At 44.4% G+C, this 72,089-nt stretch overlaps 2 protein-coding genes across 3 annotated transcripts in view; one reads left to right on the forward strand and one right to left on the reverse strand.

Moving 5' to 3' along the window:
* The first annotated feature begins 9,958 nt into the window (after positions 1-9,958).
* RFFL (ring finger and FYVE like domain containing E3 ubiquitin protein ligase) lies at positions 9,959-39,807 on the forward strand. The gene is made up of 7 exons (XM_069971191.1): positions 9,959-10,111; positions 29,535-29,710; positions 32,997-33,332; positions 35,797-35,880; positions 36,020-36,230; positions 37,089-37,106; positions 38,049-39,807. Exons 2-7 carry the CDS (start codon positions 29,543-29,545, stop codon positions 38,225-38,227), a joined length of 996 nt encoding a protein of 331 aa, XP_069827292.1. The 5' UTR covers positions 9,959-10,111; positions 29,535-29,542; the 3' UTR covers positions 38,228-39,807.
* Positions 39,808-43,019: 3,212 nt separating this feature from the next.
* LIG3 (DNA ligase 3) overlaps positions 43,020-72,089 on the reverse strand; it is a 30,052-nt gene continuing 982 nt past the window's right edge. For both annotated transcript variants that reach the window (XM_069971193.1, XM_069971192.1), the window contains exons 2-21: positions 69,595-70,054; positions 68,779-68,922; positions 65,443-65,637; positions 62,846-62,997; positions 62,571-62,737; positions 61,721-61,798; positions 60,711-60,870; positions 58,671-58,826; positions 58,420-58,551; positions 58,092-58,171; positions 57,919-58,006; positions 57,729-57,806; positions 56,581-56,704; positions 55,956-56,098; positions 55,791-55,865; positions 48,688-48,834; positions 45,963-46,155; positions 44,771-44,862; positions 44,185-44,250; positions 43,020-43,922 (exon numbers count right to left, since the gene is read on the reverse strand). In XM_069971193.1, the coding sequence (XP_069827294.1) occupies positions 43,686-43,922; positions 44,185-44,250; positions 44,771-44,862; positions 45,963-46,155; positions 48,688-48,834; positions 55,791-55,865; positions 55,956-56,098; positions 56,581-56,704; positions 57,729-57,806; positions 57,919-58,006; positions 58,092-58,171; positions 58,420-58,551; positions 58,671-58,826; positions 60,711-60,870; positions 61,721-61,798; positions 62,571-62,737; positions 62,846-62,997; positions 65,443-65,637; positions 68,779-68,922; positions 69,595-70,048 (2,961 nt within the window). In that variant the 5' untranslated portion in view covers positions 70,049-70,054 and the 3' untranslated portion in view covers positions 43,020-43,685. The remainder of the gene's footprint in view (positions 43,923-44,184; positions 44,251-44,770; positions 44,863-45,962; positions 46,156-48,687; positions 48,835-55,790; positions 55,866-55,955; positions 56,099-56,580; positions 56,705-57,728; positions 57,807-57,918; positions 58,007-58,091; positions 58,172-58,419; positions 58,552-58,670; positions 58,827-60,710; positions 60,871-61,720; positions 61,799-62,570; positions 62,738-62,845; positions 62,998-65,442; positions 65,638-68,778; positions 68,923-69,594; positions 70,055-72,089) is intronic.

Genomic DNA, 72,089 nt, shown 5'->3' on the forward strand with positions numbered 1-72,089 from the left:
CCGCAGGGGGGGCGCTGAGGCCGCAGGGGGGGGGGCGCTGAGGCCGCAGGGGGGGGCGCTGAGGCCGCAGGGGGGGGGCGCTGAGGCCGCAGGGGGTGCGCTGAGGCCGCAGGGGGTGCGCTGAGACTGCAGGGGGTGCGCTGAGGCCGCAGGGGGTGCGCTGAGACTGCAGGGGGTGCGCTGAGGCTGCAGGGGGTGCGCTGAGACTACAGGGGGTGCGCTGAGGCTGCAGGGGGTGCGCTGAGGCTGCAGGGGGGGCGCTGAGACTGCAGGGGGTGCGCTGAGGCTGCAGGGGGTGCGCTGAGACTACAGGGTGGGTGCTGAGACTACAGGGTGGGTGCTGAGACTACAGGGGGTGCGCTGAGACTACAGGGGGTGCGCTGAGACTACAGGGGGTGCGCTGAGACTGCAGGGGGGGGGGTGCTGAGGCTGCAGAGGTTGTGCTGAGGCTGGGAGACACCCCAAGTACTCTCCACAGCAGCACTGCTGCCCTCCCAGCTACAGATCACTTATACAGGTCACACATGGTATAGCAGGCTGCTTAGTGTCTGTGCTCACTCATCCCACCTTACTACCTTCCATAAGAACAACTGGGGACATCACTTCTTATGACCGGATAATTTATTCTGCAGAAAGCTTCAGGGTGGTTGGGGGCAGAGGAATACACCGCACTCAGTGTAATGTGAAGGTAATGCCTCCGAGCAGAGCAAAAGGTGGCTGCAAAGTCAGATATGACTAGGGGTTTCCATAGCTTTCAGTGGTAGGGCTAGTCAGACCAGTCAGGAAGGGGCGTAACTGGAAATGAATGGGCCCCATAGCAAACTTTTAATTGCCCCCTTCCCCGGCCGACCTCTACACTATCAAGTATTGTCCTAAACTCATGTTACAAGGTTATGAATAACGTGTTTGTGTGTGTGTATGTGTATGTGTGTGTGTGTGTGTGTGTGTGTGTGTGTATGTGTGTGTGTGTAAATCCAGCATACAAAGATGAATAATACAAACACTAACAGTTTACAATAGACAGATATTGCCACCACATACTGACTAATACCACCAGTAGAGATGAGTGAATAGTGAAATATCCCATAATTTGTATATTCAAACGAATATCGAATCCCATTATAGTCTATGGGAGAAAAATCCTTGGGACATGGAAATCAAAATGCAACCACTAGGAGGTCACTAAGTGCCCAAGGAAACCTCAGGAAATGATGGCAACACCTCTGGATGCATATAGGACAGCAGGGGAAGTATGCCTGGCTCCATGAACATAAAGTTGAAGCATATGTTTCGGTCTAGCAGTGCGCACTTGCATACGTATTAGGTCAGGTGCAGTGTAAAATACGTAATAACGAAAAGAAACGATAACTACAAATCAGTAGTTTTATCCCGCAATACAGTATACTTGGGGGCCCCCACCAGCCTGAACCCGGAAGCAGGGTTCCGAGTTCAGGCTGGTGGATCTGTAGTGATCTACAGCAACCCCTGCCGAGCTTAACCGGTGGGGGTCGGGTGGGACGATTAGTGCCCTGCATCCATGTCCCTGGCGGAGCATGCAGATCTTCTCCTGCAGGCTGCGCACGATGAAATGACATCATTGCACAGCCTGCAGGAGAAGCTGTGCGCCGCTCTGCCACACAGGAGAGCCCCAAAGATCAGAGCTCCCTCATATGCCTCTACTGGATGTAGCTGATCCCGTCCCTCCAGAAGAAACCTGCTCTAATGATTCTGGAGGGGGACGGGTTCAGCCACATCCAGGAGAAGCAGGTGAGGGAGCTTTGATCTCTGGGGCTCTCCTGTGTGGCAGAGCGGCGCACAGCTTCTCCTGCAGGCTGCGCGATGATGTCATTTCATCGTGCGCAACCTGCAGGGCAGGAGAAGATCTGCATGCTCCGCCAGGGACTGCTAAAAGATGAAGAGATATTGCAGTGTTGGAACGGAGGACAGGTAAGAGGGACGCTTATTATTTTTTTTTTTTTACTTAGCACAGACCAGGGGCATTTATTTGGAGGTCCCCTTGTCGCATCCTTGGGGGGGGGGGGGGGGGGGGGAAACTACCATACTAGGGGCATCCTGGGAGGGGATAACTACCATACTAGGGGCATCCTGGGAGGGGATAACTACCATACTAGGGGCATCCTGGGGGGAGGATAACTACCATACTAGGGGCATCCTGGGGGGGGATACCTACCCTACTAGGGGCATTCCGGGGGGGGGATAACTACCATACTAGGGGCATCCTGGGGGGGATAACTACCATACTAGGGGCATCCTGGGGGGGATAACTACCATACTAGGGGCATTCTGGGGGGGATAACTACCATGCTAGGGGCATCCTGGGCGGGGGGGCTGGATAACTACAATACTAGGGGCATCCTAACAGTGGAGTGGGATATCTCCCCAGGATGCCCCTAGTATTGTAGTTGACATGTCTTCTGCCAGAGTTAACCCCTGCATGATTATCCTGGCAGTAGAGGGGTTAACTACAGAACTAGGGGCATCCTGGCAGTGGAGGGGTTAGCTACAATACTAGGTGCTTAACTACAACAGTTATTTTTACTATATCGGGGCATAGCAGGAGACATTATTACTATAATGGAGCACAGCAGGGACATTATTACAATATGGGGGGCAAAGCAGAAGGCATTATTACTATATGGGGCACAGCAAGGGACTTTATTACTATATGGGGGCACAGCAGAAGGCATTATTACTATATGGAGGGCACAGCAGGAGACATTATTACTATATGGAGGGCACAGCAGGGGACATTATTACTATATAGAGGAACAGCAGGGGATATTATTACTATATGGGGCACAGCAGGAGACATTATTACTATATGGGGGCACAGCAGGAGACATTATTACTATATGGAGGCACAGCAGGGGACATTATTACTATATGGAGGGCACAGCAGGGGGCATTACTACTATATGGAGAGCACAGCAGGGGGCTTTTTTACTATATGGAGTTACAGCAGTGGCTAATATTACTATATGGAGGGCACAGCAGGAGACATTATTACTATATGTAGGGCACAGCAGGGACATTATTACTATACGGGGCAAAGCACCGACATTATTATTATTATTTGGGGACACAGCAGGAGACTACATACAAGGGACAGCCCACATACCTACTGACTTTACTAGACATGACACCAAAAAGCAGAATTACTACTGTTTGGAACCTTATGGGTGGGGAAAAGGGGAAGGGAGTTGCTGGAAAATTGCGGAGCCTAAGATGTTTGTCTGGCAGGTTGTGAAGAGATGAATTGTAGCTGCAAGAAATCATCATGGTGATCCAGGACAGATGGAGAGGAAAAGGAAGACGAACACCTCTGATCTAATGTTGCGTTTACACGAAACGATAATTGGCCCGATCGTATGATTAACTATGTCGGAGTAACGATTTTTTTTCATAACGATCAGCGTTTAGACAGTACGATATATCATACGTAAAAATCGTTTTGCAATTGTTTTGCGCCCGCAGCCCGGCCCTCCGCTCGCAGCCCGATCCCCCGCTCATCTGCAGCCCGGCCCCACGGTCAACCGCAGCCCCCTCCGCCCCCCCGATCGCCACCCCCCGCCGCCGGCGCTCGGATCGCCACCCCCGCCACTCTGATCACCACCCCCCCGCCGCCGGCGCTCCGATCGCCCCCGCCACCCCGGCTGCAAGCATACGTTACCTGCTCCGCGTAGCAGGTCTTCGAAATCCCTGGCTCCCCTCTTCAGTGCATTGATTGGCTGAAGAGGTGAGTCGGGAATTTCAAACGGCTCCTCTTCAGCCAATCAGTGCTCCTCTTCAGCACTGATTGGCTGAAGAGGAGCCGTTTGAAATTCCCGGCTCCCTTCTTCAGCCAATCAATGCAAGGCAGCACTGATTGGCTGAAGAGGGGAGCCGGGAATTTCAAACGAGGAGCTTAAGAGGAGCACTGATTGGCTGAAGAGGAGCCGTTTGAAATTCCCGGCTCACCTCTTCAGCCAATCAGTGCTGCCTTGCATTGATTGGCTGAAGAGGGGAGCCGGGAATTTCAAACGGCTCCTCTTCAGCACTGATTGGCTGAAGAGGAGCCGTTTCAATTTCAAACGGCTCCTCTTCAGCCAATCAGTGCTGAAGAGGAGCACTGATTGGCTGAAGAGGAGCCGTTTGAAATTCCCGACTCACCTCTTCAGCCAATCAATGCACTGAAGAGGGGAGCCGGGGATTTCGAAGACCTGCTACGCCGAGCAGGTAACGTATGCTCACGGCGGGGGCGATCGGAGCGGCGGCGGGGGTGGCGATCAGAGAGGCGGTGGGGGTGGCGATCAGGGTGGCGGGGGTGGCGATCAGAGCGGCGGCGGGGGTGGCGATCGAGCCGGCGCAGGGGGCTGCGGGGGGCCAGGCTGCGAGCGGGGGGCTGGGCTGCCCCCCCCCCCCCCCCCCCGGATGCACAGGCTATTAGGGTCCTATTAGATGGGCCGATGATGGCCCAATAAATAATGTAAATGAGTGCTGATCTGTTAGATTGGCACTCGTTTACTTAGCCTTTTACACGACTCGATAATCATTAAGCAGGGGCTGCACGGATGGATTTTACACAGTCTTTACGTACTTTATGGGTGCTCTTTACTGCTTCAGCTAGTGTATGTGATTGGGAACTGCAGATGGGACCTAGACTTCCAAGTCCTGATTCTGCCCGTGATTCACAACTGCATATGCTAGCTGTAGTGGATAAGAGGAGATTCTCACATCGCGTTATTAACACAATAACAATGTGAGAATACGCCTTGACACTCACCCCTCCCCACTCCTGTCTCTAGGCCTGGCATCTTCAAGTGACCATCACATGCACAACAGAGGAGGATGCTGAGCCTTACAGCCAGGAGTGGTAGGGGTACATGCTAAGTCCCCAACAGTAAGCAGCCATCTGTATAGATCACTAGTTTTTTTTTGGGGGGGGGGGGCAGGATGAGGGGCCCCCAACAAAATTGTCGCCCAGGGCATCCACCAACCTTAATCCGGCCCTGCTAACCACCAGTGCTACTGAATGAAATTGACGGTAGAAAGACCAATATCACCTCATACAGTGACCATATCACAGTAGATATGAGCTCCACACAGGCTCTGCAGACCATAAGTTATTACAGTGCAGTTATAACCAATGACTCAGAGGGGACATCTTCTTCGAGTGAATCCGATTGGAGCTCTTTTTCTCCATCCGGCCTGGGCCACCATGAGGACTTCTCTCAGTCATGTGTCGTCGCCATAAAATCTGCCAGAAAAAACAGTTCAGGCTCCTCACTCATGCACCATCATCAACCTCCACAATACAGCCCCTTCTGTGCTCTCATATAGTCATTAGTCCCCTCTGTATCCATATAGTAGTTAGACCCTTCTGTGCCCCTGTATAGTAGTCAGGGCCCTCTCTTTTCATCTATATAGTAATTAGCTTTGCAGGTAGCCTACCCTCAGTAGGTAGTATACCCATTGTAGGCATCCCTGTGTAAGTAATCCCCCTTGGTAGTTAGAACTCCCCCCCCCCCACCCTTAGACATCCACCCTGTAGATAATCTACCCTGGTAGCCCCTTCCTCTTATGTAGTCATCTCCTATGGTAGTTAGCTCCACAAGTAAGCATCTACCTTGTAGTTTCCCCCTCCCCCTATATAGGCATCTCCCCTGGTAATTACATCTTCCCCCCTCCTATGTAGTCATCCCGTTTGGTAATTAGCCAACTGCTCTTTACCCTGTCATTCAGAGCCCCGCATTAACTCTGGGGGGTCATCTGGAGCGCTCCAAGTTAAAGAACCAGGTCCTGAACAATTTACTCTTTAGGGGTGCCTTCACACCTAGCGACTCGCAGGTCCTGGCAGATCACTTTCACTACATACACGCAGCGGTCCGGCTCCCACTGCACTCCCGGTCTGTATTTATTACCTCTCCTCGCTGCACGGGTCCCGGCGTACTGCTCTCCCGCCCGGCCAATCAGTGTGTTGCCCTGCCGCAGCCACTGATTGGCCGGGCGGGAGAGCAGTACACCGAGACCGGTGCAGAGAGGAGAGGTAATGTATACAGCGGAGTGGAAGCGGGAGTCGGGCAGGAGCTGAAGGGGTTAAGGGGCCGGCAGAATTACATACACGCAGCGGTCGTTCAGACCGCTGCGTGTATGTAGTGAAAGTGATCTGCAAGGACCTGACAGACTCGCAGCGTAATTTACGCTGTGAGTCGCTAGGTGTGAAGGCACCCTAGAGGTGAATTGTCACCAGGAAAATGAGGTGGTTACCAGTGACAGGTCAGTGCTGCGGGGCTGGCTACATATACAGCTCATGCCGGGCTGTATAACTATATAGTAACGGCCGGAGAAGACACAACCTGACCTTATCATAGTATGCACAGGGACCGGGGACCGATGCTGGCAGGTGCAGCTTTTCATGAGTGATTGGCAGGGTTAGGAGCCAATGGCTCTTCACCCTTTCAATCAAAGCCCCGCAAGGATCGGATCCCGAACAGCATAGAGGCCATTTGCTCCTGCCGGGTGCTGCAAGCCATGTCAGCTCAGCCCGGGCCCCCTGATGTGGCGGGGCCTGTAGCAGCCGCTACGGCTGCAATGGTGGTAGTTCCGCCCCTGCGGTCAGGTATAATAATATGGTAATATCTAAATTAAAAATTATAAAGTTTCAATAGGGTGAATATATTAAGCAAGTATGTTTTTTCAATCTGCACAGTCATTTTAATAAATAATTCCAAATATCAATGCTTTTAGCTCCAGCACCCAGTATGCCAATGAGGCCTAGACTGTCAAATGGGTATTCACACTATTCACTTCTCAACAGGGAGAGCGTTCAGGTACATGGATAACATTACAGTCATCCAGGGGCAGACACAGACTGCAGAGGGCACCAAAGAATTTGCCTGACCCCCCTCCCCCACGTCCTTGCATGGTAATTGTACCCCCACTCTCGGGATTACAGTGCAGTTACATCCATTGAGTCACAGGTGACATTTGACAGATGACATTTTTAAAGAGCCAGCGCCCAGCACACTTTTAGCTCAGTGTGCCAGGCTCTGGTGAAGAATGAAGACATCTGTGGTGACTGTGACTGCTTGAGAAAGGCTGCATTTTAGCCAAAACGTTGCACTGGTGTGTATACTTTTTTCAGAGGTGCTGTCTCCATATATTTTTGTTCTGAGTATAAATACTACCCCCCCCCCCCCCCAGCACTGCACCCATCCTAGCAAGGAAGGGGGGACTTGTGCAATCAATTTGGTCCCCAGGTGGTTAAGTGTGGATGCCCTGGGGACCACATTGTTTGGTCTGGCACCCAAAGGGTTAAGTGTGGATGCAAGACATCCTCACTTGTGTGCCAGACTGTAAGCAGCATTTTGCAAGGTTCAGAATACGCACGCCTCCACTTCCTTCGGTCTCCTATCAAAGAATTGATATTTTAATTCTTTGCACGGAGAGCAGCTGGAGCAGAGGCGCTCAAGACCTCCCATAGAGAGACTGTGGAACACTGAGGCAAGTGGGATTTTGCGGCTTTTACTTTTAACTCCGCCAGTTTTACTCAGTGTGAACATACTCTTAAGCAGTAAAGTCCATGTTCAGGTAAAAGTGCCGACCCGGAAAAATACAAAAAGTTTACACAAAGTCAAAAACAGAAACGCATATGAAAACGCCATGCACGGCATTGGTGTCTTTTTTTGTGGCGGTTTTGAATGAAAAAGGCCAAATAAAAAGGATGTGTGGGGCACCCTTAAGATGTTTATGTTTTATAATAGGACAGCAACATATAAAAATTTGAGAAAGGCTAATATAGCTGAAACGTTGCACTCTGATGTGTTAATAAACTTAGGATTCTTTTTGGACATGTCATCTTCTGCTCTCTTTTAAAACATTTTAAAATGCAAGCTTAAAGGAAGCCTGTGACCCCAGCTGCCGGGGTGAAGCCCGCCCGACCCCTCGGTGGAGCCTCTTATACTTATCCCCGTCTCGAAGTCCCCGTCCCGGACTCCGTCCCACCGCAGAGCAATCATTCTCTATGGCAGTGATTTTCAACCTTTTTTGAGCCGCGGCACACTTTTTATACCTAAAAAATCCCGGGGCACACCACCAACCAAAATGGCACAAAATGACACTAAAACAGTACATATTATACATATAGTTAATAATATAGATTCTAAATGTATTTATACTTATACCTGTGCTTCTCTCCCCCATGCTTCTCTCCACCAAACTTCTCTCCCCCCTGCTTCTCTCTGCTGTTTCTCTCCCCCATCCCCATGTTTCTCTCCCGTTTCTCCCCCATCCCCAGGTTTCTCTCCCCCATCCCCATGTTTCTCTTCCCCATCCCCAGGTTTCTCTCCCCCATTGTTTTCTCCTGTTTCTCTCCCCCATCCCCATGTTTCTCTTCCCCATCCCCATGTTTCCCTCCCCCATTGTTTTCTCCTGTTTCTCTCCCCCATCCCCAGGTTTCTCTCCCCCATCCCCATGTTTCTCTCCCCCATCCCCATGTTTCTCTTCCCCATCCCCAGGTTTCTCTCCCCCATTGTTTTCTCCTGTTTCTCTCCCCCATCCCCATGTTTCTCTTCCCCATCCCCAGGTTTCTCTCCCCCATTGTTTTCTCCTGTTTCTCTCCCCCATCCCCATGTTTCTCTTCCCCATCCCCATGTTTCCCTCCCCCATTGTTTTCTCCTGTTTCTCTCCCCCATCCCCAGGTTTCTCTCCCCCATCCCCATGTTTCTCTCCCCCATCCCCATGTTTCTCTTCCCCATCCCCAGGTTTCTCTCCCCCATTGTTTTCTCCTGTTTCTCTCCCCCATCCCCATGTTTCTCTCCCCCATCCCCAGGTTTCTCTCCCCCATCCCCAGGTTTCTCTCCCCCATCCCCATGTTTCTCTTCCCCATCCCCAGGTTTCTCTCCCCCATTGTTTTCTCCTGTTTCTCTCCCCCATCCCCAGGTTTCTCTCCCTCACCTCCTCCGAGATGGTTGCCACTGTTGTCCGCCTCACCTACTGGCCGCCCATAGGGCCCGGACGTGCTTCTCCAATCAGCGGAGACCGGGAGCGTGGTGCATCACCGCCCGCCGCAGCGCACCACGCTCCCGGTCTCCGCTGATTGGATAGGAGGAGCACGTCCGGGCGCTACAGGCGGCCAGTAGGTGAGGTGGATAGCAGCAGTGGGGCGATCTGCAGGGGCACCATAGTTTGGGGAACTTTCCCCGCGACACACCCGACCATGTGTCGCAGCACAATAGAGTGCCGTGGCACACTGGTTGAAAATCACTGCTCGGACTCATCTCTGGTGAGCGTGCGCACGGCTTCCGACGTGGATTTTTCGGCAGCGGGACGGAGTCCGGGACTGGGACTTCGAGAAGGGGGATAAGTATAAGGGGCTCCGCCAGGGGCCGGGCAGACTTAACCCCGGCAGCCGGTGTGACAGGTCCCCTTTAAAAAAAGTTTCAGAACCCCAAAATAGTCTTCTACTGTGGTGGTGCCTGGAGCTGTTGTTACTTGTACTGAAAAGGGGAATCCCCCTTTACTAGTCTTTGGAGGTGTCATAACTAGAGTGGCCAGTAGGTGGCAGCATCATTTGCCGCTGTCATCCGCACATTATAAAAAGTCTGCGGAAAGAACACTATCATTGGGAGTGGAGTTCCTCTTGGCTTTCTCTTTCATCATAGAAAAAAACAGAGCGTCTTCTTTCCATTCATATATATTTCAGCACATGTTAACCTAGTATTATAACGCGTAACAGTGACAGCGAGACATGTTTAAAAGTATGGAACTCCGCCCACCGTCTCCATCGTAACGCCCATAGACAAACCTGTGTGACGTCATGTGCCACAAGTCACGTGTCACTAGCTAGGCCGCACACTGATACTTAGAAGGAACGGGGCGTGATTACAAAATCTAGCCCCTCCCACTGAGGCGTGGTTATACGCGAGTTCTGTATGTTTGGCCATTCTGTCGGCAGGGGGCGTCGCCGTGTCCCGCCCACGTATCTCCGCTGTTGGGCTCTTCCTGCCGAGTTGTGGTCGGATCATGCCGCTGCTGGGGACCTGTTGGGATCTGTGAGAGGTGGGGGGCGTAAGGGGCGTAAGGGGCGCCGGTGCTCCTGACATCTACACAGGTACCGTACCCTGTTCTCCCCGCACTAGTGCTACAACCTTCCTGCCGCCCTGAGAAGGAGTGAGACCAGGAAGCGCCGTGTGTGTACTGTGCTCTAGGGGACAAAGTTGTGCTGGAGCTGTAGGTGTCACATAGTGATAGCAGAGAGGACTGTGACAGGTGGCAGCAGGGAGCACAGTCCTCTCCAAACTCAGCTGTCACAGGACTACAACTCCCAGCATTCCTGGTGAGGCTCGAGCATGCTGGGAGTTGTAGTTTTGCAACAACAGGTGACATGGTAGAACAGCTTGTCCCCTTGGTGCATACACTGGTCTCTGGGTGGTAGACCGCTGTAGAGGTGTGAGGCTGTATATGTTTATAGGTTTCTCTCACCTGTATGACTGCTATATAGCACAGGTGTGTATGTATGTCTGCTGTATGACCTGATGCACTCACAACCAACCCCTCTCTCTTTCTGGTCGGCTTTTTAAAGGGGCACTCCAGCAAAAATCTTTTTATTTCAAACCAACTGGTGTCAGAAAGTTATATAGATTTGTAATTTACTTCTATTTAAAAATCTAAAGTCTTCCCAGACTTATTAGCTGCTGTATGCCTGGCAGGAAGTCGTGTTTTCTTTTTTTAGTCTGACTCAGTGCTCTCTGTCTGAAACAGGAACTGCCCCAAAAAAACAAACAAAAAAAAACCTCTCCTGCTCTGCTCAGTTCCTAACATGGACAGGGGGTGGCAGCAGAGAGCACTGTGTCTGACTGGAAAGAAAACACAACTTCCTTCAGGACATACAGCAGCTGATAAGTACTGGAAGACTTAATATTTTTAAATAGAAGTAAATTACAAATCAAACCAATTGATTTGAAAGAAAGATTTTTTTTGCTGGACAACCCCTTTAAGATCCTTTTACTGTCAGTGAATTGGGTAAATGTTGTTTATATCCAGAGGCCCAATCACTCTGAGAGAGAGAGAGAGCTCTGATCTTCTGTGTCAGCAGGACAGAAGGTTTCTGTTCATTGACAGAATGTAGAGATCTTGTGAATTATATATATTGTGCTGTATACCTCTAGACCGCCACTTATCAGATCACTGGGAGGGAGCATTAGGTTATATATTAGGGGTAGAAAACCTTGGCTGTCCAGCTGTTGCAAAACTACAACTTTAGCTGTCCAGGCATGATGGGAGTTGTAGTTTTACGGCAGCTGGAGAGCCAAGGGTCCCTATCTGTGCTATATACTCTCTAGTGGAATATTGCATGCTGGCCATTTCATGTGAATGAGTGGGTCAGGTAGACTGCCAGGTATAGCTGAGTGCGAGTGCAGGCACATTATAGCAACAGTGTGGATAGCTGAGTGTGAGTGCAGGCACATAATAGCAGCAGCAGTGTGGATAGCTGAGTGTGAGTGCAGGAGTGTAAGATTATAGCAGGAATGGAGAGGATGGGAAACACAAGGGCTGACAGACTGCAGGGCGAGTATGAACGAATGAGCAGGGCACATAAATGCATTGCTCTCTGTCCAGAAGGAGAGGGATTAGGGTTCATGCACACTGAGCAAAAGACGAGGAATTTCTGCTTCAAGATTTCTGCTTGACATTCCTCTTCTATTTTGCTCCGAGCTGAATTTGAGCTGAATTCAAGCGGAATTCAAGCAGAATTTTAAGCAGAATACAAGCCCTATTGACTTCTATAGGATTCCTTTAGCAGATTCTGCCAATTACATGTTACTTCTTTGGGGTATGTGCACACTGAGGAAAAGGCGAGGAATTCAGCTTGAAATTCCTCCCGTAAAATATGTACAGAACAAAGTCCCAGTGTGTTCAATGGGTTTTCTGCTCTGTTGTTCACACTGCAGAATTTCCGAGCAGAATTTTCTGCTGTATATCTGCTAGAGGAATCCTATAGAAGTCAATGGGGGGCTTAAATTCTGCTTGAATTCTGCCTGAAAACTTTCAGCTACAATTCCTCGAGAATTGCTCAGTGTGCACATACCCTTGAACGGAAAGCAGTTTTGCGGCAGAAAATTCTGCTTGGAAATTCTGCAGTGTGAACAACTAAGCCGAAATCCCATGGAACACAATGAGACATTGCTCTCTTCATTCTTTTACGGGAGAAATTTCAAGCAGAATTTAAGAGCGGATTCCTCTTCAATTCCTGGTCTTTTTGCTCAGTGTGCATGAGCCCTTACAGCTATGAAGAGATTACCTCCACAGTCCTGTCCCCTGATGCAAGCCCCAGCCTGAAGTGTATCTGCTATGATTTGGAAGGTGAGGGAGACTTCCTGGGTCAGAGTACAGGGCTGTAGACCACACTATGCAGGCAATGCCCCTCCGCCCCCCTCCCCAGCACAGGGAACTCTGACACCAAAGCAAGGCTCTTAAACAAAGTTATAATTTAGAAAAACTGTGAGCTCTTCTTGCAAAACGCTCTTAATCCAAGTTACTCTTAAACCGAGGTAAAAGGGAACCTGTTATAACTTTCATGCTGCCTGAACCACAATCATTAGAGCGGGGCCTGGTGTCATCTGCCTTCCCCAGCAGCCTTGACTGAGTGATCTCTCCCTATACCCAAACAGAGGGAGAGGTCTAATAGTCAAGGCTGGTGGGGAGGGGAGAAGCCGCCAGGGATTGCCCCCATGATGCAATGGTTTAGACATCCTTGCAGTTTAGCCCCTTAGATGCTGTGGTCAAATTGTGATTGTGGCATTTAAGTGGTTTCTGGACTCTAGTTACCCCATCAGCACCAGGGTGATCGCTGGCATGCAAAGTAATTTCTATTGCAGCTGAGGGTCTGTAGAAGGCCTCCAGGTATGTCATGTATTTGTGCATACCCGATTTAGGCTAATTAGGTCACCTATCAATGTTATGGTGACAGGATAATACACCGCACTATGCTAGTAGTACAGTATACTATAGTGATTTGAAGATTGTATTTCAAAAACCCATTGGGACCTAATACAAATTAAAGTTTTGGCAAATATAATATTATATCAGACATATAAAAAATCTATTAAAATATTTTTAAATAAAACCTTAAAGATAGCAAATATGTGTATCACTACATCCGTAATAACATGAACTATAAATTTCTCTTATTAATTCCACATGGTGCTTTAAAAAAAAAAAAAAAAAAAAACTTCCATCAAACTTCATATATTTCGTTAATTTGCCTCTAAGGAAAAGAGAGCAAAGTCTATATGTACCTAAAAATGGTGCCAATAGAAAGTCTACTTTGTCCCGCAAAAAACAAGCCCTCATATAGTGATGTCAATTTAAAAAATTAAAAGGTTATAAAACAAAACAAAAAAATTGCTTAGTCATTGTGAGGGGAAATCCAGTATTGGTAAACACTTGAATGGTTGCGTGTAGTGACCAAATACTTGCTGTTATTTGCCGAGGGAAAATAGAGTGCGTCATCCATTTGTTGTCAGAGCTGCTTTTTTTTTTTTTGTACGTTTGTTTCACTTAGACAAAAAAGTTGAACAGTTGTCTGTACCATTTATATTCATAACATATTTCCCAGGCAGGTTACATACTATAGACAAGTGCTTCACTTTCCTTGTGGGGTCATTAGAGTGTCTAAGGGTGGGGCTTCTTTTTGGCACTTTAAAGGGGTTATCCAGCGCTACAAAAACATGGCCACTTTCCCCCTACTGTTGTCTCCAGTTCAGGTGTGGTTTGTAATTAACCCATAGCTGCACCAGGACGTTATTGAACGTCCTCGTGCCGCTATGGGAGTTCAGAGGGGGGTCGCGCGGCGACCCCCCCTCTGAACTGCCGCGATCCCGGGTGCCGCATGTAGCCCGGAATCGCGGCTATTAGCGGGCACGGTCTGATCGCCGTGCACGCTAATTAAGTACTTAGAAGCAGCTGTCAAAGTTGACAGCTGCTTCTAAATACTTGCTGATATGCATCCCTGGTGGTCTAGTGGGGGGATCGCCCCTCTGCGGCGCGATTGCGGGGGGGCGATCCCCGCATCCATCCCGGGCCGGGGTCTGCTCCGTAATGGCGCTGATCCCGGCTCGGCATTCTATTGCTTTTGGCTGCAGCAGCCAAAAGTAATAGAACACCGATCTCATGGATTCATGCAGTATAACTATACTGCATGGATCTCTATGAGAGATCAGAGTGCATATACTAGAAGTCCCCCAGGGGGAATAACCCCAACCCCAGGGGGGCTTCTAGTATATGTGTAAAGTAAAAGAACAATGTATTTTTAATAACACAAAATCCCCTCCCCTAATAAGTCTGAATCACCCCCCTTTCCCCATTTTATAAATAAAAATAAAAAAATAAATTAATAAACAAACATGTTTGCTATCGCCGCGTGCGTAATCGCCCGAACTATTAATTAATCACATTCCTGATCTCACACGGTAAACGGTGTCAGCACAAAAAAATCCCAAAGTGCAAGATTGCGCATTTTTGGTCGCATCAAATCCAGAATAATTGTAATAAAAAGCGATCAAAAAGTCATATATGCGCAATCAAGGTACCGATAGAAAGATCACATCATGGCGCAAAAAATGACTCCTCACACAGACCCATAGACCAAAGGATAAAAGCGCTATAAGCCTGGGAATGGAGCGATTTTAAGGAACATATATTTTCTTTAAAAGGTTTTAATTTTTTACAAGCCATCAAATCAAATAAAAGTTATACATGTTACATATCGTTGTAATCGTAACAACTTAAGGAACATATATAACGAGTCAGTTTTACCCCAGGGCGAACATAGTAAAAACAACCCCCCCCCCCAAATTAAAAAAAAACATTTTTTTTTTTCAATTTCACCACACATATAATTTTTTTTCTGGTTTCCCGGCACATTTTAGGCAAAAATTACATCTGCCATAGCAAAGTACAATTAGTTGCGCAAAAAATAAGGGCTCATTTGGGTCTCTAGGTGGAAAAATGCAGGCGCTATGGCCTTATATACACGAGGAGGGAAAAACGAAAACGCAAAAATGAAAACTGGCTGTGTCCCCTAAGGGTTAAAGGGGTTATCCAGCACTACAAAAACATGGCCACTTTCTTCCAGAGACAGCACTACTCATGTCTCCAGTTCAGGTGTGGTTTGTAATTAAAGGGGTTATCCAGCGCTACAAAAACATGGCCACTTTCCCCCTACTGTTGTCTCCAGATTGGGTGGGGTTTTGAAACTCGGTTCCATTGAAGTAAATGGAGTTTAATTGCAAACCGCACCTGAATTGGAGACAACAGTAGGGGGAAAAGTGGCCATGTTTTTGTAGCGCTGGATAACCCCTTTAATTACAAACCACACCTGAACTGGAGACATGAGTAGTGCTGTCTCTGGAAGAAAGTGGTCATGTTTTTGTAGCGCTGGATAACCCCTTTAAGCGTGCCCAGTGCTGCTTTATTTGGGGGGACTATTGACCTCCATTCTTATGATTGATAGTTTCTAGTAGTCTGATCCCCCACTACATACTGCTGCCTGCGTCATCCACAAGAGCCCTTGTAAAAGTACACATAGTAGCTGGACGGAGGCTGAAAGGAAGCAGTTTTGGCCGTCACTGGTGAGCAAAGGTCTATGTATACATATGACCAATGCATGGGGAGCGTTACACCAAATAGGCTCTGTGATGACAGTGTGAACTCTGCCTTACTGAGATAGTTTGAAGTCTTATCTGCTGAGTTATACATTTATATACTGTTTATTAGTCTACGTTATGGCTGACAAAGGTCTGACTGTTAGTTGTGGTGTTCAGTGTCCTTCTTTATGGCCGTGCTGCTAGATGACGGGTCTGTGTAATCCATATAATTACTATAATCTGTAGATATCTTGTACTCTGGACGCCGTCCTAGTTCCCCAGTAATGTATAGATGAACTCTCCAGCACACGTTTTAGTCAGCTTTCATTCATGCCACATGCAGCGGATTTGTACGCCCTATTAATATACTCTTTATACTGTAATCTTGTGTGGAATATGGACAAAAAATGAACATGGTCTTCCAGGTGTGAATGGTTTGATGACATGAAGAGGTCTGTCGCAGGTAGATCGGTGTCAGGTTCAGCTCCAATAGTGATCTCTCACCTTACCGTATTATAGGATTACTGCAGCTTACAGGAGGAGTAACACTTAGAAGTATATTATAGGGGGAAAAATTGTATTTGGCTAATGTGTTACAAAAATTGCCTATTTATTTCATAGGGCGCCATGTATTGTTTTACTACTGTAGTGGTTCTGCAGGGGATACAAGGTATCCAAGCAGCAAATTCCAGCAATATAAACATACTATATACAGAATAGGGGATCAGTGTCAGAGTGGGATACTACCTCTGGGGTCCCTGGTGGTCGGAAGATAGCATTTGGCTATGCTGACCCATTGCTCCACCCAGTAGACTGGTTTTCATTCTCGTGATTGCACAGACACTTATCTCCTGTCCTGTAGATAGGAGGTACATTTTCATCACTGGAATACCCCTTTAAGTCTGGGTTCACACTTAGTAGTTGATCAGTACTTTAGGCCAAAATGAGGAGTGGTAGTGACAGGGGGGGGGGAAATAATAATAGGAAAAAAATTAAAATGTTCTCTTTTTTTTGTGTCCTCAACTCACTCTTAGGCTACTATTACATGGAACGACAATTGGCCGAATCAGTCCTATCCGGCCGATTATCGTTCCGTGTAATAAACTTAATGATCAGCCGATGACAATGATCATCGGCTGATTGTTAATATAATGTAAATATAATTGTCAGGCACCGACCACGCATCGCTGCGTGTAATAGCGGTGTGCAGCTGGCGGCTGACTATATGCAAAGTGCATACATTACCTATCCATGGTCCGGGGCTCCTCCTGCACTCTGCTTCTTCCCGGGTCCTGCACGTTGCAGCTTCAGAGCGACCTTGTCTTAGCTGACGGGCCGCTTAGCCAATCACTGGCCGATTGGCTGAGCGCGCAGGACCCGGGAGAAGCGGACCACAAGAGGAGCCCTGGACCATGGATAGCTAATGTATGCAGTTTAAGGAAGGGCTGCAAGGAGATCGGTAACAATGTCCTTGCAGCCCTTGTTAAACGTTTATCGGGCCGTGTAATAGGCCAAGTAAACGAACGCCAATCTAGCAGATCGGCGCTCGTTTACAGTTATTATTGGGCTCCCATCGTGCATGTAATAGTACCATTAGTTATGGATAAAAATATTGAGCAATATGCTGCCTTTAAACATTAGTATTTATGTCATCTTATTGCTGGGGTTCTCTTCATAGGAATCATGTGAAGTAGACAACATATTATATATCAGTTGCATTGTGATCTGTAAGGTCCCCTTCGCTTCTCATCTCTAAGGTCCACAATTACAGATAGTACTGTACCCATTGATTTCTATACACCTCAGTATTTGTTATTGCTCTGTGCTAGGGCCGGCATCTCCCCTGCAAAAAATACTGACCTACCATTGCACTGCCCGTATCTGCTGCACAGATTTGCCCATCGAAATCAATGGGCCCTTGCAAATTGCAGACAGCTTACTGACTGACAAAGCAGTAAGCTGTCAAAAGAATCCTCGGTTCACAGATCTTTGCAGATTGCTTGACTTGTTTTCAGATCCAAACGGCTTGCAGTTGAATGCCGAGTGTTTTCTGAAGTTCTCTCAACGCTGTGTATTCTTTTCAGTCTGACACAGTGCTCTCTGCTGCCACCTCTGTCCCTGACAGGAACTGTCCAGAGCAGGAGAGGTTTTCTGTGAGGATTTCTTACTACTCTGGACAGTTCCTGTCACAGACAGAAGTGGCAGCAGAGAGCACTATATCAGACTGGAAAGAATACACCACTTTCTGTAGGGCATACAGCAGCTGATGAGTGCTGCAAGACTTGAGATTTTTAAATAGAACTAATTTACAAATCTGTATAACTTTCTGATACCAGTTTGAAAACCTAATTTTTTATCTGGAGTACCCCTTTAATTGTAGTGTTTCTGCTACAACAAATCAGTTGAATTAACATAAATTTTCTATGAAAGATGTGTTAAATAGAAGCCTAAGAACAATCAAGGTATGCTTAAAATGTTTAAATGGTATAGATTTTTTTTTTTTTTTTATTTACACATCCAAAAATGTATAGAAGTATATAGCTAGACATGCTCGGCCTAACTTTGCCTGTGGTTGGAGTGTTGGCTTTGTATAAATTTTTAATACACCAAAAGTTTCTGGTTCATTCAGTGTCATGTTGGGAGCTATGTAAAACCCTTGTAATCCCACCTCTGGAGCTGGCAGAAAAATCCTCACAAACAAGTCTGACCAGTCTGTAAGCCATACTTAAGCTAGGCAAGATTTCTAAGTCGAATGGTGTAGAAACACATCACATGTGTGTTCTGCTTCTGGTAAAGCCTATTGCTGAGAATGAGCACACTAAAAAATTTTGGATCCCCATAATGTATATTTTATGAGAATGGAGATAATTGGTAGCGGGATTATAAGAAAGACTGAAGAAAAGTGGTAAGAACGAGGAACGATCAGATGCGCCATCTGTGCACTAATGAAATATTTAGCACAACTTTGTCTATGAAGAATATAGATTGTGCTAAAATGTACAGTGAAACAATGTAAACCTGGTGTGACAACAGCTTCTTGTACAATAGGGTGTTTACATGTAAGTCATGTAGTTTAAAGTGACACTGTCACCCCCTTTTTGCATCCTTTCTGCACAGGTGTAAAGGGTAATTTTGCAGTTTTCATACCTTATTTTATATCATACGCCATGGGGCTTGTTCCAGTAAAAAGTTCTTTTATCTGTGGATTGTGCTACTTGGGTGGGGCTCCACGCTTGCAGCACCACTAAGCCCTGCCCACATTGCCTCCGTCTAACCCCCCCCGTGATGTCATCGGCGCATAGCCCATTGGTGTGGGCCAACCTAGTGGGGGTGGGACCTAGACCTTAAGGCTGGTCCTTCTAATGGCCACTGAAAGACAGGACCTATGCGCCAGTGATGTCACAGAGAGGGCGAGGCTACGGTGGCGATGTGACCGCGAAGCTCTGCCCAGAGAGCACAATCCGCAGATTATAAAAGATCACTTTTTACTTAAACAAGCCCCATGACGTATGATATAAAATAAGGTATGAAAAGTGCTAAATTTACCCATTACATGTGTGTAGAGAAGTCATAATGCAAAAAGGGGGTGACAGTGTCACTTTAAGACTTTATTCACACTGCATTGGCTGTGAATGTTCCACATAGGCACCAGGAAAGCCTCAGTACATATGGAATCTCATTGCATTTAAAAAAAAAAAAAAAAAAAAAAAAAAAAAAAAAAATATATATATATATATATATATATATATATATATATATATATATATATATATATAATCTCACACTCTTGACATACATTGGAGCCATAGACGTTGATGGACACCTACACATAGACTCTATTTACACTGCACAGTGTACATTTTATGTAAGCCTAAAAAACCTCATAAAATGTATTAAAGGGGTACTCACTCCAGAGGCTAAAAACCTGTTGCTTTAGTAAAAGAAGGGACCGTAGACTTACTCATTGCACAGAACACAATGACTTTGGATGAGCTGCTCATTTGCTCAATAAGAGAAATGGGGGGAGATTTATCAAACTGGTGTAAAGTAGAATTGTCTTAGTCGCCCCTAGGAACCAATCAGATTCCACTTTTCTTTCCTCACAGATTCTTTGAAAAATGAAAGGTGGAATCTGATTGGTTGCTAGGGGCAACTAAGCCAATTCTACTTTACACCAGTTTGATACATCTCCCCCCTGGTCTCTCTGGCCCCCATATTCTAATCTCGTGGTTATTGACCTTACCTTTGAGGCTGGAGGCAGCCTCATCACTGAACACCAGCCTGTCAGCATTTGTCCTCTTCCAATCGTCCCGGCAAGTCGCAGCCTTCCAGTTTCTCATCTGCTTACATCTCCTGAATATGGTGTTATCTGTCTAGTCTACTATGTAAGATACACCTATACTAGTCAGGCTGCTTGACATTCTAGTACATGATGGCCCATATCCTGTTCACCTAGTGGTTTTGAAAGGCTTCACCCAACATGAACAGTTTACTGAGTGGCACCCCCTCCCCCATCTTGCAGTTTACTTATTGATTTACTTTTGCCCTGGTGACGCCATCTTATGTCACACTATGGAAGCAGACTTCAAATTTGGCAGAAAATATAAGCTGCGCTGTGATTGGTGGCTATGGGTTTGCTTCGATTTTTAATCACTTGCCTTTTACCACTAATATTACATTACCTGCAGGCGTTTACTTTTGCATCCTTCTTTTTATTAATTGTTCAGTACTAGATCAGCACTCATTGGGTAACGGGCCTCTCTGCCTGTCAATCATCCCCACCAAACGTGCTGAACGGCAGAGAGCAGTGACTACACACGAGCGGGGAGCTGCCCAGATGACTACTTGCCCGCCTCTGCCTGCAGCGTGCCTGGGGATTGAAGCTTAATTTTCTCCTGTATAAAGCTTCTGCTGCAGCCACGGCCGGTACGTGCCACTAGCTGCACAGGAGCTTTAAACTGTGCTCTAAGGAACCATATTGGGAATTGGGCTGATTGGTTCCCTTTAAGCCTGTAGACTTGCCCCCCCCCCCCCCCCCCAACACACACACGCACATCCTGTAGATTCTCCCCTGTCCTCCCCCCTCCTTGTCCATTCCAACATCTGAGCTGTTACAAAGTAGGGGCCTGTTCACACTGAGCTCTCTACCACGGAATCCCACCTGACTCAATTCTTTAAACAGAGGCCTGCAAGCCCTCCCATAGACACACTACTTGACACTGAGTCAGGCGGAATTCCGTGGCAGAGAGCTCCACCATGGAATTCCGCCGAATTTGCTCAGTGTGAACAGGCCCTAGCAGTAATGCTGCATCAACTTTGAGTCTGGTGACTGCTGGATCTTCCAGTGCACCGTCCTGTTTGCACTTAAAAGCCTTCTTCAGCCAGTGATTTTCTAGGCTGTGAATTGCAAGGAACATTGTTCAGAGAAAAATGACACCGACCCACCTAGCATTTTCCTGAATTGCCAGATGGGAAGTCCGGCCCTGGATGTTACTTTATATAAGAAAATCTAAAAATTCTGGTGTTAGAGGGAGAGGAACAGCTTATCACATTTGCCTTGGAAAGCAGCAGGAAGGAATAAAGTTAATATTACTGCACTTTTGTATTACTGCACTAAACTCTTGCAAGTCTTGAAGTGTACTTTAGTGCAGCTAGATAATGCTACTTACTTCAAGGGCTGACCGCAGGTCATGTACTGGGTACACTGGCCAGGTTACATGTACATTAGAGCATCATATGTTTAGAGGATGAGTTGACATTATATTTCAGTTACCAGGATTAGTGGGCGGAGTGTGTTATCGCTTTTCTTTCTGTGGCTTCACAGTTCTCATCTACAGCGAGACGTCTATAGCTCAGACAGCTATTCAATACCATAGAACAAGTCGCTGTTAAATTTAACCTTATGATTTGTTAGATGGAAGGCCAGAGAGGATGTTACAGGAGTCCAAGCGAGAGATAATGATGGTGTCCCAGCAGTTTTGTTGAGTTAGGGGTGAGAAAAGAGCGGATTTGGGAAATGTTTTTGAGGTAAAGGCAGAAGGAGGTGGTCAGGGTTTGAATGTGTGGTTTAAAAGACAGGGTAGAATCGGAGGTGCGCTTACAGAAAAAAAAAAAAAAAACCCGAACGCTCAGCCTGCTGAATTTTGTAAAAACTGCCACGGAGCCAAAAAAAAAGTGGAAAAAAACCCTGCAAATAAGTGAATTCCATTGACTTACTGCTAACATCTGACCATGGCGTTTTTGTAAAAATTTTAGCCAGTGTGAAAAGGAAGGAAGGAAGGACGGATTTCTTCCATATGTGACTACAGGGACTCACACAGCAGAAATGCTAGTTGCGTGTTGAGAACGGATAGATTTGTAGTAATCTGGATCCTTTAGGGATAAAAGGATTAGAGTGGATTGTGTAATTTAGAAATGTGTCAGCTTGAGCGACAGATCCAGGTGTATGTTTATTTCTTGCATGTATTATGAGACTTGGGGAGGACTTTGAGGTAACTATTGTACCTTTTTGAAATGGTGTTACTGAAAATATGCAACGCACATCAGCAAGAAGTCATAGATTTTTGTGCAAACCAGACAGTTTACTCGGATATCTTTTTGCCGATGTACGGTCTGCTCGCCTGATGGGTGCAAAGAATAGTAATTCATGGCAAAAAGCTATGCCAACTCAAAGTCAGTGAGACGCAGATCTCACAATCTGACCCCCCAAACCACTTGTACCTTTGGATAGCTGCTTTTAATCCAAGATCTGTCCTGGGGTCCGTTCAGCAGGTGATGCAGTTATTGTCCTAAAAAACAACTTTTAAACTTGCAGCCCCGTGCCCAAAGGAAGTCTCAATAAATCCGGTGTAGGACTTGAGGGCAGGGATTTAGGTAACACTGATGTACAGATACGCCTCCTTTGTTTTTATTGTTGTGGTGCGGCATTGTTTAAGCAGGTACTTTGAGGGATGTTTACTGATGGTGATTATTGCACTTCAGGTGCCCCTAATGTGCTTAGCATTCCTTTCTAAAGGTCTTACGCGGTCCTATCGGGGAGATCATCTCTCATTTGCAGATCCTTAGGAGGATGTGTAGCTGACTAACAATGCTGTAAATAGTGGCACAAAAGGTCAGCGATCAGCAGACGACCAATAATAATTCAGGGGGACAAAGTTCATCATGGGTCATGTGATCTCATTGGTGCTAGATTTCAGGACCTACAAATTGGCTGCTGGTTTTTAAAGACATGAGCCGATTTTTTTTATTTTTATTTTTTTATTTTTTTTTTATTAATGTGCGTTCCTAGAATTAATCTGAGAATTGTCCCGTGTAAAAGAGACGGGGTTTAGTCCTATGACAGTGGGGTTGCAGGGCCATTCTGTGGCCTCCCTTCCCTGCTTGCGCTGGCTTTTCAAGGTTGGCGTTCGCTGACCGGCACAGTGATCTTTTAGTGTTGGGACTCGTGTATCAGAGACCTGCACGTGGTACATGAGGCAATATGGTTTGATCAAATTATATACTAACTTCTGATGGTTTTTAATGTAGCTGAACAAGCTTTCGTATCAACCATGGGTGCGATGTGCAGCCATTTCTGTCCTCTAGGCTTGTGTGTGTGTGCGCGTGTATAAATAAATATATATATATAATATAATTATAGCTGTCCACTTGTAAGTGTATGGTCCTCTACCATTCAGTGAAGGTGATGGCACCTAAGGACAAACCTGAGATGTAAGAATGGCTTTTTGGGCAGTCCATTTATTTCTAGTATTCTCCTTGGCTAGTAATGACTCCAGTGCTCAGCATAGAGCAGGCACGTCCAAACTTTTTTCGAAGAGTGCCAAATTTGATGAAGTGAACATGTGCGAGGGCCGACCATTTTACATGCTACATGCTATATGCTTTATAACACAGGCAGATAATAGCAAGCTGGATACCTGGGGGGCCGTAAAAGTTCGGAACGCGGGCCGCAAATGGCCCTCCGGCCGGACTTTGGACATGCCTGGCATAGAGCATGTTATTTTCAGGTCTTGCTCTAAAGAATCTTACAAGATTACAATTGTCTTGTGGTATAAGTCACCTTGACTGATTAGGTGAGAAGATGACTTTCGGACGCCTCCTGCCCAGCAGGTGCACAACAATATATTCCCCCTGTCATTGTGGCCGGCATAAGATCTGTTGCAGTTCATGTGGTGATGTAAGGTACTGTACATTGTTCCTTCAGGGGTTCTTTTCTTCCCTGTTCAACTGGTTTAACCTGAATTCCCCTCCCAGCCGGGGATTTGTGGGACATGAGCTTATCATCTGACAGTGTGGCAGGCGTTCAGTGTAACCGGATCTGGCAGTACAGTTACAGTACATGGGAGGCGTAGCTTTCGGCTTTGCAGTGTTGACACAAGAAGCATTCTGTGTTTGCATAAATGTGTCTCTTTGTTTCAGAGATATCTGGTTGTTACACAGAAATGTATACAGTGTGAACTGTCTTTGTGTCGTTGCTCTGCATTGATTTGCTCAGGACTATCTTCATACATTTAGATTTTCTGTGACTTTGATTGTATCTTGGTGCCTTAGTAAAGGAATCATAGCAGTAGTGTGTGTGTGTGTGTGTGTGTGTGTGTGTGTTTAAAAAAAAAAAGAACATGATATATTTTCTTTTAGTGTCAGGGTGAAAAAAAGAATGTGGTTTTGTTACCCTGGTAGAAATGCTTGATTTTGTTTTTCTTTGCCTTATAGTGAAATAGTTCAGTGTCCAGTATTAGTAAGTGTACTCACTGTATATACTGACAGCAGCTCCCTGTGTATCTCATAGAGCTAAAATCAGACTCCACTCCTCCCTGCTCTGTGGCGAGTCTGTCCATAAGATAGCTGGCATGGAGGAGCATGTGACCGAGCCCTGTCCCCCAGTGTCCACCACTGAGCCTTTTATATGTCTATGGAGGACACTTGGGGTGGGGCATGGTCACATGCTCCTCCATGTCAGCCATCTTATGAACAGATTCACCACAGAGCCAGGCAGCACAGTCTGGAGGAGGGGAGTCTGATTTTACCTCAATGAGGTACACATGAAGCTGCTGTCAGTATATACAGTGAGTAAATTTACTAATACTGTATACTGAACTATTTTACTATAAAGTGGCCAGCCCCTTTAAAGCTACTCTGTACCCGCAATCTGACCCCCCCTCCAAACCACTTGTACCTTCGGATAGCTGCTTTTAATCCAAGATCTCTCCTGGGGTCCGTTCAGAAGGTGATGCAGTTATTGTCCTAAAAAACAACTTTTAAACTTGCAGCCCCGTGCCCAAAGGGAGTATGTGTGCCCTAACTTTGCACCACCCCTCCGTCCCTCCTCAGATCTTGGACAGTGTCACTTTAACCTTTTTGTTTTGGTCGTTTTATAGTTAGTGATTTTTGAACCATGTGTCAGTTCGGGATTACACCTGTGCCAGTGCACAACGTCTGTGGACAATGAGTGGGTGTTTGTGATAAGACTGTCATTACACATTATAATATTTACTTACCTCTGAGCAATAAAATTAGCTACATGCAGTTGCTATGGCTTGCTCTTCCCCTCCCATTTGTGTATATAATACAGTAATTACATTGATCGCTAGTTAATAGCCTAGTTGTATTCAATTAAATAACATTGATTCCTGAGCTTCAGTGGCCTGGGGGCATGCTCACTGCCTAGTGCCAGATGGTTATAGATGGCTTGTATTTATCCACTATTAGATGTGAAGCACGGTGACTAGTCTAGTTCACTAGGGGGCAATTTTACAGTTTTCGTTTCTGTACCCATATCCATGTTATATTTATGTTACTAAAAACTCTCAATGTTTATCACCTTATTCTGAAAAAGGTAAAAAATACGTAAATATTTAGAAGTCATATGACCAAAGTGACTTAGGAAGGAGATTTAGAAGAGCCAGGGGCCCTCTACATCTAGACATTTATTTCTGACCCAATTGCTGTCTGTGGAAGTTGTCCTTACCTGGCAGATTATTGTTCCGTGTTTTAAAGGGGTAGTGCGGCGGTAAACAATTATTCACAGAATAACACACATTACAAAGTTATACAACTTTGTAATGTATGTTATGTCTGTGAATGGCCCCCTTCCCCGTGTCCCCCCCCCCCCCACAACTGTGTACCCGGAAGTGTGGTGCGCTATACATACCTGTCACGTGCCGACTCGTCTGCGATGTCGTCTTCGGACAGCCCGGCCGAATCCCTCTGAGCGTCCTGAGTGCCGGCCGCCCTCTTCAGCGTCATCGGCTGCTCAGCCGCGATTGGCTGAGCACAGTTTTGCTCAGCCAATCGCGGCTGAGCAGCCGATGACTTCAAAATCGTTAATCGTACGATCGGGCCAATAATCGCCTCGTGTAAACTTAGCATTAGGGTGCGTTTACACAGAGAGATTTATCTGACAGATTTTGGAAGCCAGGAATGGATTTGAAAAAGAGTGTAGATCCCAGGCTTTCCTTTATGACCTGATCACTGTTTATAGTCTGTTCCAGGCTTTGGCTTCAAAGATCTGTCAGATAAATCGGTCTGTGTAAACGCACCATAATACGGCCCTTAAGGTCTATTTAAATATACAGTTAAATCCCTAATGTGAGTGGAAGATGAACAATGATTTGATATTTATATCAAAAGATAAATCACTACAAAACTTTGTAAATCTGATTGTAATTAACGACTGTCGTTCTGTGTAAAATGGGGGACGATTTCAGGTTAATAAGTGATCTTGTTTGTGATTATTTATCGTTAATGGTTAAAAATCACTTTATCTAGGAGGACCCTTAATATGGTTTTGTAAAATAGTAAGTGTACTCCTATTGATCTCTGCAAATGGCCTGAGTAATATTTGCTGTGTACCTCGTAGAGCTAAAATCCGACTCCCCTCCTCCAGACTGTGTTGCCTTGCTCTGTAGTGATTCTATCCATAAGATGGCCGACATGGAGGAGCATGTGACCATGCCCTGCCCTCCAGTGTCCACCACTGAGCCTGTATATGCCTATGAAGGACCCTGGGGGTGGGGCATGGTCACATGCTCCTCCATGTCAGCCATCTTATGGACAGCCTCACCACATAGCAGGACAGCACAACCTGGAGGAGGGGACCAATCAAAGTGACCAACCCCTTTAAACTCGAATGATATGATTTCGAGCCCAATAATTGTCCTGGGTAACAGGGCCTTTGGTCAAATGACTCAACATCTCAGTCTAAAACTAGGCAGACATCTACGGGATCTCCCTAGATTGTGTCATTGCGTATACAAACACAGCAGGGATCTTCCAGTGCTTGGCACTGCCTGTAACAACTGTGGCTCTGGTTAGTTGGTCATCACCCATAAAATACACTGTGATATATGATCATGAGGGGAAAAGTGAAAGTAGAAAAGAAGTCAGTGTTTGTACCCCGCCTTGTTGCCTCGCAGTATAAGGATGCTGAAGTCGTACGGTTCAGTCATTTGACAAGTGTAGATAAGACTAAGACCAGAAGGCCCTGAAGGAAGCCGCAGCTATTGGGTAAGTGAGGCTGCCCTTACGGACCTTTTATGATTCATGTCGTGTGCATGGAGCTGGTTTATTTCTTTTACTGCGACCGTTTCCTGCATTTACTTCTCTCGTCAGCTCAAGGTCTCTTCCTGTTTCTTAAGGCCCTATTCCACGGGCCGACTGACAGGAGCAAACGAGTGCTATTAGCGCTTGTTTGCTCCTTGTTCCCCGCTGGAATAGCGGCAGCAGCAAGCAGGTGAGTCTGGGGGGGGGGGGGGGGCGGGGAGGGTTGCCCAGGGCATTGCATCGCTGATCGTCCAGGCAGCCCATAGGATACAGCAGTGTCTGCTGCCGACGCTCCTATTCCACGGAGCGACGGCAGCAGATCGTTGCTGTATCAGTCGTTTGTCTTTCAACATGTTTGAAAGACAAACGACACAACAATCAGCCGACATGAATGATGTTGGCTGATCGTTGCTTTCACGTCCACGGGATGATTATCGGCCGAATACGGCCGATAATCGTTCCGTGGAATAGGGCCTTTAGATAGTTTATCATGATCTGGCAGTCTTGTAACACTGTAAACTTTGCATTGTCACCGTGACTGTTTGTTCTTCTTTGCGAATCAATAAAAAAGAGGTTTACCATGAATTTACCCTATGGTATCCTTGCACCCTCGGTAGCTGTTTGGCAAGTAATTATCGGTCCCATCCTCGCCATATACTTATACGCTCACTCTGGCCGAGCACATAGGTGTTCTCAACTGCAGCCTGATTCCTCTGGTGGTGGCTTATCTCCCCTGAGAACTAAAGAATTGGCTGTCAAATATTATCATGTCTGATCCTTATTTTCTTGAATATCAGGGAACATTTATTTAGCAGTTCTTTCAGGAATTTATAAATTTATAAATGACCAATTATCTCATTCAGCCCATAATCTGCCCCTGTAAAAGTGTTAGCGATCAGCTAAAAAACGAAAAAACTCCTGCTCGTTGGCTGGTAGAAATTTTTGAGCAGGCGTTAAAAACATTGTTTACCTGCTGCATATCTCTCTGTGTAAACAGGTGATGTGTGGTCGATAGCATTGTACTTAAAGCGACGCTGTACCGGCACCTTGCCGCCCCTGAATTGCCGGCACAGTGTTGTGAAGCTCCTCACGCCATCCCCGGATCGGCCTGTCTCCCGGCGCCAGCGGATCGGGGCCGGCAAGGTGCTGGCACGGAGTTGCTTTAAATGACTGCACAAACTATACAGAGATCATTAGTTGACCGAGCAGCTCAATTAGCTGTGCTGTGTAAAGGCAATGCAAGCGGGGGCGGATCATGCTGATTTGCGGCCTGGACAGCTAAAGATTGCGCTATCTAAAAAGGATCCTAAGTACATTGCAGCTCTAGGAAATGGTCAGTATGTTTGAGGTCAGACACTTGGGCAGACAATCGTTAAAGAAAAAACTCTCATGAACAAAAGAAAAACAGGGGGTGCGGGGAGATCGATCAAAACACAGCAGAGACACATCATGTGTTTCTCAACATCAGTAATCTAGGAATATTGCCCCCTGGGAAAACAAATATGCAAGAATACTGTGGAGAAACCATCATGTTTCAGTGAGCTAGAAGGAACTTTCAAGGAAAGAGGGGTCTCCAGTCAAGGGAACCACCTTCCAACAGTCCAGCATGACATAACCTAGGAGATACACAAGCAAGGTACACAGCTGTTTCTGGGTATTTGCCCCTCATCAGTGTAGTGGATCAGGGAAATTAACCAAAACACTGCGGAGACACTATCACTTGTTTCTCAACATCCGTCAATCCAGGAACATTGCCCCCTGGGAAGACAGATATGCAAGGATACTGTGGAGACACCACCACATATTTTTTAACATCAGTGAGCTAACTTAATCTACCGGGAAGGAACAACTAAGCCAAGGGGCCCCAAATAGCCTGAAACAGCCAACCAAGCCAATGCCCCAAAACAGCTGTTTGTGGATAGAGACCCTGTTTGGGTATTTCCAAGGTGATGTCATGCTTGGCTGTGACTTGTTGGAGGGTAGTTTCCTTAACTGGAGAACCAACCCCCCCGGTTGTTCCTTCCGGGTAGAAGGTCTGGATAGTTCACTTACATTGAGAAGCACGTGATGGTGTCTCCACAGTGTTTTTGCATGTTTGACTTACTGTATATACACAAGTATAGTTTTGTTTTTTTTTTGTTTTTTTTTTCCATGGTGGAAGTTTGGGAAATATCCGCTTGTTATAGAATTGCTTTTGTTGTTTCAATAATAAGTCATATTATATTATTTGGTTATTAGGTCACTTGTAATGTTCTGTGGCAAGTCACATATCTTTGTTGGTAATGTAACTTGTGTTATTAGGTTTCCTAATCCTTTTTTTTTTTTTTTTTTTTTTTTTTTTTGCAGGTGTGATTATGTGGGCTGCTTGCTGTAACTGGTTTTGTGTAGATACTGAGCCCGAAGAGATCCCTCCAAATGCAAGAACACATGATCGCCCCAATCAGAACGTCAGGACTTCTCCTCCAGTTATAGAAAGTACCTGTAAAGCTTGTGGTACCAGACTACAGAGCACCACTAGAAAAGTAAGTGCTTAAATCTTCTAATTTAAGCATTCATTGAAATAACAGTAACTTTTGTCACGTCTGTGGATCCCGTCTCCTATAATCAGCTGGGCTGAGTGGCTAGAATGAGACCCTGACCGATCTACTTTTGACATGTCACAAGGTAGTTGTAATGACTGGAATGCATTAAAGAGAAAAACATGACAGCTTTCTTCCAGAAACAGCACCATACTTGTCCTCAGTTTGGGTGTGGGTTTTGTTGCTCAGTTCCATTGAAGTGGAATACCACACACAACCTGCGGGTGTGTAGCTAGATAACCTCTTTAAATCTAATTATACCAACTGGAATAATGCAGGCCTATGATAACAGGTCATAATTATCCAGTTTAGACTAATTTCACTGTGGTTTAAGCCCTTTCATTCTTGATGTTGCATGCATTTAAAGTGACACTGTCACCCCCTTTGTGCATTCTGACTTCTCTACACGGGTGTAAAAGGTAAATTTAGCGGTTTTCACACCTTATTTTATATCATACGTCATGGTGCTTGTTCAAGTAAAAAGTCATCTTTTATCAACTGCAGATTGAGTTAAGTGGGCGGGCCCTTGCCGGCCATTGGAACAGGCTGGCTGAAAGGTCTAGACCCCACCCCCTTTACGTCTGCCAACCAATGGGCGTCAAGGGGGCGGGGTCAACTGTGCCGTTGTGGGCGGGGCTAGGTGACACTAATGTCACGAGGCCACGCCCACTTAACACAATCTGCAGTTGATAAAAGGACACTTTTTACTTGAACAAGCACCATGACGTATGATATGAAATAAGGTATGAAAAACACTAAATTTACCATTTACACCTGTGTAAGGATGTCAGAATGCACAAAGGGGGTGACAGTGTCACTTTAAAGGCAAGATGTACTACATCCATCCTTGTCAGTGGGGAAAAAAAAGTGTCATTATAAAAAAACTTTTGACTTGTCATAAGTTTTGATATGTCCGGGTCTAAGGGTTCAGACCCGTAGCGATCGGGAGAGAGAGCGGGGAGAGAACCGCAGCTGCAGCACATCCCATCTCCACTTTGAGTTAAAAAATTAAACAAAAAAGTTGGGGTCCTACAGGAGCCCATTATAAGTCTGACTTTTTTTTTTAATTCAAAGCGGAGAGTACATGTGTTGTAGCGCATCTTCTCCCTGCTCGATCTCCTGATCAGTACAGGTCAGAACACTCAGACCTGGACTGATCAAGACTTTTGAGATGTCTCTATGACAGTGTGCCTCCTGACCTAACAGCTATCTAACAGTGTCAGTAGTTTGGAATGTACAGCTGACAAGATTCCTATAAAAGCAACTCTGTACCCACAATCTTTCCCCCCAAAACCACTTGTACCTTCAGATAGTTGCTTTTAATCCAAGATCTGTCCTGGGTTCCGTTCGGCAGGGGATGCAGTTATTGTCCTAAAAACAACTTTTAATCCGGCAGCGCTGTGTCTAACGGCCGGGGCTTACATTTGTTTATGCATTAGGCTGGCACACCCTCTCCGTCCTTCCTCCCCACCCTCCTCATCATTAGGAATGATCCAGGAACATTTACTGCTGTTTGAGCTTTGCACAGGTGTATTAACGATCCAGCCCATGTTCATTATACACACAGGTGGGGAATAGGAAGCAATCTGCCTGGAGCATTCCTAATTATGAGGAGGGTGGGGAGGAAGGACAGAGAGGGTGTGCCAGCCTAATGCATATACAAATGTAAGCCCCGGCCGTTAGACACAGCGCTGCAGGATTAGAGATGAGCAAACCTCAAGCATGCTCGAGTCCATCTGAACCCGAACTTTCGGCATTTGATTAGCGGTGGCTGCTAAAGTTGGATAAAGCCCTAAGGCTATGTGGAAAACATGGATATAGTCATTGGCTGTATCCATGTTTTCCAGGCAACCTTAGAGCTTTATCCAAGTTCAGCAGCCGCCACTAATCAAATGGCGATCGTTCGGGTTCGGATGGACTCGAACCCGAACCCGGTTCGCTTATCTCTATGCAGGATTAAAAGTTGTTTTATGACCATAACTGCATCCCCCCCAACGAAAGGACCCCAGGACAGATCTTGGATTAAAAACAGCTATCCGAAGGTAAAAGTGGTTTGGGGGGGACAGATTGTGGGTACAGAGTCACTTTAAGGGTGGGTTCACAAAGGACGACTCGCAGCGGAAATCTCGCTGCGAGATCCGCTACGAAGTAAGGTCCTGGCAGGTCCCTGTGAATACATACTCGCAGTGGTCTTAAAAACCGATGCGAGTACGTAAATCACCCGCACCCTTAATCGGCTCCCGCTGTCTGTATACATTACCTGCCTCCTTGCTGCACGGGGTCCCCGCTTCCTGCTCTGCTCCCCAGCCAAATGGGGCTGGGCAACACACTGATTGGCTGGCTGGGGCCAATGCAGCAAGGAGACAGCAATGTATACCGACAGCGGGAGCCGATTAAGGGGGTGGCTGAATTACATACTCTCAGCGGTCTGAAAGACTGCTGCGAGTATGTATTCACAGGGACTACTCAGGGCCTTACCTCGTAGTGGATCTCGCTGCAAAACTTGCAGCGAGATTTCCGCTGCAAGCCGTCCTGTGTGAACCCACCCTAAGCCATAACCAGGCAGGTCTGGTGGTGGATGCTTATCTCCCCTAAGAACAAAAGGGTAATGTTAAAAGTCCAACAGCTGATGCTTTTCTCCCACCATCTGTCACTGGGGACGTTGTGACATACACTTTAGCTGGTCAGTTTGCCTGGCTGATATTACTCTTTTATGTGTATGGCAACTTGCACGTCCTCCCAACATATATTGTATTTATAATAGGAATTCAGCCCCCATGCGCTCAATTCGTTTGGCCTAGAAACTGAAAACCCCTTTGTTTATAGAAAGATTTAGCTTTCAGGAAACAATGATCTGTGCTGCATCCCAAAGTATACAGCATTCACAACAGAAATACGTCTTTGTTTGCTTTGTGATCTGCTGACCCAACTTGTCACATCAACCCTGTATTGTCTAACCGTCAGACAAAGTGGTATCACTTTAACAATCAGGTTACTGTGTGTGCGGCTCCATCCTTGTTAAACAGTGCTCGGCTTTGACCTGGAGCTTGTAATTTTGTGGAGTTTTATATGCTTTGTTGTAGATACACTAAATGTAATTCTGTGCTCGCACATGTCCAGCTACTGCTCTGACTGCTTTGTTTAAAAAAATAATATATATATATATATATATATATATATATATAATATATTTTATGTATAGCTTATTTTACCCTAATGTCTTCCTTAGAACCCTTGCATGGATTGTAGAAATGACTTCTGCACCACATGTTTAACGCGATTAAATGACGGCCTACCTCTTTGTCAACTGTGCCGGAGGATACGCTCCACTTCCTTCACCCGAGAAGAGTTACTCAAACTCAAAGTAAAAGATCTTCGGGACTATTTATCAATGAGAGATGTGCCCACAGACTTGTGCCGAGAGAAAGAAGACCTGGTACAGCTTGTGCTGACTCTAAGACCTGATTCCTATCCAGATGTGACTAATGTTCCATTATTTTCATCACATCAGAGCAGCCAAATGACAGGTTCAAGTCAAATACACCCTGAACAGAGCATTCCAACAGTAAGTGGTCAGAGTGCTCGATATGGAGCTTATATCACATTAAAGTTATTCCACTGAATAACTTTTATATATTTTGCTGCCCATGTTGAGACTAACAATTCATTCCATACTTGTTATTATCTATTCAGTCTCCTTCCCCCAGTTTTGAGCTGCTGCTTTCTGCTGAAGACAGAAAGAACTGTGTGCAAGCTTTTCTCTCCCCTTCCTTCTAAGATAGCTGACAAACAAGTCCCTGAATGGCTGTATCTGCAATTTTGTAGCTTCTTTGTAATGCTGGGAGGGTTATTCTGAGGTCAAGTTGTTGATAAACTCAATGTGATTAAGGGCCCTATTCCACCGGACGATTATCGTTCAGGTTATCGCTAAATCGTTCGAATCCAAACGATAATAGTTCGGTTGAAATGCAGTTAACGATTAACGACCAAACGAGAAATTGTTGATTGCTTTATAAGACCTGGACCTATTTTTATCGTTGCTCGTTCGCAAAACGTTCGCATTGAATAATTATTCGTAATTATTCGTAACGTTTATCGTTCCATGGAAATCAGTGAACGTTTTCAGGTCTTTTGCAATAGCGGTCGTTTGTTAATCGTTAATGATTATGCGAATGATAATTATCCGGTGGAATAGGGCCCTAACCCTCCCAGCATTACAAAGTTGCAGATGAGTTCTTGTTTACATCAGCCGTCTTGGAAGGGGGAGAAGAGGCAGAGAGAAAAGCTCACACATAGAGTTTTGTGCCTTCAGCAGAAAGCAGCGGCTCAAAACTGGGAGAAGGAAACTGAATGGATAATAAGTATAGAAGGAATTTAGTCTCACCATGGGTAGCAACATATGAAAAGTTATGTTTATGAGGAATACCCCTTTAAACATGATGTACTCAGAAGGCCTCTGGTTATGTTTTCAACTATTAGCTGTTTAGTTTTCTATTCAGTGATCACTTTCCCAGTTGAAATCAATACAATGCATGTTTTGAGACAGACATTCACTTTTCCAACTAGTTTATGAAGGTGACGGTCTGCTGAGTATTTAGGTATTTTTAATGCTCTGAAAGCCCCTTTAGTGTTATCTTAAAGGAATTTGTTGGGAAAAACGGACTGATCAGTGGCGTGTTGACAGCCAGTCAGCTATGTGGTGCCTGAACTCTACACACTGAACAAAGTTTGTCTCCGTTCACTGTGTAACTGCATCTCAGCAACCATTCCAGTGAATAGGAGCTGAGCTGCAGTCACAGCTCACCACCACTACACAGTTAACAAACAATTTCTGTTTACTTTTCTACAGCTGATTGGTGTTGGCACCCCGCAGATCAGTCCATTTTGCTTGGAAACCCCCTTTCAATTATTAAAAAGTAACTGTGACATAATTTCATCTAGCATGGACATTGTGCAAAACCTTCAACTAAAAAATTGTGCAAAACCTTCAACTAAAAAAACTATTTTGCGTTATAAGGTACAGAATGTCTTATTGAACCATCTGTTCCAACCCTTCTTAGCATGAATTATTATACATTGGGATTCCTGAAATGTAATGTGGAACTGAAAGGAATCAGTTCCCCTCTATAGAATCTGTTCCCATTGTGGGTTTTTCTTCATTATTTGGTATTTGGGTAATTAGAATGGAAATTCTTCATGTAGTAATGATGTGAGTGGATTGCTTCGAGAAACAGTCAAGTAAAATAGTTTCCAAAATGTGTCCATTTTACCTTTTTAGAGAATTACAGACTCCAATATATATGGATTTTTAAAAGTGGTTGCTTGCTCTTAGTGGAATAGGGATTTTTTTCCTCAGTCTATTGGCTGAGTATAATATGCTCAACTTAACATGACTCTGTACCCACAATCTGCCCCCTCAAACCGCTCATACTGTCACATAGCTGCTTTTAATCCAAGATCTGTCCTGGGGTCCAGCAGGTGATGCAGTTATTGTCCTAAAAATCAACTTTTATACTTGCAGCCCTGTGTCAGATTGGCAAGGCCTATAGTGTCTGCGCCCTAGGCTTGCACCGCTTCCCTGCCCTCTTCATCATTGCCCTCCCCTCGCCAGGATTTCTTCTAATCACCACTTGTCTAAGCGATGCACATGTGCTAGATAGTTAAGGCACATTTGCAGTGTTCAGACAAGTGATGAATAGGAGAAATCCTGCCTAAGGGCATTCCTAATGATGAAGAGGCGGGGAAGCGGTGAAAGCCTAGGGCACAGACACTCTAGGGCACGCCAATTTGACACAGGGCTGCAAGTTTAAAAGTTGTTTTTAGGACTATAACTGCATCACCTGCCGAACGGACCCCAGGACAGATCTTGGATTAAAATCAGGTGTCCAAAGGTACAAGAAGCTTGGGGGGGAAGATTATGGGTACAGAGTCGCTTAAAGTTTATACTCTATAACAGCCCTATCAGTCTGTAAGTGCGTAGTAGGACCATACATGTAGGTAATAATTTCCCCATTTGTTCCCTCATATAGACAAATCAAGACACCTCAACTCCAGAAGAAAGGCCACAAGTAGTGACAAATGACCAACCTGAAGAAGAAGAAGATGATGAGGAGGTAGTAGTGTGTTTCTAAGCGCAATCGTGTTACTGCATACATGTAATTGCATGCAGTACAAACGGATAAGTGGGTATTTAAGTGATAAAACCAATGGTGGATGACGCTACTTAGTGATTCTCTCTCTTATATCTCATAGTCTACAGACTCTGAGGAGATACTTGTGCCTGGAAGGAGAGCCTCGCTGTCAGACATCAGCAACTTGGATGACATTGAAACCTTGTCAGTGCGTCAGCTAAAAGAGATTTTAGCCAGAAACTTTGTAAACTATAAGGGTTGCTGTGAAAAGTGGGAACTGATGGAACGGGTAACTAGATTATACCAGGACCAAAAGGAACTTCAACAAAAAGGTACAACTCCTGTTAACTTCAATGAGAGTTAAAATTGCATATGAAAGCAGTCTGTTTTTGGCTTCCTGATTTTATCTTTTTTGTTGATGGGTAAACCCCCTTAAAATGAATGTATCTTTTAAGGGGTATTTCACTCAAATTAAAGTTGTAATATGTTGCTGTTCTTAGGAAGAATATAACTAACAGCCTATTCCCACCTTTCTGCGCTCCCCCCATTGTCATCTTCGGATCCCCGGCTGAATAATTCTGTCTCCACAGCCAGCTAAGCCAATCACTGTCCGTGACGCTGTCCATCTTGGTCAGAGATTGGCTGAGCAGGCCGTCACTGCCAAACAAATCCATTCAGCCGGCAGATTTTCTGATGACACATTCCCTTTGTTTGTTTGCAATTAGCTAAACGAGTACTTCTCAATTCCAGTCTAGGGTGGGGGACAGCTAATCTTGTACAACCTTTCAATAGCAGTTTAATAATCTCTGAGTAGTTACTCTGCATTCGTAGTCAGATAATGGCAATACATTTGCTGTGTAATTATCCATATATATATATATAATCTCATGGTGCTACTTTCTGTCTAATTTCAGCTTATTATCTACATCTGTTATTTCACTGATTGCATGACTCAATACAGTAATTTTCCCATTTATAATGGTATCATGACACATAATAGCATGCCATGAGCCTTAATGCTACTTACTCATCTTATCTGCCTTTCCGAACTGTATATTCTGCAGGGGATTTTTAAATTATAACTTGTCGTTTCCAAACTTCAAACAACAGCTTTACTTTGAAGTAAGAATCCTGCTAGTTGTGTAATATTTGTTTACTTTCTCTTTTTTTTTTTTTTTACATATATTTAGTTACCATGGGAGAAGAAGGTAAGAACCCAGCCATACCTATCCTGCATTGTCATTGTCACCTTTTGAACTAACTGCATGCCCTAGTGAAAAGGATTAGACAGGGCACTTGTGTGTCATGCCTAGCTGTATCATATGGCTGCCGAGGTGCTGAGCCGTCAGGACACTAAATTCAGGTCATGCACAGGCTTGTATTTAACTAAGATTAAAGGGACAGAGAGATTCACTTAAGCTGACATTGATTGTGCAAAGTTTTTATAACTATACCCTTCATCTACCGTTAAGCATTATTGACGCCCATGAATATAAGGTACACCATGTAAAATATCTTCTGAAATTAAGTTATGTGAAACTGCCTAGATATATATAAAAACTAGTTTTGATAAAGAAAAGCACACCTTTTAAAAAAAAATAAATAAATATATTTATTTATCAGGAAAAAAAGGGGCATAGCTAAAGAGGGTTGTCCGGGATAGACACACAATTGAGGATACTGAGGGGGACATGACGGTAATGTATACCTTACCTGTCCCACTCCGCTGCTTCCCAGACCGCCTGCTCTCGGCTGCTGTTGGCGTTTCCACTACATGGAATGGACCTGAAAAGAGAACTCCCCCTTTTCCTTTTAAATGCGTCCTTCATTTATAATTTTGTTCCTGGCTTCATATTCAGTAATTACAAGCAAAAGCCCGAATGTGTGAACACAGCCCTATGGTTGTGTTTAGACAGCCGTTTATGCCAAGACAAGCTGTTCTAAGGTTATCCAATCTAGTTTTAGTGCAGCTCAGTGCAATTTATTATCAGCTTATTGTGGCTGAGAAGAGGTGATAATTCTCATAATCACTAGCACAGTTTATCATTTGAAGGGTCATATTTTAGAATCTGTTCCTTTAGAGATCCTGCTGGTTCTTAATGTTCTTTCTTCTTTTGTGAAGTAATGTTGGCTGCTTGTTGTCTTTATAGGCAAGTTTGGCCCTGCCTGCGATGAAAACGTCTGCAGGGTCTGCATGGATTCCCCCATCGACTGTGTACTTCTGGAATGTGGTCACATGGTGACCTGCACAAAGTGCGGCAAGCGCATGAGCGAATGTCCTATCTGCCGACAGTATGTAGTGAGGGCTGTACATGTCTTCAGATCCTGACTCGGCAGCCGTGGTTGAATTAGAATGTAGCATATATCCTATCAATCATCAATACTGGATGAAAGAAACGTTCATGAAGTACCAACTTTTGGGATATTTTTCTTTTTAGAATGTTTTTCTTCCTGCATTTCATTGTTACCTGGAAGTTCTGTGTCCAGTTTATGGTACAAGCTATATGCAACTCCCGATTTTCGACAGAGTGCCTTGACACTATTGCCTTAGCCATTTTGCTATTGGCGGAGCTTTTTTTACAAAGATAGCGTAGGTTTTTATGGCTAAAGAATATTTTTAAAAGACCAAAGTTAAATATAAATGCTCTTAAATGAAGAATTGGCCCATTTGTGACGTTATGTTTTTGGATACAAAATGTTACCAGAGCTGCATTAAGCTTAGACTTTCCCTTTTAATAAGGAAGTACTTGCTGATAAGAGTCTAATCGTCTTTTGATGACTTTTACCTTCTCCATGAACTGCGTGATGCTGAAGTGTTTCTTTTTCGGAATTGTGAAGCCAAGCACACTTACCACTTGTGGTGCTTTATGATATCAGTTTTGGATATTTCCTTCAAGAACTGAATCAAAAACACTATTCAATGGTAAGACCTTCCATACAGTGGACCCAACAGCTGATGAATCCTTACCTTCCTGTCTTATGCTGCTTTATGTGAATTGTTAAGGATGTTTCTTTGCTAAGCACAAATATAGGAAGAAATAATTTTTAAACAGATGCAATTTTTTTTTTAATTGTTAAAACTGATGATATTGTGAATAGATCTTAAGAATGTACACTGATTTGCAGAAGCCGTAATGTGCCTTTGTACCCAGTATAATAATGCTCAGCCTTGTGATTGGTAACCAGTTGCCCTCTTAATGGCCTAAGTGAGGGGGAAACATTGGGAACTGTAAAATGAGAGGACTGCATTATAATACAAACATTTCCTAATCTCATACACCAAGCTAATGTCTTCTCTGAAAGCTCATATTGAGTGTAATGTTGAATAGGCATGCTTAGTGAATAGACACACACAGCTACAGTCCTGTCTCAATCACATTTACATATGAGTGGTAGAGATGTAGTGTATGTGACTTTTTTTTTAATGAATGGCCTATAAATATCAGAGTAGCAGGGGGTGCCAGAATTACCACAGACAGATATCATAGGACAGGCCATCAGTTAAATAACCCTTTTGATCCATTGTGCTGACTAGGGCTATACAGGTTGCAAACCCTGGTCAGTAACATTGAAGCGTGTTTGATCAGTATTAGGTTGGACAATGGGCCTCATCTTTAAATAGTCTTACATTGGCCTACCTGTATGGAGAAGCATAATGCAGGAAGCACAATTTTATTTTTAATACCGAGATGAGCCAATGACTTTGATGTTTTCAGCTGCTACCTGTCCTGTGAGCCCCATTAAATTGGCTTAACCATGTAACTGGACTAATAGGTGCTATGCCTGTTCTACAACAGCCCACTGTGCCTCTCACCACTTAAAAAGCTTTATCATGTTCAGAGTTTCTTAATTTTACTCCGGGCTGTGGGGTATTTTTGTACTGAGGAGTTCTGCTTTTTTTTCTTTTTTTCTTTTTTGAAAATAAAGTTATGTGATTTGTTAGTTTTGTATTTTTTTTTTTTTAAGGAACATGAATTTTCTGTTATCTCTCACGTATGAGCACAGCTTCACCCTTGCACTGCATTACCCCTGTAATACAGCATTAGAGGGTCTTGGAAAATAAGTAGGTGGTGGTCCCAACACTCCAGAATTAAAATTTCAAAAACTTATTGCATGAGACATGTGTTGGTTTTTTGTCAGCCTCTACATGAGCTCTCTTTTTATCCATTTTGATATGTAATAGAAAGTGTTCGAAATTTTTATTCTGAAAAGCTGAGACTACCACCTACCTCTTTTCCATTGCTGAATGGGCATGAGACCAACACCGGACCCGTGCACTTTGGTTTTTGGCTTTAGTTTCAAATCTTTGGCAGATAATCTGTGTAAATGGACCCTTACTTATTAATGAATATCAAATCTATATCTTTTAAGGGCAGCAAATAATTATGACAAGGTTTTCCTGGCCTAGCTTCTCAGGAGTATCTACTGGGACGATACTGATTGATTGCCGATAGAGCGATACAGCAATGCCATTTATCTGGTTGCTGATCTCTCCACACTGATCCACTTACTCTGTGAATGAGGAAGAACATGACGAAAACGTTTTTCTAGGAGTGTGCTTCAGCCGCTAGCCCCGCTACAACTAGCTTTCAGCATTCTACACAAGTTTCAAGTGACGTCAGTTCTTAGTAGGAACAGGTAGGTCCAAGAGGTCCTACATGTTTCGGCAAGATCAATCTCCTTTGTCAGTCATCCATCCTAATTCGTCAGGATATCCTGAATGGGATGTATTATCTACCTAATTGTTTGAAATTCACTACCTACTGGCAGTAATCTTATTCACTCACTTTGTGGAGGTAATGTTGTCAGGGTATGTGGCATAATTATTTGTTCCTTGTACAGTGGTAATATTGGTGATCAGGGCTGGCTTAGATATCGGTCGCACAGAGTGGTATTTGGTTGGGTGAGTAATCTACATACTACCCTCATTTGCTGCACCCAAATCGGTTTGAAAACATAATGTCATTAATCTGATATCAATACATCACTGAAGTCATCGATCTGACATCTTGGATCTCATGTTATTCTTGGACATTACTGCTGACAATTTTTTTATGACAATGCTGATGTCATTGATCTGATGACATAATTACTGATTATATCGGTTTGATGACATCTACGACACAGGTCAAGTTATCATCCATCTAATATCACTGACGACATCATCGATAACTTCACCATGGCCAATGACATCAGTAACGTCAATCTGATGACATCATTGAGTCACAGATGACAATCTAATGGCTGATGAGAGACAGATATCAACGACATCATTATGTCATTAGTGTTAAATCAATCGGTTATAACATCAACGATGGCAGTCAACTAAGGGTCCTTTACACAGAAAGATTATCTGACAGATTAATGGATTTGAAAGAGGAGAAATCTCAGGCTTTCCTTTATAACTTTTTTTTTTTTTTTTTTTAGTCTGTTTCTGGCTTTGGCTTCAAATCTTTGGCAGATAATCTGTCAGATAATCTTTCTGTGTAAATGGACCTAAGTCACCATCAATCAGATGATATAGTCGATATCAATGATGATATCATTAAATCTGACAACATCAATGAAATTAAATATAATCTGTCTGACATCGATCATATCATCAAACCAATAAAGAAGTCAGTGATAATCAATGTAATATCAATCTGATGACATTACTGATGTTATCAATCTGAAGACATCTATATTGTTGATATTGAACTGGTGATAAGGTCATTATTGATTTGATGCCATAATCAACATCTGATAACATTTTCAATTACATCATCGAGAACATCACGTGACATTATCGATCTCATGACAACATCACTGATTACATCAATCTCATGTCATTATCGATGACTTCACTGCTAATGCCATTTTTTTATTATGATTTTATTGTCAATATGCTATCATAAATGACATTATCAATCTGATGATGACAGATTACATCACTGATGACATGAATAATATCAATCTGATGACAATTACATCAATGATGTCAGTCATCTGATAACATGGATAACACCACTAATGACATTGATTTGATTGCATAATTAAAACATATTACATGATTGATGACATCACCCAATAAATCAATCTGAAGACATCAACTACATCACCAATCTGATAACATTGATGACGAGGGCATAGATAATGTCACTATCGTTTTGATGACATCATTGATTACCGATGACATAAATGACGTTATCATCGATCGGACAACATGATCAACTTCATCCCTGATGACATCACCAATGTCATGACATCGAATATGTAATTGATTTGATTGTCATTCAATCTGATGACGACATCACTGGTGACATCGGTTTGATGATAATCAAATGACAATCTCACCATTGATCTGACATCAGACAACATCATAGATGACATTGAACTAGTGATATAATAAATGAAGTCACTTATTACATCAGTTTGATTACATCAATGATTGATAACATCGATAAGCAGTGATGACATCATAGGAAACCTCCATCATACTGAGTACAAGATGCTGGTAATATCGGAGTTTTGTACCAGGAAAAACAATAGCTCAGACCATTGAAGAGATTCAGATTTCTTGCGTGCACATATATACTATTTGGTCATTAGTATGTAAAAACCTGACCAACTCTCCCTACATCAGCTCACTGCACCTACCAATTGAAACCTATATTAAAAAGGTCCCCTTTTTGCCTCCCCGCATTCACACTTTCCGTGTTCCGCCTGTAACAGATTCCCCCTCCCCTCCGGGCAGCATCTATGATAACATGCTGAGAGCAGGGGAACTGTAGAAAACATACGTGCCACGCTGCAATGAAGCAGCCACGTGGCACGGTCATTACAGCATGGCACATGTTCATACAGTTCCCCCGCTCCCAGCATCTTATCACAGATGCTGCCCGGGCAGAGAAACTCTGTTACAGGCATTCCACGTCCGCGTTCTGTGTGGAAAACGGAACGTGTAAATGCAACCTTTACATTTCATCATAAAGTTGTTCAGTAGGACTGAGGTCATGGCTCCGAGCAGTCAGACAAGTTCTCCCACACCAAACACACTCACCCATTATGGACCATGATGCTTGATTCTTGTAGAAACTGGAAAAAAAAAAAAGTTTCCAGTGGTAACGAAAATATACCTCTGAAAATCGTAATTCTTTAATACATCCATAGATTTGTATATGCTCTATTACACCACATCACTCTGTAGGCATTAACTGTACAGCTAGCAAAATGGCACATATAAAATCGGATGTCTACTCCAGTACTCGGTAACAGAAGAGAGTTCAGCAGGCCCATTTCATTTAGGCAACCGCTATGTAGTAGCATTGTGACTGAAAACGCAACAATAAAAGTTTACATAGCACCTTTTCCAATGACCAGAACGTTTGTTTCTATACACGTAATTATGTAAAAGCCATATAGTGTCATCATACATCTATTTACACCAAAAAAATAAAGTCGACTTTCATTATTAGCGAAGAGTATAAAGCAAAAACACTGGGGAACTGATTTTTTTTTTTTTTTTTTTTTTGACACTGCAGAACAGTGCTGCAATGATCCAGAGGTGAGATTCTTACCCATTTTGGGTACATAAAGGTGCAGACCTGTTCCCAAATTTCTAGGTCCAGACTACTTAATTGTAGTTTTCTATGTGCGATGAAACTGATTGCTATAGAAGATACCACAGTCAGGTCAGCTAGTGCATTCACTGCACAAAGTCTTAAAATGGTTTCTCAGGGAAGGGTTCTACTGTAACATGGTTTGTAAACATCACCAAAAAGGTACAGGCAAGCCCATAAAGTCTTTTAGCATGGTGCCACAAGTCTACGGCGTCGTATGCATTCCCATATCCAGCGTGGTGTCACATGCTTGGCATCTTCAGCACACTCACAAGCGTCACCCATCACATGTGTAGCAGAAGGGATGTCAAATTCTGGGACTAGATCGCCATCGTAGGCCACAAAGTAACGACGCAGTTTTGCAAACTCCTCAAGTGAAGAAGGGAGGTATAGCTTCACACCAGTGAAAATATCTAGAAGGGTCTAAAATATCATGGATCATTTGTTAGCGAGAATAAGATACACCAGCAGTCTTCAGTTTAGGATTAAAATAAATAAGCCGTTTAGATTTTGCAGTCTAAGCAGAGTGGATAATACAGACAGACGTGCATGCAACCTAATGAATGACTACAGGTAGCCAGGCTGATCGGAAGGGGGAATTGTATTTATTGCTGTTAACCCAGTCTTTTCTTTGTTAACCCATTGTCTATGAGAATGACAGGTAGAGTCACTGATGGATACTTACTTTGGAAGTGGATGAAGATTGTACCGCATTGTGTCCATTGCTTTGGTTAGAATTTACTATTTTAGCCTGTGGAAAAAAATAAAAATAAATAAAATTTACACAAAAATACATGGACACCAAACATCACATCTTTATCCAATTCATAAACCATGGCCATTATTGTGGAGTAGCTGTGAGTTGCTGTATTACTCAAATAGTGAAATATCCCTTTTACTGTAACTGATTTTACCTTGAAATGGGCATAGCTATGCATCAAAACTTTGTTTGAGGTCTGACCACGACCAATAAATTTTAAGGTAAAAACACAGCTGTTATTTGGCAAGGTCAGATATAAATAATGAACATGAGCGTTTTTTTTACATCCGTTTTTCACTTAAAAAAAAGTGTGAACATAGCCTATTCATGTAAAAAGGAGGAAGAATCTTCTATAATGTTTGTAGTCCAAACTGTGCTGGTATCTAGGGTACACGTTGTGCAGCAGTAACTTCAATGCAGCATTATTGTAGACACAAGAACTGCTGTAGTAATGGTGGTGAATGTGGAACACTATGCAATCACACAAGTCGTGGATAAAGCGCTTGCTCACCTTCTTATTCTCAGATGGGACAGGAGACAGAGTTTTCCTTTTCGGAGCCTTAGGCAGCTCCTCACTTTTCTTTGGCTGTGGAGGCTTTCCACCTGAAGACACAATAAAATTATAACTTATGCATCTTTATACCACAATTACTACACAGAACATTAGGATGTTATATCCCATTTAACGTTCACCTCCAGTTATGCAGTCCCATGTGTTCTGCACAGTTTGATGCGTAGTGATGCAGCTCATGCCAGATGGCTGGGTTGCTGAGGCAATAAACAACGCCCAGTGAGCTGCATCTCTCCACGCCAAGCTGTGCCGAGCATGCTTGGCCACAAATCTAGAGATTAACTTTAAAGGGGTACTCCGGTGGGGGGCTATTATGGGATCTGGCCGGGGGAGGAGGTGGCTGAGGACAATGATGTCCACTCACCTCCCCCAGTTCCAGTGGCAGGTCCCGTATCGCGGCGCTCCGGTCCCCGGCCACTTCCTGGTGTCTGTCGCGGGCTCTAGACATGACGTCTCAAGTCCGCTCAGCCAGTCGGTGACAGAGGCGGGATCCATTTCAAGTCCACTCAGATCCCGCCTCTGTCACTGACTGGCTGAGCGGACTTGAGACGTCACGTCTCGAGCCCGTGTCAGACACCAGGAAGCGACCGGGCACGGGAGCGCTGCGATGAGGGACCCACCGTTGGACCCGGGGAGGTGAGTGGATGTCGTTGCCTGCAGCCACCTCCTCCCCGGCCAGATCCCAAAATAGCCCCCCGCCGGAGTACCCCTTTAAGGATAAAAAAAGGGGGAAATCAATCAATCATGTATATGTACATTTTGCTTAAAAAAAGAACCAATCAGCTCAATTGGGCTAATATAGTTCCGTGGAGCACTGTACAAAGCTCCTGAGCAGCCTGCGGCACGTACCAGCACTGCATGTACATCTGGATGTCATACAGCTCCACAGACACAATTTCCTACCTACATGAAAATGTAGCCCACTGGAGTTTACACTGGCTTTAAAGCATCATGCAGGCTGGCGTAAACGTACATAAAAACTGCTGTCACGCTTCTAAAATGCACCTCAGAACAACTGTATGACCAAGATTTACTCATTTTTGAGAAATGGAGTGAGCAGCATAGAAGACTAAGAAGAGTCACAAAATGTTTGAGCAATTGTGTGTGCAATAAAAAAAAAAGGGGGTCTTACCGTCACTCTTTTTGCCTTTCCCAGGTGACTTTGAGGTTGAAGTTTTAGGGGCCTTCAGTGAACCACTTGGTGTTGGTGGTCTTGAACTTCCTTCATTTTCCCGACTACCGTTTTCAGATGAACCTTCTTCATCTTGAGAAGACACAGCAGTAACCGTAAAATCAGATTTCTCCTTAGAGACGCGGTAAAGTTCCTAGGAGGCAGAGGTAGAAATGCTTATATATATGTATGTATGCGGTGTAATACATACATACATAATACATACATACATACATACATACATCTGATTAATTGGTTCTTACACTCCGTGGGTCAGGTGCAGAGCACCCGGCCCACAGGGCGTATAAAAACACTCTATATCCCCCGCAACAGTGAGAGGCAGGAGCGGGCGGCTATTTAAACTTGCCGCCGCGCTCCTGCTCCACTCAGCTGCGGGGAACACCCTGTAGAGAAGTGGGGATTCCCCTCATTATGATGGGATTCCCCACTTCTTTACAGGGTGTCCCCCGCAGCTGAGAGGAGCAGGAGAAATAGCCGCCCGCTCCTGCCTCTCACTACAGGGACGCCCTGAAGCCGCACTGCTCCCCGCACTGACCTGTCATTCCACGTCCCCCCCGCCGGCCTGGATCACTTCTTGTATGTATCCCCCACAGCCGCACGCATCTGCTGTTCTGCCGGCAGCCCCGCTCACCAACTCCTTAGCTGCTTCCGGGGAGCAGTGGCTAAGGAGCTCATGAGCGGGGCCACGGGCAGAACAGCAGATGTGTGCGGCTGCGGGGGGACGCATACAGGAAGAGCTCCGGGTCGGCGGGGGGGGACAGAGTGTCAGGTCAGTGCGGCTGGCTTCAGGGCGTCCCCGCAGTGAGAGACAGGAGTGGGCAGCTATTTAAACTTGCCGCCGTGCTCCTGCTCCTCTCAGCTGCGGGGGACACCTTGTAAAGAAGTGGGGAATCCCATCATAATGAGGGGAATCCCCGCTTCTTTACAGGGTGTCCCCCCGCAGCTGAAAGGAGCAGGAGCGCGGCGGCAAGTTTAAATAGCCACCCGCTCCTGTCTCTCACTGTCCCCGAACACCTCTGATGTTCAGCTGACAGTTATCCCCCTGATTTTGTTCGGATACCGAGCAATGTTCGAGTACCGAGAAATTAAAGGAGTTATCCAGTGCTACAGAAACATGGCCACTTTCTTCCAGAGACAGCCCCACTCTTGTCTCCAGCTTGGGCGGGGTTTTGCTGCTCAGTTCCATTAACCCTTAGACGACCCAGGGCGTATAGTTACGCCATGGAAGTCTGTCCCCAGACGACCTAGGGCGTAACTGTACGCCCTGGGTGTTTCTCACGCTATGAAGCGTGCTCCGGAGCGGAGCGCGCTTCATAGCAGGTGGGGGCCGGCTGCAATCAGCAGCCGGGACCTCACCGGTAATGACACGCTGCAGCGATCGCGCTGCCGCGTGTCATTAACTCCTTAAACGCCGCGATCGCGGCGCGACCGCAGTGTTTAAGTGTAAGTGACAGGGGGAGTCCCCTGTCACTTACCGATCGGGACCCCCGCAGTGTGACTGCGGGGGTCCCGATCGGTAAAACGGACTGCCGGAGGTCTCTCACCTGCCTCCGTGCGGTCCGATCGGCGCTCTGGTCACTGAGCCTGCACAGGCAGGCTCAATGAGCAGATCGCCGATAACACTGATCAATGCTAGGCCTATGGCATAGCATTCATCAGTGTAAAAATCCAAGTAGTGAATGTAAAAGTCCCCCAAAGGGACTTCAAATGTGTAAAAAAAAAAAAGTTAAAAACACCAATACACTACCCCAAAACCCCTCCCCCAATAAAAGTTGAAATCACCCCCCTTTCCCATTATATAAATAAAACATATAAAAATAAATAAATAGATAAACATATAATATACCGTAGCGTGCGTAATTGTCCGATCTATTAAAATATAACAAGCGTCATTGCGAACGGTAAACGGCGTACACGAAAAGAGGGAAAAAAGTGCGCGGATTACCGATTTTATGTTACATTATATATATAAAAAAATTAATAAAAAGTGATCAAAACGTCCGATCTTCACAAATGTGGTATTAATAAAAACTAGAGATCATGGCGGAAAAAATGACACCCCAAACAGCCCCGTAGGTGAAAAAATAAAACCGTTATAAGCGTCACAATAGTCCCATTTTATTTATAATTGCCAAAAAAAAGGATTTCATTTAAAAAAAATATATAACATTAGAGAATCTGTGTAACCTGCATATGGTTGTGTTCGGACTGACCTATAGAGTAATAGTGTCATGTCGCTTTTACCATATAGTGCATTACGTAGACACAGGAACCCCCCAAACGTTACCATATTGCATTCTTTTTTGCGATTTCACCAATTTATATCTTCATAAATAATATATTTGGAATTCCATCATACATGTTATGGTAAAATGAAAGATGCCATTACAAAGTACAACTATTCCTGTAACAAATAAGCCCTTACATGGCCTGTAGATAAAAAACTGAGAGTGCTAGAGCTCTTAGAAGGGGAGGAGGGAAAAACGGAAACACTAAGATCAAAATTTGCGCGGTCCACTGGGTCATTTTGGGCCTGGTCCTCAAAGGGTTAAAGTGAATTGAGCTTAATTGCAAACCACACCTGAACTGGAGACAAAGAAAGAAAGTGGCCATGTTTTTGTAGCACTGGATAACCCCTTTAAAGGAGTTCTACCGGATTACAAACCTTTAATTGTTGTAACGTAGTGGCCGACTTCCAGTCTTTGTCATCTCTGAACCGGGTGCAGCGTGGAAAGCGAATGGATATGCCACCAGCAGTATGAGCCTCTGCCTTGGAGAACTCTGCTCCAGTTATTTCCCATATAGGAGCTTTCTGTAAAACAGACAGGAAACAAAAAAATGGGGTCAGAAATAAGCAGCATAAGCCAAGCATCTCCCCACGAAACTGCTACGGGTAAGGAGAGGGCATCAGTACTTTTCCCATTCCATAATAATCTTCCTCGCACATGACCAAAGAAGTCTAATAAAATGATTAGAGATGAGCGAACCTGGAGCATGCTCGAGTCCATCCGAACCTGAACCTTCGGCATTTGATTAGCGGGGGCTGCTGAAGTTGGATAAAGCCCTAAGGATATGTAGAAAACATGGATATAGTCATTGGCTGTATCCATGTTTTCCAGACAACCTTAAAAGGGGTACTCCGGTGATCATGGAAAAAAAAACTAATTTATTCATACATGTGTAGGGTTTGTCATTACATTGTCTTGTTGTGTTATTTATTTTTTTTTTTTAACTCCCCTTTGTAGCCCCCATGCACCTACATTGATTCAATCAAAAACGTATCTGCTTCCTGTTTCATCAACATCTCCAGGGCATGCGCTCAGTCTGACTCTCTATTTCCCTCTGGCTGTCCAGGCGCTCTAGGAGTCCCCTGGCCTCTCTATGGTCCCATGTGTTTCTCCTCACTGCCCTACCCGATAACCAACTGCCAATCCTGTTGCTAAGCAACATACTTTGTGTGTAAGGGTACAAACACACACAGCAGATATGCAGCAGATTTGATGCGGTGTTCAGTTATTTAGATCTAATCTGCTGCGTATGGCAGCAGTAAATACGCAGCGCATATGGCATGTGTTTGTACCCTAAAGATTGTCCTCACAGAAAAAACCCTGCTGACATGGTCATGTTGTAAATACATATCTGTAGTTTTACCATGCAGGAATTGTTGCGCTCACCTCCACTACCGTTCTACCTCAGCAACCTTCCCACCCCTGCGAATCCTCAACCCCCCCCCCCCCGTGCATCTTGGAGACTCTGTAATAGGGGAGGGGTATTTCACTATTGGCTTCGTTGTCACCCCCTCTGTGACTCTCCATTTGTTGTGGCTCCTGTAGATGTTGAATAGCTACAAATCCCAGTATGACCTGGTGACATTACATGATGGGAGTAGTAGTTATGCAACTAGAAGAGCTTCAGGTGGCAGAAGTACAACTCCCACCATGTACCATCACCACAAGATGAGGATGGGACTTGTAGGTATGAAACCAGGAGAGCTCCAAGTTGCACAACTACAACTCCCATCCTCATGTTGTGATGACACTACAAGATGGGAGTTGAAGTTCTGCCACCTGGAGCTCTTCTGGTTGCATAACTACAGCTACCATCATGTACCATCACCAAAACATGAGGATGGGGCTTGTAGGTATGCACAACTACAACTCCCATCCTTATGTTATGATGGCACTACAAGATGGGAGTTGAAGTTCTGCCACCTGTAGTTTTCCTGGTTGCATAACTCCAGCTACCATTATGTACAATCACCACACCATGAGGATGGAGCTTGTAGTTATGCAACCAGGAGAGCTCCAAGTTGCTCAACTACAACTCCCATATTGTACTGTCACCACAACATGATGGGTCTAGTAGTTATTCAACTTGGAGTGCTCAGGGTTGAAGTACTACAACTCCCATCTGGCACAGTCACCACAATATGAGGATAGGAATTGTAGTGATGCAGCCAGGAGAAATCCAAGTTGCAAAACTTCAACTCCCATTATCCTGATGTAGGGACAATACTCTATGGCAGTTGTAGTTTTCCAACTTTGATCTCTCCTGGTTGCATAACTAAAAGCCCCAGCCTCATCTTGTGGTGACATTACAAGATGGGAGTTGCGGTTCAGCCACCTTTAGATCTCCTGGTAGCATAACTACAACACCCATCATGTAATGTCACCATGGCTCCACAATCTGAGGAGCCACACTAGATGGAGAGTCACAGAGGGGCTGACGGGGAAGCATGTAGTGAAATTTCCCACACCTACAGAGCCGCCGAGATGCTGGGATTCTATCTACGTATGTATCTCATATCTATCTATCTATCTGTGCGTTTACACAGGCAGATTTATCTGACAGATTTTGGAAGCCAAAACCAGGAATGGATTTAAAAAGAGGAGAAAGCTTAGTCTTTCCTTTATGACCCGTTCCCTGTTTACGGTCCGTTCCTGGCTTTGGCTTCAAAAATCTGTCAGATAAATCTGCCTGTGTAAACGCACCATCTATCTATCTATCTATCTACTCTTGTCTAGTGTTTAAAAAAATCTGCAGAACTCACAAGATCTCAAGATAAATTTATTGATTTATTTTTGCATGTATTCCGGTGATCATACCAAAATGAATAAAACATTTTATATCTGTAGTAAGTGTCATTAAAGGGGTTATCCAGCGCTACAAAACATGGCCACTTTTCCCCCTACTGTTGTCTCCAGTTCAGGTGTGCTTTGCAATTAAGCTCCATTTACTTCAATGGAACGAACTGAGTTTCAAAACCCCACCCAAACTGGAGACAACAGTAGGGGGAAAGTGGCCATGTTTTTGTAGCGCTGGATAACCCCTTTAAGGGTAGCTTCACATGTACCGACTCGCAGCGTTAATAACGCTCCCAGTCGGCTAGATCCTGGCAGATCACTTTCATTACATACACACAGCGGTCTGAATGACCGCTGCGTGTATGTAATTCTGCCGGCCGCTTAACCCCTTCAGCTGCGCCCGGTGTCTGCTCTGCATACATTACCTGTCCTCGCTGCACGGTGTCCCGGCGTACAGACCGCTGTGTGTATGCAATGAAAGTGATCTGCCAGGATCTAGCCGACTCGCATCGTTATTAACGCTGCAAGTCGGAACGTGTGAAGCTACCCTAAAGAGGCTGGCCAGTTTATAGTAAAATAGGTCAGTACAAAGTATTAGTAAGTGTGCTAGTAAATGTATATACAGACAGCAGCTTCCTGTGTACCTCATAGAACGAAAATCAGACTCCCCTCCTCCAGGCTGGGCTTTCCTGCTCTGTTTTGTTTCTGTCCATAAAATGGCCGACATGGAGGAGCATGTGACCATGCCCTGTCCTCTGTGTCCTCCATATGCATATACAGGCTCAGTGGTGGACACTGGGGGTGGGGCCTGGTCACACACTCCTCCATGTCATCCATCTTATGGACAGACCACAGAGCAGGACAGCACAGCCTGGAGGAGGGGAGTCAGATATTAGCTCTATGAGGTACACAGGTAGCTGCTGTCAGTATATACAGTGAGTACACTGACTAATACTGTACACTGAGCAATTTTACTATAAAGTGGCCAACCTCTTTAATTTGCCCTTTTTTAATTATTATTTTTTTTATAAAATACCCTTGCAGCCCTTATACACCTGCAGCTGCCCCATGCCCATCTGGTTCGGTCCCCTCCCCTATACAGTGTGAAAAAACAGTGGTGGCCCCGTTCCCCCTCAGAACCCCTCCCCTACTCCTCCACGAATGCAGTAATACTGGGGAATTCTTCTCCAGGACTCCCCCCGGGAAAGACAATGAGCAGTGTCGCCCCAAACTTGCATTCCAGCTTCCCCGCGGCTCTGCAATGTATGGGGATAGGGATTTCACGACAGGCTTCCCTCTTACCCTCTCTGTGACTCTCCATCTACTGTTCTACTGTGGTTCCTTAGCAGTTGCACTCTTACAACACCCAGTATGCCCTGGTGACATAACATGATTGAGGCAATGTTCACACAACGTATATTTCCGTATCAATACAAAAATACGCGTTACCTTGCCTCTATGGAATCCCGGCCGGAACATATACACAAAGCATACACTCCGGCCGGGTTCCCTAGCGGCGCCGCAAACAACTGACATGTCAGTTTTCTGCAGCCACTATTCAGTGAATAGCGGCCGCAGGAAACCATGTCAGTGCACACTATGTGCAGTGGGAATTCTGATGCGGGCACACACGGATGCGCCCACGTCAGAATTCAGTGGCAGGAAAGATCATTCGGCCGGTACTTTAGTACCAGCCGGAATAATCTCTGCAGAGACTGGCTGTTCCGTGACCCAGCCGGGTCACGGAACAGCCGGTCTCTTACTAGGCGGGAACATAGCCTGAAGTTGTATTTATGCTACTAGGAGTGCTCCTAATTGTAGAACTACAACTCCCATTACAATGTTGTGGGGAGTTGTAGTATTCCAACTTGGATTTCTACTGGTGATGATGGTACCAGATGGGAGTTTTAGTTCTGCAACCTGGACCTCTCTAACTTGAAGAACTACAACTCCCATTTGTTACCATCGTCACATTAGCATGGGTCTTGTATTTATGCAACCAGAAGAAATTCAAGTTGCAGAACTACAACTCCTATGATCATGTTGTGGGGACAATAATTAAATGGGAGTAGTAGTTTTCCTGGTTGCTTGACTGGTAGTTGCAGTTCTGCAACCTTGAGTAGTCTATGTTGCAGAACTACAACTCCCATGTTGTACCATTGCCACAATATTAATTAAGATGGGGCTTCTAGCTATGCATATGTATACAGTATGGGAGACAACCATCACAGCATGCGAATAAATAACCCACTGATATTCCATGTTGAAACATTGCGAGAAATCACAATAATATGAATATAAAAAAAAACAAAAAAAAAAAACACAACGTCAGTGGGTCCAACAGCACTATGAAGTGAGCTCAGAAGCAGAACTAACTTCATAGCACGTAGGGACCGGCTGCCTTATGTGATCGTGCAGCAGCCCGCCAGTAACCCTTGCAACTGTGCTCCTGTCACTGTCTGATTGGGACACTGTGAGGTTCCAATCGTACTGTATATATGGATAAATAGCCAGATAGATAAATACAATAGATAGTAAAGCAGCACGGCTCCCAGTTCGTAGGTTGGTGCAAGCACATATCACAGCCACAGGTTTGGGATATCTATATTGCAGATAGTCCGCAGCATTCCAAATTCAATTAAGTAAAAGTGTAAATTTATTCCATTGAACTTGCAAACAACAAACAATAGATAAGTGCAGCATACAATGCGACGTTTGGATGGAAAAAATTCACCCATATACTTCACTGAATTTGGAATGTTGCTGAGTATGTGCAATACAGATAGATAGAAAAATAGAAAGAGATAAATTGTCAGTCAGCTAGACAGATATGCTCTTACATACAGTATATATAAACACAATATAATATACAGTACACAGTAAGTAAATCACATACATTGAACAATACATTACACATCACACATACATAGAACAATACAGACAAATAACATCACACATACATTACACACCACACATACCACTGCACATTGTACACATACAGTACTGTACTTACTCCTTGTGATATCCAGCTAGGTGCAGTCTTTAAAGGGTTCCCTTAGAAGGCCCATGTGGATAGCAAAGGGCTGACTGTCTCAGTGTGTGCTCAGGGTTTGCACAGTATTGTCCCTCCCTCCTCCTTGTAGTCCCGACTGCTGCTCTAATAACTTCCTCACACGCACTCAGGGGGAAGGAGGTGGGTCCGCAGCTTCTTGAGACTGCCATTTAAAGTGGCACTGCCAGCACACAGTGATACTGCTCAGTGCTGGGTATAGTAAACCTCGGCAGCTTCAGCTAGGTTTACTTTTATATGGTTCAAGCTACTGCTACAGGGGGCCCTTTGATGATGGGGGCTTTTCCAGGGGACAGTGCGATCATAGAAGCCGCCTCTCACATGGCCCCCTGCTTGATGTGATCTTCTCCAGTCGGCATGTACAGCATAGGGCAGAGAGACAGTGTGCAGAACACTCTCCTCTGATTGACTGCACTGCCTCCGGTAAGCAATCAAAGGAGAGTCTCCTGCACAGTCTCTCTGCCCTATGCTGCACATGCCGACAGGAGAGGATCACATCAAGCAGGGGGCCATGTGAGAGTGGCTTTACTGGGGAACAGTGCGATCATAGAAGCCACCTCTCACACGGCCCCCTCTCTTAATGTGATCCTCTCCGGTCCCGCATAGGGCAGAGTAACCATGTCAGCGTGTGGGCCATAGGGGACAATGAGAGGAGCTGCAGACAGTTCTTCCTGCTCTCCTCTCATTATCCCCTACGGTCCACACGCTGACATGGTTACTCTGCCCTATGCCGGACCAGAGAGGATCACAGCAAGAGAGGTGGCCGTGTGAGAGGGGTAATGTGAGAGGTGGTTTTACTGGTGGCATTGAGCAGAAACTCTCTACAGCAATGCCAGGCTCCCAGCTGCCATCTCTGCATGAGCAGCCGCTGTGTGATCTGCGCATACACAGAACAGTTTCTCCGTTTGGAGCAAGTGCACAGGGAGGGCTCTGATTGGTTGCAACTGCAGACCAATCAGAGGAAAGCAGGAAGACACGGACTGACCGTGAATGACAGGCATATGCAGGAGAGAGAGAAGGTCGGTTAGTGACGCATTGTCACAAAATGGTGGCGGAAAACGGGGGTCGACAGTCAAGAGGAGGACCTCAGGTTTTCAACTTCCTGTGGGGAGGAGCTGGGACCAAAAAGAAGACCAAGCTGCAGGAATCCATTAGGTAAGTATATTGCAATGTTATATAACTTTACCTAACCCTTTCATTGCAGGTTAATTTTTTTTCACCGGAATACCCCTTTAAAGTTTTATCCAAGTTCAGCAGCCCCAGCTAATCAAATACCGAACGTTCGGGTGGACTCGAACCCAAAATCGGTTCGCTCATCTCTAAAAATGATTTATAGTGCAAGCTAGAGGTCACTCTTTACAAAATTTTCTGCTCAAATCCTACAGAATAAATGGACACCCGCCAGACCTCACTGAGGTCAATATTCAGAAATGCACCTATACTGCAACAGTCCTTGTATTACAAGAAGAGCCATTTATCTGAATGGCTGCCATGTAATGCTAAATGTACTCCCGATTGTCCATTGACCGATCATGACTTTCCAATTTGCCGCAGATGCTGGGAACAAGGGCCTCATTCTGATTAGGGCCTGTCTGATTAGAACATGAACATTACCTCAGGGTCTTGTATAATGAAGTCTGGGTAATAATTCTTGTTGATTTTCAGCCAAGATGGAATTTTGGCTGGGTCCTAGAAATAAAATGCACAATAAGACTCTGAAAACATCATATAGCGTATGACATAATATTCACTTTACTCCAAGACCACAAATACACTTACCTTACTAATCTTCACCATGTCCAATTCCTTTTGTAACCGTGCAAGTGTGGCGTCATCATAACCACTTGAACACTTTGTGACTGTGCACCACTTACGAGTTTCAGGGTCGTAGCATCCCATTAAAAAGATGGACATCATGCCACCTATAGTAAATGAAACCAAGCATGTGTGTAAAATGAGACATTTCTATTTATTAATGTTTAAAGCATACCCATCATTTAAACAAGCTTCTGAAATGTCATAGTGACATGTCACAGGTTTGTATTGGTGGTGTTCTGAGTGCGGATACACCTGCCGATTGTTAGAACGAAGGGGCAGAAGCATTCTACCCCTTCATTTCTGCTTAAAAGTAGCGGTGGACTGAATTATTGAGCCTATGTAATTTCCAGCAATCGTTTCTAACAGAAATTTCATAGGCTGCAATTATAATTTGGTCTACTGCTACAAGTGAGAGCAGAGATGAAGGGGCAGAGCGCGCGCTGCTGAGCATGTCTGCCACTTCTACTGATCAATGGGGGGTTCCAGCAGCCAGACCCCCACCAATACAAACCTTTGACATGTCAGAAGTTTGTTTAAATGATAAGTACCCTTTAATGATAAGGCAATGACTTATCGGTTCACTAACCATTTGCTCCTTTCCCATAGAATGCGCCTAATACTGCAAGATCAGCAGTATCTGCCATAGCACCTTCATTCAAATAATCCTTTTTCACCTTTAGCCAATGGCGCTTCCCAGGCTCATAGAGGGACTAAAAAAAACAAAAAACAAAATAAAAAGAATGAACTAGGATTTAATAAAAGAAAATAATTCTAGCAGGACTGCTACTCGGCTGTATTTTCTATGTAATAATACGATATGATGTTAGAGGGGTAATCCCATCCCAGGTAACTTGTAGGACTTCAAATTAAGTTTTGCAAATACCTTTATTTAGCAAATTTGCCTCATTCTATCAATATTCTGCTCTTTCCCTCCAATTGTTGACAGCTTGTTATCTAGGTTACAAACCACCACTCTGCTCAAAAGCAGAGTTCTGTCTATACAGGTACACATATAAATACACACACAAGCCAGACCAGAGTGATGGTTGGTAACAGACAATAAAAGGGTAAAAGAGGGGGCATATAAGGGGGAGGGAAAATTGCTAAGCGAATCTGCAAACATAATCAACCTGACGAGCCCTACAAGTGAAACTGGATAAGCCGAGATGAGAACACCTCTTTAAAATGTCACTGTCGGGTTTTTTTTTTTGCGATTTTAGGAAACTTTGTAATTGGGTTTATTAGGCCAATATGCCATTATCTGCATTCAAATAGCCTTTTCCCCAGGTCCCCCCTCCCTCTTTTCTCGCATTCACTGCTTATTATCATTAAATCTCGACTCTTTTACATCAGTTGAGCCCTGTCTAACCTATGGAGAGGGGAGGGGGAGATTAGTCGCCAGCAGAGAGCAGAGTTGTCTTGTTTTGGTGCCTCATCTCCGTCCACCCCTCCCCTCTCCATAGAAAACCATGAAGACAGGGGGGGGGGGAAGAGCCTCAAACTGATTTTTCATGATAAAAATGCATTTTTCAGCTAATAAACCTAATTACAAAGTTTCTTAAAATCACCTGTACTATTGATTTCTTAATTTTTTTTTTTTTTAAAACAGTGATACTTTTAACATCTACAAAGAGGTACAACTAGACAGAAGCAAACACACACAAACAAACTACACAGTAGTGCTGTTCTCAAGCACAATGGAATGATAGCTAGGACATTCAGGTGACACAATACCTTCAAATCTTTAAGTACAAGGCCTTCTAAACCTTCCCGTATAACTTTTGTGATCATATCAGCAAGATCTGCCGCTTTCTAGGAATAAGAACACAGTTTAACTCTTAACTACCATACAAGTGTTGCACTGACACGGTAACACATCACACAGAAATTGAATCTGAGTGGAATATACAGGCAACGCACTCACTGTAACGTGCTTCATCTCTGAGAACATGATATGGTTAGGGATCTCTACCATGTTGTCACGCATAAATTTCCGTCGCTCATTGAGTGGCCTGTGATAACAAAGGACGGATCATTACAGTGCAACACATTAAAAATGATAGACAGATCAAATGATGCAGGTCACATTACACTCACCTGTCCATCAAACTGACACCATTAAAATATATGCAGTCAAAGACAAAGAGGCAAACATTGGCATCTTTAAAAGCCGCTTTCTAGAAAGCAATATGGACAAGTAAAAATGAGACGATTTAAAAGAATTACACTTGTCACAAAGCATAAATGCAACTAATACACCAAAGGTAGATGGGCGGCTACAAGTCTGTATTCATGCACAGATATTGTGGTTCTTTTAGTCAGGTCTAAGAGGGAGTACAATATTTCACTTGTGAGATGAACTCTAGCAGTCATTACTAGCAACAGAACACAAATGCAGGGAGATAAAACTTCAACAACTTAATACCTTATGGACCCCCAATGTTCCAAATGGAAGTGGCTTGCTAGTGTTTGTGTCAATGAGGAGCACTTCAGAGTCCAGGATCATGCTATTACCACCTGGAAACGCTTTTGGAATGTAATCTTTAAAATGAGCGACCTATAGGCAGAATACAAAATTGTACTCATTGATGAATATAAAAGTAGAAAAAAAAAAAACCTGAATATATTTCCAACAAAGCCTTACAAAAAAAAAAAAAAAAGGCATAGCCGAATTACCTTATGGGGAAGGACGGGCTTGAGACTGCGACTGAAGTAACTAAAGTGATCACCATTTTTGTGCACTTGGACACGTTCCCCATCATACTTGATTTCTGCATACATTCCATTGGGACATTTCTTCATGGCATACTCTATAGATTTACAAGCTTCAGCCTAAAAGGTTTAAGGAGCAAATGATACAAGATAAAAAGTTATAATCTGAAAATAATAAAACCAACACACAGAAAACTCCAGTACTAATAAAACTGCCCCAAAAACTTGTGCGGGAACAATATTGTTATATTTTAATAGATTGGACAATTCTGCACTTTACAATATATATTATGGGAAAGATGTGTGTATGTATTTTAAACTTTTATTGGGGTTTACCATATAAGGGTTTTTTTCCCTACAGTTACATATGAAACCATTGGATTGCATATAGCGATTAATGCTATGCCATAGCATAGATCAGTACTATTGGCGATATTCTTATACAGCCTGCCTCAGGGCAGACTTATGGTGCGTTTACACAGATTTATCTGACAGATTTTTGAAGCCAAAGTCAGGAATGGATTTAAAAAGAGGAGAGAGTCCAGTCTTTCCTTTATGACCTGTTCCCTGTTTATAGTCTATTTCTGGTTTTGGCTTTAAAGATCTGTCAGATAAATCTCTCTGTGTAAACGCACCATAACAGAGGATCACCGATCTGACAAGATGTGGTAAGGAGATCCTCCGCTTGTCAGAGAAAGTGATTGGTGCTTATCCTGTCACGGATTTTCTTAAAGCGAATTAGAATCAATGGAGCCGCATCAGAGGGGCGGGGGTTTCCTCCCATTGGGGGCAGGCCAGCCTGCCTCCATCGCTTCAGCCCGAGCCGATGTCTGTAATAGACCGGCGCCGTGTGCGGGAACCAGGCCGGCTCCGCTGCACCAGTGCTGTTCTATTGATATGCTACACTTTAAAGGACAACTCCCGCGGGACCCCCCAAAAAAAAAAAACACAGACACACACAGACACCATACTCACCATCTCTCCGGTGACGATCGCCACTCGATTCGCCCGCCGTCCGCCTCACCGTCGCCGCCGTCCGCCATCCAGCGATGTCTCCAACTTCCGGGTCCAGGGGATGGAAAAGGCTGCCAGTGCGCTTGCGCACCGGCAGCCTTTTCATTGGCTGGAGCGCATCACATGGCTTCCAGCAAGCTCAGCCAATCAGGGCTGAGCAAGCTGGAAGCCATGTGATGCGCTCCAGCCAATGAAAAGGCTGCTGGTGCGCATGTGCACCAGCAGCCTTTTCATCCCCATTCACTTTGCATGAAGACGCCGAGGAGGAAGAAGACCCGGACCGCCCCTCGGCTCTGACGTCGTCGTCACCAGATGCCGCCCCGGAGAAGAGGACCGTGACGATCGTAATAGGTAATGTATACATTCCTTAACTTCCGGGGTGGGGGGTCGGGGGTCCGAAAGTGGGGGAAGGGGGCCAGGCCGGGTATTTAACCACATTACAAAGTTATATAACTTTGTAATGTGTGTTAAATGAGCAAAAAAAAATTTTTGTGGGAGTTGTCCTTTAAAGTAAATGTACTATCAGGTACATTCGCTTTAACACCGCAATCACTATGCGTGACCACGGCTGCCTGTGATTGAGTGTGGGCATGTGTAGTAGGAATTAATAAATATTTTCCATTCCAGAAGTGCCACACAACTTCTGGCTTTGGCGCAAAAACTGCCGTGGTAGTTTAAAAAAACAAAAAACTAATATTTAGCGTAACTATTTCTACACTTTAAAAGAACAGGATTCTTAATTGTTTGTGTAGTATGAAATATCTACACAGGACCTAGATACCTAAAGAGGCATGCTTATTGTTCCACTACTTTATAAAGCTGCCGACTGCTTTTCAACACAATTTTATTGCAGTCATATTCTCTCTCTTCAGCAAAGAACTCAAATATGTTAGCGTATCTCAATGTAGCCATCTAAAGGGATTGTATAATTCTGGAAGCTGGGTTTTAGGTGCATAGCATATGCTTAAGGACAATTCAAACATATTTTACCAGCATAGGTTGAACCGGTGTCATAAGTGAAGCTTCAACACTAAGAACTTGTTTCATTCCTGGGCCTTGCTGTCTGTTCCGCAGAACACGCTCTACAACATCGCCTAAATTACGAGAGGCTTTGAAGGCATCATATGCATTGGGATCAAGAGCATCAAGACTGAAATGAAAAGTGGAAATTAGTTAACTATAATTTCACCAAAGCGCCATCATTAAAAAGTTCCTCAAAAGGAAAAAATGAATCATTTTATTAAGTTTTATTGCAAATCCACACCTCTTTCCGCCTAAAATAAAGATTTTTACACAAAGACGCCGCATCACCAAAAGCTCCTGTGATCGGCGCCTACAAACTGCATTGTACACATTTAATAACATGCAGCCACTATTACTCCTACAAGAATGTTCATCAATTCTTTTCAGACCTTTTCAGAATATATCTGCTTGGTTATGCACTGATACACGCTTTGTGTTGTACTTCTTGGCAAATTACTCATTGGAGAGGCAAAATCCCGATGAGCGAGCCTCAAGCACACTTGCATTTGTCTGAACCCGAAATCTCAGCATTTGATTACCAATGCATGAAAGAGTTGGGTGCAGCCCTAGGGAGTCTTGCAAAACATGGATAAAGCAATAGGCTGTATGTATGTTTTTCAGGAAGCCTTAAGGCTGCATCCAAGTTCTTCAGCCTCCAGTAATCAAATGCTGAGAATATGGGTTCAGAAAAGCCAGAGTACATATTAAAATCTAACAATATGTATACAATACTTGGCCTTACTGGGTCCTTCAGAACAAGCGCAGCTTTCTGAAGCAGCTCTCCACAGTGACAGTGATGTATTTACATACAAACAGGGGCTGCCCTAATCGGGAAACCTCTTTTATATAATGGAAACATTTCTCAAGATCATTGCAGTTCAGCAACTGCTTATGTTATTAACAGACTATACTACTCTGTAGCACAGAGTCCCAAAACAACGCTCAATAAGAACATGTCTACATGTATTATCACTTACACGTGTTTGGCTCCTGAGTTCATCTTTAAATCATGCTTGATAAGGCGAATTATGCACTTCAGATCATTGCTGGTACACCTACAAATAAACATGAAATGGATCCAGTTTAAGCCTGAAACACCCCTTAAAAGGTAATTTATCACCAACCTCAAATAATAAGGCATGTGTGTGAATTAATAGGGCACGCAACAGTAATAATTTTCCTTGTAAGGTCATGAGCATTTTTATGGATATGCAAGTTGACTATTTAGGTGCACTGGAGACATGGCCTCATGGGCAGCAACACTGGTAAGGCTGCCCCTATTGCTCCTCAATGCTCTTGTAGTAAAGCCTGCCCTGTAACACCAGGCCATCCCTGTTCTGTGACATCACTCACAGGCCTAAAAATATTTGTGGGCAAAATCTTGGCATTCACTGCACATGCAGTTTTAAAATAGGCTGAACACATACATTATTGGGGAGAACTAAAAATAAATAAATATCAAAAAGGGAAATATCAATGTTTACAAGAAGAAAAAAAAAAAAGAACGAACGTAGCTAGGAATATAAAGACAATTTAATTTAAAAGAGGTCTTTAACTCTCCTGACATATTCTCATAACAGGGTAAGCTAGCAGAGATAGAATGTGTCATATTATATACACACACACACACACACATTTATATTTTATTACACACTTAATTTAATTTTTAATTTAGATTGAATTAAAGTAAAAAAAATAAATAAATGAGATTTGTAGAGGGCTAAAGCTAATAGGAGAGAAAAAAAAACCAAAAGAAATCTGTTAAATACAAGAATCTACCAAAACTATAAGCAGTGACAATAGGTATTCTGCTCTCAGATGCCATACCTGGATGCTATGTCTTCCAGGACCTTCTGCTGATCCTCCTCTTTGGTCATTTTGGCAAGCCGATTCAGCATGTCATCCACCTCCTGGATTGTCAGGAGACTCTTAGCAGCTGGTGGGAAGGTTTTGCTCTCCTCAAAGAAGATTCGAACAGTTTCTGACACATCACCCTAATAGGGGGAAAAAAAAAAAAAGGTCAAATATTAGACAGCCATAATGACAGGGGTAGGATGCCAATAACAGAACCACTTTTACAGCTCTTAGGTGATTGTTATTACCTGCTCAAGGTCTCGGACCATTTCTTCCTGGTTGCAGTTGAATATCCGACTAAAAAGCTTGACGATCTGCTTATCATTCAGGTTGTACACATTCTTGATAACACCCGGTAACAGCAGCTTTACTGTTAAGTAGGTATCGCCATGAAAGCCATCTGGTTAAAGGAAAACCAAGAATTTCTATCAATTACTCTTTTTTAACCACATCTTGGGTCACACTAAAAGGAGACATCCAGGATATTAAAAGCGATCTATTCCAAGAACAGGCCCTCAACAGTGAACTGTTAGAGGCGGTACAGCGGCCGATCAGCTGGTACAAGGGTACAATGGTGTTCAGGTCAGCACCGCAGCCTCTTTATTCTTTACCTTCATCTGTACTGGGTAAGTATTCCAGACTTTATGCCATTCACTTTAAGAGGGCAAAGCTGCAATTCCAAGCACAGCTGCTACTAAAAGTATAGGACCAAGGTTTATAATAAAGAGGCCAAGGCGCTCACCAAGCACTTTGAAAGTTATAACTGCAGCAACACTTTAAAGAACAACAAACTCTAAATCAACAGTAGATATAATATAAAGCAAGTTTACAATTTACATTTAGTATTTTTTTTTAGTCATCAAGGAAAACACGGCACTTCCTGTTTTCTGACTCTTTTGGGAAAAAAAAACCCAGGAAGTCCTGTGTTTCCCAGGCCATCTGAGCGCTCACAGAGAGAAGGCAGTCATGTGATTGTTGGACACAGAGCTGTGACTCTCTGTAGAAAACAGACTAAATACATAAAGTCCTGGCCAGTACAACCAGCATAAATCAGAAAATCTTGCCTTCAGGAGACTGGACCTGGATTTCTGGTAAGTTCAGCTTTGTTTTACAGCATAACAAAAATAATGAATGTATATTGCAAACTTGCTTTATGTCACATCTACTGCTGATTTAGATTGACAGTTATAACGACAGTGACACTTTAAACAGCTGACTGGAAGGGGACAAGAGACTTGGACACCCATTGATCTAAAGAAATACATTTTATCTGGATAATCCCATTAGGTAAACCATTCAGATGCTGTATACATTTACTTAGAACCAGTCTTCAAAAGATTATGTTGTTATCAAGGGATTTTAAAGTATGCTGTAATAATGAATGATTTCAGAGTTCCCTGAATTAGTATGGAGATATCATGCAAGAGTATATCAGCCTGTGTAACCATCTTTAAAGGGGCAATCTGGAGAAAACAAAATTGTTTTTAACCCCTAGCCGCACCATGCAGTTATAATACGTCATGGTAGAAGGTTAGTTTCAGCACAATGACGTATTATAACTGCGCAGCTTCGGATGCTCGCTGTTTACACAAACAGTGACGGGAGCTGCAACTAAACTGTCAGCTGATAGCTGACAGTCTAGTGCAACTGCCACTGGACCCCCAAAGGAGTTCCAGCATCGGCAATTGCCGGCATTGGTGGATCGGTAACGGTATTTGGTGTGGTAAAAAATACATAGGATTACATTGGAATCTCTGCAAAGAAAATGCAAATTTTAACTTTTCACTCTTACTTTGCAGCTATTCCTGTGAAATGCCCAAAGAGTTAAAAAAAAAAAAAAAACAGGACTGTAGATTTGAATACTTGAAAGGGTGAAGATTTCAAAATGGGGTAAATTATGGGGGTTTCTAGTATACAGGCCTCCAAAATATACTCCAAAACGGAACTGGTGCCTAAAGAATTTGTCAGCTTGAAATTTTCATGAAAAATTTGAAAATTGCTACTAAACATTAACGGCCTCTATCATCCTAAACAAGTAAAAGCATGTTCACCAAATGCTGTTATTATAAAGTAGACATGTTCTAGATAGGAATTAATAAATAATTTATGTAGTATTACTATTTTCCTTATTGGCAGAGACTTTCAAATGTAGAGAAATGCTATTTTTTTTAAAATTTTTCACAACTGTTTGTGGAGTTTTTTCACAAAAAAATTCTAAAGTTATAAACCCAAATTTACCACTAACATAAAGTAGAATATGTCACGAAAAAAACCAAATCTTGGAATTACAAGGATTGGTTAAAGCATTCCAAAGTTATTGATGCTTAAAGTGACACGTCATATTTGAAAAAATTGGCCCTGTCGTAAACGCCAAAACTGGCTGTGTCCCCTTGGGGTTAATTCAACTGGTGTCAAAGTTATAGAGATTTGTAAATTACTTCTATTTAAAAAACTCACATCAACTATTTATCAGCTACTGGAAGTCCTGCTGCTAATGGTGTATTCTTTCCAGTCTGACACCGTGCTGTCTGCTGCCACCTGGTTCAGAGCAATAGCAAACCACCATAGAAAATCTTTCCTGTGGTTCCTGTCACGGACAGTGGCACTGTGTCAGACTGGAAAGAACATGTAAGTCATACAGCAGTTGATGGATGTATTGGAAAGCTTGATATTTTTAATGTAAGTGATTTACATAACTGTTTAACTTTCTGACACCAGTTTATTTAAAAATATTTTTTTTTCCTCCTGAGTACCCCTTTAAGTCACCCAAACTCCCCTTCAGAAATTCTGCAAAGGTTTTATGTGCAATCTAAATAATGTGATCGATTTCAGTTGCAAGTCATACCGCCACTTGTTCCTTTTGTCAGGAAGTCATGGATGATCTGGGTCTTGGTATTGTAGCTTGCCTGGTCTGCTACCATGACACATAGCTTGCGGAATTCACGTAGCAGGCAGTCCTTGTGCTTGGGATCACACTGAGCTGTAGAAAGACTTGAGCCACTGCTAGAACTAGGTGCAGGTGATGATGGGTCTGGTTTAGCTGTTCGAACAAGAAATTTAGACTGTTAGACCAACAAATATTCTCCTTATGGATGGATGGCCGCCTCGGCAAGCCCTTGTCACGTCGCAATACTCGCACCTTGAGTTTGACCTCGACACAAAAGGGGCCACCCTGTTTCCCAATTTATGTTCCAATACTCACAACCGAGTAGGACTTAAGGGGCTACTTATCAGGGCGGTGCTCTCCCAATAATGAAGGCACCCCGTGTTAACAGGCTAGGGATATCTGGCTATCCCATATTTTGAGACTCGCAACTGAGGCTCAATGGACCCTTGTTTTGCATATTTAAAATTTTGGGGGCATCAGTGGAGACTCTTGATTGAGTTCTTCATTGGAATGTTTTTACTGATCTCCTTGAGTTCAGTGATTACTGTGTTTTGTTGGTTAAATATTCTTATGTTTTACACAATGCAGGTTTGCTATGTAACATTCATGTTTGAGGAGCTCCCCTTTCTGGACAGATTGTAGAGAATCCAGTGGGACTATTAGTACTTAGGAAAGAGGTTGCTGACTGATCCCCATCACTGCCCAAGAAGTGAAGCAGTACATAGGTGCAAACTAAGCACTGGGTTCTGTGGAAAGACAGCAGGGCCTTGTAGTGGGTTTCTGCTCTGGTCATAGCCATTCCCCTAACTGGGGAAAGTTGTATGGAGGGACTCCTCTAAAAGGACACACTTCAGGGACAATAAATACCAAAGCTCTGTAAGTGGAGGTTAATAGAACAGAAGCAATTTACAAAGGACCCGTGGGTGCACAGACATGAAAGAGTGAGGCTGCAAACTAGTGCCATGGCTACAGGGGGGGGGGGGGGGCTGGGGACAGTAACATCACATACACTGGGGCCGATAATGGGCATGTTAGCAGAACCATTAACCACATGGTTTTTGATGCAGAAATGACACGTCAAAAGCACATGGTTTCACTTACGCTGGCTTCAATACGAGAAAAAGAGCATGAAAAAGTGACACATTATTTCTTTGTTTGGTTCCACTCTGAAGCTCCCACTAAAAACACCAAGGACTTTAGAACAGGCCCCTGTGCACTAGCCTAGGATTGGAGAAGGCCAGGGCACTGCACTCAGGCAAGGTTTTTGCTGATATTCAAACACCTGTACAATGCAAAAAAAAAAAAAATGCCTATCGCCTGTACATAAGGATGACTCATAATGCTGCAGCTATGAAACTTTTATACAGTATATTGGAGTCCTACTGTGCTCCATTGCTGAGATAGTGAAGTCCAGCCCCCTTGCTCCCCTCCTTCTGAGCAGTTTGGACAGTGATACAGTCCATAAGATGGTCAAGCGTGGAGGATCATGTAACCATGCACCTAGTGATGCACTGATATATCGATACTACTATCGATATTTCGGGCAGAAAAACGGTTCGGGCGTCTGCTGCATATGGAGCGGCCCCCACTGCTAATGACTGCGGCCTGCAACCTCGCGGGCGGCAGTCATTTAACTACTCCCCCCCCCACTCAGGACCCACTGCTGCAGCCGGTTCCCCCGTACCCACCACTTCCCGCTGCTGCAGCCGGGTCCCCTGTGCCCGCCTGTTCCCGCCATTGCAGCAGAGTCCCCCGCGCCGCACCACCACCAGGACCTGCCGGTGCAATGCGGTCCCTCGCACCCTCCGGTGTCCACAATCCTGCCCCCCCTCCCTTCCCTCGGGGCCATCCGGTACAGTGGCACAGCAACTCCCAGCATACCTTCTTGTGGGGAGTTGTTGTGCACAAGGAGGTATGCTGGGAGTTGTTGTGTCAGGAGGCTGCTAATGCACTACAACTCCCAGCAGCACACCTTCTTGTGCACTACAACTCTCAGCATACCTCCTTGGGCACAAAGGTATGCTGGAGGTTGTAGTGCACAAGGAGCTATGCTGCTGGGAGTTGTGGTGCATTAGCAGCCTCCTGACACAACAACTCCCAGCATACCTCTGTGTCCACTACAACTCCCAGCATACCTTCTTGTGGGGAGTTGCAGTGCACAAGCAGGTATGCTGGGAGTTGTTGTGTTAGGAGGCTGCTAATGCACTACAACTCCCAGCAGCAAACCTCCTTGTGCACTACAACCCCCAGCATACCTCATTGTGCACTACAACCCCTAGCATACCTCATTGTCCACAATGAGGTATGCTGGGGGTTGTAGTGCACAAGAAGTTGTGCTGCTGGAAGTTGTGTCAGGAGGTTGCTGCTGCACAACTGCAACTCCCAGCATACCTCCTTGTGGGGAGTTGCACACAAGGAGGAATGCTGGGGATATGTAGTGCACAAGGAGGTATGCTGAGGATTGTAGTGCACAAGGAGGTATGCTGGGAGTTGCAGTTGTGCAGCAGCAGCCTTCCGACACAACATCCCAGCATACCTCTTTGTGTACAACTCCCAGCATACCTTCTTATGCACCACAACTCCCAGCATACCTGCTTATGCACTACAAATCACCACAAGAAGGTATGCTGGGAGTTTTAGTGCATAAGAAGGTATACTGGGAGTTGTTGTGCACAGGGAGGTATGCTGCAGGGTAGAGGGGAATTAAAAAGTGTTAAAAAAAGTTAAAATTAAAAAAAAAAAAAAAATCATAATAAAAGGTTCTAAATCCCTGTTCCCTTTTAAAAAAAAAAATTATATTATATTTGTATTTTTACATATTTTTTTCAAACTTTATTTAGTATCGTATTAGTATCGAAATAAGAAAGCTGGTATTGGTATTGAACTCAAAATTCTGGTATCGTGACATCCCTACATGCACCTTGCCTGGCATCCTCTCTAGGAATGCACTGCGCATCAGAAACCAGGACAGGTGCAGTGAAGAATTCAGGGTGAGGCACATGGTCACATGCACGGCCGTATAATGGAGATGAGCACTGTCCAAACTGCTGAGGAGAGAGCAAGGGAGCTGGACTACAATATACTGTGTGGAAGTTTCATAATTACAGCACCTCTTCTATATGTGATAAGGCAGCCAACCCCTTTAAGGTTTTTGCATACAGGCTGCCGGACCCTGAGCACGGCAGGATTCTGCCGTTTTTACTCAGTGTGAAGTGGCCCTATTTCTCCGCTTGTGTCACGTGGCTTAAAGACTTTTGTAAATGAACAGATTAAATGATTTTAGCAAACACATACCTGAAAAGCCTGAAAACTTCAGGGGTGAAGGGTTTACAGCCGATGCTTTAGTAGGAGTTGCACTTTGTGCCCCTGGAGATTGGTTTGCTTTTGATGGTGTCTTCTTCCGGGGAGTGGGTGCAGCCCCTGCTTTGGCAGCAAGCTCTGTGAGTAATATCAGAGTTGTACACTAAGATTACAAGGCATTAGAACAGTAGTCTACTGGAACATGGGTTTTTATTCACACAAATAATTACCATTCAATATATTCTACATCTTGGAAGATAGGTACTCATTACCCTTATAATTCAACTCCTGGCACCCCCAGCGGTCAATTGACAAGAGGGACTGCAGCACTCTCGTAGGTGCTGCGTCCCCTACATGCTGGTGTGGCTGTGTCTGGTACTGCAGCTTAGCTGACTGGCGAGGGTGCAGAGCGTTGCATCCACATGGACAGCTCCACATGAAATCTATTTCACTACAACAAAAATATGTCAGCAGTTTCCCCCCACCGTCATGATATCCACAGGATAGGTGATAACTGGGGGTCATATTTCTGGAACACCCACTCATCCTGACCATGAAGGGCAAATGCTTTATTTATTCCATATGATGCAGACCACCCTCCAAGCTTGGTACTCCGCAATGTTCAGATGCCCACAGAGAGGTAGAATGGGGAGTGGATGCTGAGGCTACATTAATTCCTTTGGGCTCGTGCACAGAATTATCCCAGTTTGGTTGTGTTCATAGTTACCTGAACTTCACTAAGACAATATCAGATCATAAAAAGGGGTCGTCTTCATAAGACAATCCCTTTAACTCCAAAAAGACTGCTACCTTTGACATGCTGGTTGATGAAATCTTTCTCTGCATCCTGTAGTTCTTGCCAGCCCTCGAGCTCTGTAAGGTCATCGATCTTCTTTGTAGTTGCTCGAACGCGTTCCAGTTTCTCGAACATACACTTGACATGGTACCACTCCTTCATATCTCCAGCAGATTCACTAAAGGGATTTGGAACGATTTTTCCAATCCGCACTAGTCCCTTGCCAATTTTTTCCTTACACTTCTTGCAACCAGCAGTCCCACGCTTGGCATACTCTACACAGTACCGCTGCTCCGCCATGTTGTGACAACTAGATGCCTGTAAAGCTAATTTTAAATTCAAAGTACCAAGATGAGGTAAGTGAGAAGTAAAGCGGTGTAAAGTAACAGGACACGGCAAAGTTCTCTTGGTTGATAGCTGGGAGAAGGTCCTTGTGGTCTGATAAATAAGCTTAAATATCCCTTTCATAAAAACCTGTAAGATGAAAAAACTGGTTTAGGTTCAACCATATAAAAACCTACACAAGCGAGGCATTAGTAAATAAAGCATTACAAACCCAAGATGATATTTTTCACAGGACTTGTGCAAAAAAACAAAAACAAATCATCAATCTGAAGTGCAGGAGCCCTAAAGAATAATTCGTATCTTAGGCCTCATCCACACAAGTTTTTTCTGTCTGAATCAGGATCCTGATTTACTGACCCATTAATTTCAATAGGATCATCCACAAGTGAGAACCATCCCTTACCTAGCAAGCCCTAGGCGGGCGCCACCCTGTGGCCGCCCATTGCCCTCCTATCAGTTCTTGTGGATCTGCAAAAACTGACACATTGTTTCTCCAGCACATTGCTGATCCTGGAGAAAAACAGATGTGTGGATTAGAGATAAGCGAATGTACAGTAGGAACAAAGCAAAGCACTTTCTTCCTGTCGGCATTTTTGCTCATCAGTCTGTGGGCTTTGTAGCTGGGAAAAGATGGATCCCGTCCTGGGAAACTTCTCCCAGTTTCCCAGGACTGGATCCATCTTTTTTCCAGCACCTGGGGAGGAGAAGCAGGGAGCGAATCAGACTTTAAAGCCCTGTAGCCCAATAAGCGGATTACTATTAGGAACGAAGCACTTCTATTCGTTCCTACTGTAAATTCGGTCATTCCTAGTGTGGATGAGGCCTTAGCCATACAAAGCAGGACTTGAATCTATATCTAAACTAGGGCCCCCCCTAACCTTGTTTCCCTCCATTTGTGTAGACAGGTGCAGGTCCACATCTATCACACATTTATTATAGGGATATGAACCTGTGGATATGTATCTGCTGCAGCAAAGCTGCTCATTCTGGCTCAGTCTTCTCATGTTTCTCAGTTGCACCATTTAGAAGACATTTACTCAGAATGCTAGTTAGTCCATTTGGTGCACTGGGGGCTTCCTTGCATCCCAGCAATTTGGGGGTCAGGGGGTACTTAATCTTGATAATTGCATCCGTGCTCACATGAGGTGACCAATGGGTGCACAACATTGCTGCAATAAGTGGGCACAGCTCTCTCCCCACACAAGATCTCCCACATGCCAGAGATCTATTGCTGGAAGAGAGCCGTGTCTATGTATGCAGAACTAGGTGTGGGTGGGATGGTGGACTGTTGGACCCCCAGCTCAAAAAGTCTCATGTATGCAAAAAAAATAAATAAAAAAGTTGCCAAAAAAAAAAAAAAAATAGTAAAACAAAAGAAATAACCTGGGTATGGCTGTAATCATAGGGCCCTGCAGAATACAGATGACATGTTGGATTTACTGCACGTAAATGCTGTAAAAAAAAACTAATATAAGCCGAATAGCGCACATGTGAACAGAGCCCAATTCACATTTCCACAATTTTTTGGGAAGAAACACACCACGGAGCACTAGAGAGGAGGGGCGGCCAGGCAAGAAGAGCAAAGTATGGTGGAGAGCTGAGAGGCACACTATGGTGGCACTAGGTGGGATAAACAGAGATCAGGCCAGTCACACAATAACTCTACACACAGAGGTCCCCCCCCCCCCCCCCCCAGTATAACACTACACACAGAGGTCCCCCCCCCCCCAGTATAACACTACACACAGAGGTCCCCCCCCCCCAGTATAACACTACACACAGAGGTCCCCCCCCCCCCCCCCCAGTATAACACTACACACAGAGGTCCCCCCCCCCAGTATAACTCTACACACAGAGGTCCCCCCCCCCCCCAGTATAACTCTACACACAGAGGTCCCCCCCCCCCCCAGTATAACTCTACACACAGAGGTCCCCCCCCCCCCCCAGTATAACTCTACACACAGAGGTCCCCCCCCCCCCCAGTATAACTCTACACACAGAGGTCCCCCCCCCCCCAGTATAACTCTACACACAGAGGTCCCCCCCCCCCAGTATAACTCTACACACAGAGGTCCCCCCCCCCCCCCAGTATAACTCTACACACAGAGGTCCCCCCCCCCAGTATAACACTACACACAGAGCTCCCCTCCCAGTATAACTCTAC

The sequence above is a fragment of the Dendropsophus ebraccatus genome, chromosome 5 (genome assembly GCF_027789765.1).
Source record: "Dendropsophus ebraccatus isolate aDenEbr1 chromosome 5, aDenEbr1.pat, whole genome shotgun sequence".
NCBI lineage: Eukaryota > Metazoa > Chordata > Amphibia > Anura > Hylidae > Dendropsophus > Dendropsophus ebraccatus.

Bases quoted from the DNA above. Each gene is read 5' to 3' on its own strand.
- RFFL (XM_069971191.1), top strand. From the start codon at position 29,543: ATGTGGGCTGCTTGCTGTAACTGGTTTTGTGTAGATACTGAGCCCGAA. The intron at 33,333-35,796 runs GTAAGTGGTCAG...TCCCTCATATAG, and splicing joins CTGAACAGAGCATTCCAACA to ACAAATCAAGACACCTCAAC. The intron at 35,881-36,019 runs GTAGTAGTGTGT...TATATCTCATAG, and splicing joins AAGAAGAAGATGATGAGGAG to TCTACAGACTCTGAGGAGAT.